The 63,566-nt window shown below is 33.5% G+C and overlaps 4 protein-coding genes across 4 annotated transcripts in view; 2 read left to right on the forward strand and 2 right to left on the reverse strand.

Annotated features, from left to right (window-relative positions):
* Positions 1 to 2,729, reverse strand: part of tmcc3 (transmembrane and coiled-coil domain family 3) — a 7,961-nt gene extending 5,232 nt beyond the window's left edge. Inside the window, exons 1-2 of the mRNA XM_073838095.1 lie at positions 1,788 to 2,729; positions 877 to 1,012 (exon numbers count right to left, since the gene is read on the reverse strand). Coding sequence (XP_073694196.1) covers positions 877 to 1,012; positions 1,788 to 2,698 — 1,047 coding nt within the window. The 5' untranslated portion in view covers positions 2,699 to 2,729. The remainder of the gene's footprint in view (positions 1 to 876; positions 1,013 to 1,787) is intronic.
* A 26,220-nt stretch (positions 2,730 to 28,949) lies between these two features.
* On the forward strand, positions 28,950 to 43,832 carry LOC141332848 (coiled-coil domain-containing protein 162). The gene is made up of 22 exons (XM_073837807.1): positions 28,950 to 29,113; positions 30,784 to 30,901; positions 31,023 to 31,185; positions 31,267 to 31,405; positions 32,617 to 32,764; positions 33,329 to 33,424; positions 33,498 to 33,662; positions 34,220 to 34,428; positions 34,530 to 34,668; positions 36,347 to 36,467; positions 36,671 to 36,783; positions 37,786 to 37,935; positions 39,090 to 39,143; positions 39,214 to 39,381; positions 39,502 to 39,654; positions 40,112 to 40,246; positions 40,345 to 40,497; positions 41,874 to 42,083; positions 42,832 to 42,952; positions 43,032 to 43,104; positions 43,191 to 43,269; positions 43,424 to 43,832. The coding sequence occupies exons 1-22, from the start codon at positions 28,950 to 28,952 to the stop codon at positions 43,535 to 43,537; spliced, it is 2,985 nt and encodes a 994-aa protein (XP_073693908.1). The 3' UTR covers positions 43,538 to 43,832.
* Positions 43,833 to 45,526: 1,694 nt separating this feature from the next.
* zbtb24 (zinc finger and BTB domain containing 24) lies at positions 45,527 to 51,569 on the reverse strand. The gene is made up of 5 exons (XM_073838651.1): positions 50,727 to 51,569; positions 49,187 to 49,354; positions 48,862 to 49,029; positions 48,710 to 48,791; positions 45,527 to 46,848 (listed from the first exon to the last, which is right to left on the reverse strand). The coding sequence occupies exons 1-5, from the start codon at positions 51,544 to 51,546 to the stop codon at positions 46,029 to 46,031; spliced, it is 2,058 nt and encodes a 685-aa protein (XP_073694752.1). The 5' UTR covers positions 51,547 to 51,569; the 3' UTR covers positions 45,527 to 46,028.
* Positions 51,570 to 55,444: 3,875 nt separating this feature from the next.
* On the forward strand, positions 55,445 to 60,414 carry ddo (D-aspartate oxidase). The gene is made up of 5 exons (XM_073838244.1): positions 55,445 to 55,637; positions 57,404 to 57,597; positions 57,699 to 57,807; positions 57,886 to 58,062; positions 59,430 to 60,414. The coding sequence occupies exons 2-5, from the start codon at positions 57,426 to 57,428 to the stop codon at positions 59,986 to 59,988; spliced, it is 1,017 nt and encodes a 338-aa protein (XP_073694345.1). The 5' UTR covers positions 55,445 to 55,637; positions 57,404 to 57,425; the 3' UTR covers positions 59,989 to 60,414.
* The last annotated feature ends 3,152 nt before the right edge of the window (positions 60,415 to 63,566 follow it).

Consider the following 63,566-nt stretch of genomic DNA (forward strand, 5'->3'; position numbering starts at 1 on the left):
CGCCTTTTTGGACTAATCCAGCTGCCGTAGTCCGCTGCGCTGTTCATTATGGGATGAGGACAAGTATTTGTTGACAGTTAGCGCTTTAGCAACATAGCCCCATGACAGCTCGCGGACAAACTTGGAGTTGTGAGGAGGTGCAAAGCCTCATAAATTTGGTCTGATGATCATATAGGTCCCAACTTTCGAAAACTCACAAGAACATCACAATCTTTCTCATTGTTTAAGGGGCCGTTCACATGTCGCGCCTAAAACGCATGGGAAACGCCTGTACAGCTATGATAAGCTGTTTCTCCAACTTGTCAATGCTTTCAATGTTATTAAGGGAAAGGATGAAGCTGATTGGTTGGTTTATGTCACATGACCTGCGGTGCGCTTGCAGCATTCTGAAAAGTTGCAATGTTTTTATCTCAATGCGGCGCGTTCGCGAATGGAAAAAACGTGCGCGTCGCGACCACGTCGCTTCCATTCTGAGCGCGCATACCGCGCGTCTACATTTGAAATAACGAGCTTGAGCGCGCAAAAGACGGGACATGTGAATGGCCCCTAACAGTTTAGAAAATACGTTCAACACACTGATCTATATAATTCTCTATAATAGATCAGTGGTTCAGTGACACGATCTGGCCAACGAGTGAGGTGGATGTTGTCACATGACTGCATTTTGGTTCGTTTCAACTGGTTCGGACCAGAGCAATCAGTGTGGTGTGAAAAGGACCCAAAACGGCAGAAAAATGCTACAATGTATTATTTGTTGCTCTTGGTCCGGACAAAATGAACCGAACCACAGATGTGAAAGCACCCTTACAGGACAGTGGCCCTCCAGTACCAAGTTAGGACACCCCTGGTTTAGGATAAGTTCTTTTATGTCTGTACCTGTATATCTCGTGCTCGTTCATTAGCTTGATAAGCCATCTTTTCTTCAATGCTGGCTAGCTCCTGTTTAAGGTTTCCGGTCTCGTTCTGATGGAGTTCTGTGAGGTCGTTCAGCTGTTCTTCCAACCGCTCACACCTTAAACAGAAGAACAACAATTAGTAAGAGTGTGTGACATACATAGAGAGAGGAAACTAAAGTGTCTCCCAGGCTGAAAAGACCAGCATGTTGAGTTTTGTATGTTGGTCTCCAGCATGAGTTGCTGATGTCCCAACATGCCACATATTTTTATTTTTTATGTCTAAATAAGGGATGAGCATTTTTGGTCCTTCAGGGCTACTGTCCTGCAGAGTTTAATTCCAACCCTAATCAAACACACCTCAGCAAGCTAATCAATGGCTGTATCCGAAATCACCCCCTAAACCTTCAAATAGGGCACTATTTGAGGGGACAGCTATTTTAAGTGGTGTTCAAAACTATAGTGGACGCTCTTAAGTGCATCTCGCCAGAAGATGGTGCTCGCAGCTGAATCATCCATCAATTAAACAGCAAGCAAACTATGCAAAACCAGCAGTCCTTCCCCCTTCACAGTTTCCGAATTCACTCACTCGTTTTCATTCACTCCTTCAAGTGAACTGTATGAGCGGACTTCTGTAGGGAATAGTGAATAGGGTATAGGGGGTGATTTCGGTGAAGACATTGGCGATTTACAGCCAATGTCTTTAAAATCACTATATAGCTGCAGACAGGTGTGTTTGATTAGAGTTGGAGCTAAACTCTGCAGGACAGTGGCCCTCCTGGACAGAAGTTGCCCATCCCTGGTCTCAATAAACAAGTAGAACACTAAAACTGATTTTAAGTTCTACCAGTGAATTTTAGAAACAACAAAATGTAATTATGAAAGACTATTTACCTGTACCGCTCCTCTTGTAGTGTTTGCATAATATTCTCAAATTCACATTTAAACTGGTTCTTCAGAGACTCAATGTCATCTGCCAGGATATGCTGAGTCTCTCTCAACTCTCTGATCTCCTCCCAAGCTTCCACAAGCCGGCTGGTGTTTTCCCCTTGGCCTCCTTCTCTCCCAGACCCGCTGTGCTGCCCTGTCACACCTGATCCAGTCACATGACCGTTACTCTCAACCGACACTGACGTCTCTGTGGAGCACTCGTCATCACTCGGGTATTTGGGTTTAGGAGTTATCGTGGCGCTGCCGCTCAGATTTCGGGCTCCCCCTTCCGCCTGCAACCCGCTTCCCGTCTCCATGCTACTCTTCAAGTGGGCAATGTTATCAGCGCTACCAAATTTGTTGCGAATGAGGTTTGCAATCTCTCTGGGTTTGCTGAAGAAGAACGGTGGCGATAGTGAAACTCCCGGGCCGATAGTTTTGACTTTGTCCAAATGTGGGTGGCGCCCACTTCCTGTGACCACACTTTCCTTGAGGTTGTCTTTAGGCAGCTCATTTTCTTTGGAGTGTGGTGGCGTGTGTTTGGTCCCATTTGAGATGTCGCACTCCTTCATCTTGCGTTGATACTGCTCTAGCTTCTTCTGAAGCTGAGCGATATTGTGTGCCGTTTTCTGGTTCTTTTTCTCAAAGACTTGTTTGATACGGCCACTCTGCTGCTTGTCGGCGCTGTTAATGAGTTTGAGATACTCAGCCACGTTCTCATCCTGTAAATTTTGCTCAATTCTCAGCTGCTCTTTCACTTTTAGCACTTTTTGCTGTATGGTGTCCAGACCAGTACGTGATCGTGGGGTGTCCCGTACCACCAGATCAGAATCCAGATCTAAACACGTCTCTGAACCACCTCTACGCATGGCCATTGGCACGCTGAGGGTGTTCACATCACCACCTTTCTCCGCCTGAAAAGAAACAGAGAAAGAATAAAATTAATATCTTTAGGATGAATTCATTAAAGTATTTACAAAGGGGCTTGTATTTAGTACTGGCCAAAATATTAACAATACATTTGATATTACATTGTTGGTGTTCTGATGTAGAACTTGGATGTGGTGCGCCTTGTTTACAAGCAGAATACCACAAAGTCTTCATATATATGTCTGAAGATTTCAATAGAGAGAATGACTTGCAATTTTTGCCCCAGCCTTGCTTATTTAAACCATAATATACAGACGATTAACTAAGAGAGACAGACGTTCCATGTCAAAAGGCTGGCTCAAATTGTTGAAAGTCTTTTTTTTTTCTTTGCGCACAAAAAGTATTCTTGTAGCTTAATATCATATCGTTGAACCACTGATGTCACATGGGACTATTTTATCAATGTCCTTACTACCTTTCAGGGCCTTGAACATGGCAGTTGTGTTGCTGTCTATGCAGAGTCAGAAAGATCTCAGATTTAATCAAAAATATCTTAAATTGTGTTCCGAAGATGAATGAAGGTCTTACAGGTATGGAATGGCATGAGGGCGAGTAATTAATGAAAGAATGGTAATTTTTGGGTTAAAAATCCTTTTAAATTTCCTGAAGTGCCTGCATTGTTTTAATTTGTATGAAAGGGAGTCAAAAAATTGCAACTACAGAAAAAAAAAAGACAGATTTTTTTTCTGTCTCTAAATTAAACCTCAACAAAGATGCATATTAAATCTGGAATTTAAATTCCACAAAGTAAAGTAGTTCTTTTAAACTGCACATTTCTGTGAATCACTGAGAAAATAATTTGTTTAATCACTCAAAAATAAGTGTTCCATAATACAATAAAAATTTAAGTTCCATAATACAGGTGCATAAAATAAATCAGTCCTTGCTTAATAACTGATATGTTTCTGCTTTTATTCTTAGTTTTACTTCTTGCTCTAATCCTTCAAGATTCAAATAAATATATAAATGTGTATATGCATATTAATAGTACTTCTAAAATAGATATAACAAAGGTACAACATTGGACAAGATCCAGATAACCGTTAATCAGCCTTAGCAAACATAAGACAAAAAAGGCACACTTTATTGAAACAGAAAATAAGCCAAGGAGGGTTTTTTTTCAGTCACATGATGCCACTGCCCAGAATTGAAAACTGAAAAAGGATTTGTAAGCTACATAATGTAATTCAGGATTTAGAGCAAGGCTTGACATTAAACCCTATTACGTGCTTGTACTTTGAACAGGTAAATCGGTCATTCACTTGTGCAAGTAATAAAAAGTTTACTTATAAGATTACAATAAGACTGAAAAACTGTTTTCGTTGGCTCATTTGTTTTGATTTTGTTCCTTGAGATTCTCTTTCACACACAGACAGGCTGCACAAGCCTCAACTGGCTTGTTAGTGAACACATTATCCATTATCAATCATCATTTACACTGAATCTAATCAAATCAGAAACATTCTCGCCAAAGTTGTCAGTGGTTCTATAATTAATTTTTGTCACTGACATTTAAATCAGCCTACTTGTTGAGCAAGTAAAATGCTTTTTCACTCGCCCCTTCAAAAAAAAAAAAAACCTTTTAATGTTGAGCCCTGTGATGTAAGGACTATGTATGAAAATAATGGTTCAATTGTAGCTTGGTAGTAAATAAAGATTTAGGTCAACATTTTTAGACTGAAATAAGCTGTGGCCCAAATGGGGTGGAAGGAATTCCTCTCAGAATGAGGAAATGAATGAAACTCTTCATAAGGTCATTTCATGAACCTGTGCAATGGGCTGACAATAATAAGCCATCCCCAAGGTTCTGAAGGACATAAAATTCATTCAGGCAAACTAAAAGGGTAGTTCATCCAAAAATGAAAACTCATAATTTACAGGTCATTCAATTTTAAAGTGATCATGTGGACTGCCATGTTCTGCATGCACACTGTACTTTGGTACCCACTGACAAAAAAATGTATAGATGCTGTATGTAATTTTTTGATTGTACTAAAGCATAAAAACACATTTGCATTTACACTAGATCCCATTCTACACTGGTGTTTTCACTGCATTTTAGAAGCGATCTCCGATCTACACTACACTGAAAACGGTCACATGACCATTCATAATAAGCATGATGTTTTTGTTTACATGGTCGTCAAAGATATGCAGAGCGAATGTGAGCAGCCAAACCATTGTTTTCAACAGTTTCAGTTTTTTGTCCGTTAACACTGTAATGGAAACATTGAGTTTCTAAAACTAAAAAGGGTCTGCTGCACTATCAAAAGACCAGTAGTCGTTCATTTTAAGCATTAGTTGACTATTAGTTGCACGTTTATTAATAAACCATAAATACTAATAATAATAATAATAATAATGAGACTTTAATTTCCTTTATAGCCTAATAAGCACTTAATGCACACAAACAAGCTTGCCACGGTGCACCAGCAGACATAATAATTATGAATGTGTCAGGGAAAACCAGACATTTCAGTCTGTATAGATATTTTTTCATGTCTGTAAAGCAAGTATAAACAGAGTTTCGAAATTTCGCGCTCAAGTTCACAGAGACCGAAATGACAGAAAGTGCATGTTTGTTTTAATTATTTTACAAAAGCACAACGTTTCGTTGTTATTAGAGCACACAAATAAACAAATCTTTACAGATTTATGACCAAAAATGACTATTTTGAGTATTTTAAGAGCAACTACTGGTAAGCGCACTACTGTTCAACTTCCACACTCCTAGGTTAACTTTAGGTTGAGCTGCCATGTAAAGTGCTACTACATACATCTTTCAGATGAAAAGCCATATTTGAGGCAGATGAATGATAGGTAAGCATTTGGATGTCCTGTTCGATTTACTATATTAACACATCGACCAGCCATTAGCGACTTCCTGTGGATTTTTTTTCTGCGACTAAATGACTAATACAATTTTGGTCGACCAAGCCTCTTCTCATCGACTAACAGTTAGTCGACTATTAGGGGGCTGGCCTACGAAAGTCCCTCAAAAATGGTAGAGTAAATGACAGGTGTAACAGTAGCAAAAGTTAAGCTTTTTAAAAACGGAGTTCACATAGTTATTTCTCTGAAATAATACTAACATTACAGCCAGTTGTTCTACTTTTGAAGTGTGTTTTCATTGTTTAAATATCTCTTTTTGTTTTAATCTGTGTGATTCCGCCCACTGGCAGTTTATCCAATAGTTTTTTAACACTATAGGTTGTCAGTTGGTGGAAAACACAATATATTGAAGCCATAGAAGCAAGCAAACTAACTTGGTCAGAGATCCCAGATTCTATCTGACCTAAAATCCTTGGCATCAACTGAAAAGTTCAGATAAAATGCTGATAAATCAACACATCAGCTTACAGTGTAAAGGGCTGTTCACACAAAACGTGTCTTTGAGTTTAGAAATGAGACTCAGGAATGGTTTTTAAAAACATGCAGCGCATAACAAAATGATCTTGAGGCGTACTTCTGAGAGGAAAGGGGTGGGAGAAACAATATTTTGAATTATATGCAGTACCTATTTTAACCACTAGCTGTCATCAGTCTTATATATTGCACCTTTGACTCAATTCCTTCTGATATAAATGAACCTAAAAGTGCATTTCAAACGGAATCCAAGCGATCAGGAGTTTTGCTTGAGGGCGTAAGATTTCACCATGGAGATTTTGAATCAGATTAAATTTGATTGTGCAAATATGCCATGTGGAACAACAGAAATAGGTTTGGTTTGAAAGTGGCTTCTGTGCGACAATGGAACTTTGCTGAAATGGGAAAATTACAAAATGTTTAAGACACCAGCTTCATGACTTTTTGGCCACTTGAGATGGACTGACTCCTATTCAATCATGTCAAATCCAAATTATCCTTCCATGCCACATGTGATATTTACTGTATAAATAAATATTTTGCTGAAATGGTTCAGTTACACTGCCCCCAAACTTTGGAACACACTACCCATTCATATTCGTCAGTTGGATTCTATTAACATTTTTAAATCACAACTTAAAACTGACCTCTTCAAATCTGCTTATTCATTGTAATTTTATTTATTATTATTATTATTATTATTTCTTTCTTTTTTTTCTCCGTAATTTTTTATGTATTAGTGTTTTATTGCTTGTGTTTCTGCTGTAAGGTGTCCTTGGGTGTCTTGAAAGGCGCCATCAAATAAAATGTATTATTATTATTATTATTATTAATGGTTGCCGAATTTAAACTGTCAAGCTTGAAAAAGGCTATAAAAATAGTACATAAAAGTCGCATGTCTTTTAAAGCTATTTGATTCATTCATTTTAATTCAAAGCTTCCCTTCAGCTGTGAGTCCTGGCAATTCTATTTAAATCGGAAATGGTGCTTTGAAATATTTGAAGCAGAAATTAGATTTGTGAGGTAAAGTGGAGATGAATTAATAGCTAACTAGATAAAAACTACATAAATAACATGAATGGATGATGACACCAAGTTCAATTTTGGTTGAAATATCCCTTTAAATTACCCTGGATGCATCTTCTCTTCTACAAGATTGTGAAGATTAGGTTAGTTTTTGTCAGGCCATTCTCAAGCTTTACTAAGAGCTACATTTAGCATCTCAACACGTACAAACACACTAACAAGAGACAGATGGAGGCTGCAATTTTCAAAGTTATGAGCCATCACTATGGCTTTAGAAAAGCTCTTTTCAGAGCAGAATACTTATTATTATCAACTCTTAGGGGTGAATTATCTCTGTATGCTTATATAAAACTTTATTCAGATGTCTAAATGTCAGATATTTGCAATGAAATTAAATTTGTCTGTTACCATGGCAGCTAGCCATCAAGAGGTAACAGGCCAACAGAGATCAGGGACGAAGGCTTTTATGACTCGACTGCAGTGGAGGAGAGGGAAGATAAGACAAGCAAATGCAGACCACAGGGAGTGAATCCATGTCAACCCAAGCATTACTGGCAAAGTGCATGAATCTGAATAGAAATGATTTTATAAAATACATCCGGTGATTCAAGCATATGAGGACACTAACAGACATTTTCACATTCAAGTCTAAAAGCTGATCTGTTGTGATGTTGACAAAGGACTTCTGCAAACTCAACAAATGTCATGCATCGGTTTGCTTAGTTTCGTTTCACTATTTCTTTAGTTTAAAGACAGTGAGAGTTTCGAAACATAGAAGTGTAACTTGTCCAGTGTTTCACTGTCACTAAATCTTAAAATCTTTTGTGCATGTGTTGTTTTTAATGCCTCAAACATGTATTTTTTTTTATGTTCCTAATTGATGTCACCAAGTTAACATTACTTGAAAGCGCAAGTTAGACTGGTAATTCTAAAAAAATAAAAATAATAAATGTTCATGAAGTTAAGTTTTTTATAAAGAAAACTTAACATAATTTGAATATAATTATATGATAGCATAAGATACAGCTGAAGTCAAATGTTACATATGGATGAAGTTTACATACACTTGATTCTTAATACTCTGTTGTTACCTGAATGATACCTGATTTTTTGGTTTTAGTGATAGTTGTTCATGAGTCCCTTGTTTGTCCTAAACAGTTCAACTGCCTGCTGTTCTTCAGAAAAGTCCTTTGGGTCCCACTGATTCTTTGGTTTTTCAGCATTTTTGTATTTGAACCCTTTCCAACAATGACTGTATGATTTTGAGATCCATCTTTTCACACTGAGGACAACTGAAGGACTCATGCAACCATTACAGAAGGTTCAAACGCTAACAGATGCTCCAGAAGGAAAAATTATGCATTAAAAAGCAGGGGTGTAAACTTTTGAACAGAATTAGTATGTGTATATTTTTTTTATTTTGCCTAAATATGATATTTTTTCCATTTAGTACTGTCCTTCAGAAGCTACAGAAGAAACTTCACAGCTGTGGATCATTCAGGTCACAAAACAGTATTAAGAATCAAGTGTATGATAACTTTTGAACAGGGTCATTTTTTTAATTCAAATATTATTTTCTCCTGTGGACTATGTAAACTTTTTTTGTGAAATATCTCATTCAAGGGAGTACTACATAAAAATACTATGCATTTTTGACTCTTATTTTGGTGAAATAATTAACATTTTGCATGATTCCGAAAGGTGAATGTAAATTTTTGACTTCAACTGTACATTCATTATTTTATTTAATGCATACTCAAAAAAAAAAAAAAAATACTTTTAATGATTAATGCTTGTAAAAGAGCTCTAATCATGTTTGCCTATGTGTCACTGAAGAAACTCTGAACCTCTTCTAACTTTGACCAGACTGTATCAGTGTCTTCAGGGCAGAAATGTTACTCTGGAGAACTAGGTCAGTCAGATCAAACGTGTAAAACAGGCCTTCTGCTCATTTACCATTCCTTACTTTCTCCTTTCTGTGACCTACCTGGCATCTGACTTACGTCATTAGTGATATCTGCAATCTGGAATTCTCAGATTTTTCTTGGATAAATAATCCTAAACACTTAAACTGACCTTAAAGGAAAGCCAGGGTATTATGACACATATGGCTTAATATAACATAAATGATGTCTCTTACTAAAATATGTAGTGGAAAACCCATGAAAGATTTAGGTTATTTAAAAAAATGTGGACTACGACGCCATTATGATGTTAAAAATGGTTGTGCTCAGTGAACTATTGGTGCTACCCATTGTTATTTTTCCCGTAACACAAGTCAGAATACGCAACTCTGGAAATAAAATACTGATTATAAGGTACTGAAAGAGGTGGCAATGGATATAAGTGTATGCTTAAACCAATGAGTCTAAACGCCCCCGATATCGAGTGAAATTCTCACTGAGAAACCCATGAATCCCACATTTAGTGGCTGCAGCATCATGACAAGCGTCAGCATGTTAACATACTGCCAGGATGGCATCTAGCGTTTCTTGTTTCTGCCATTTATAAGCTCTTTTAGTAGCTGTGGTCTACTAAAAGCCTCAAAGGCATCAGGACTAAAGTGGAAAGAACAAATACGCAGGTCTTTAGAAAGTTTTATTTGTTCACAGGCATGTTCCCATTCTTTGCTCCACTTCTTATAGCTAGGAAAAGCACTGAAGCGATTCTACAATTTTCTTGTTGCCCTTAGACTGAAAATTACAACCAAAAGCCGCACAATATGGCAACATATCGTATTGTGGTAAAAACAGAAATAATGCTCCCCATTAGGGCTGGACCAGAATATTCGAATATTTGAATATTCGTTCGGTGGGTTGGCATTCGATTTTAAATTTTGAGATTTGAATATTCGGTTTTTTTTTTTCATACACCTAGCATCCCCCGCGAAACGGTTCTCATTCGCGCTTAAATGAATGAAGAAGATCAGACTGCTGCGCCACTAACACAGAAACAACAACAACAAAAAAAAAGAGAGAGAGAAATTTAGTAATATTTAAGAGACAATATAAAGTACAGTCGGACCCACTTGAATGGTTGAAGCAAAACTAGGGCTGTGACTGTCGTAATGACAACCGTGCCTCTGCATTTAAATGCACGCAGTAAGCTGGCCGCAAAGCTCCAGCAAAATAATCACCATGAATGTGTCGGGAAAAAGTAAGAAGATATTTGAATTATTTATTAATGAACTAGTATTTGACAAAAAGATGAAGTGGACGACCCTGATGCCATTTGCTCATTGGACTCGCCTTTAATACCTAAATGCATTTGCATTAGGCCTATAGCTAAAGGAAGAGTTTTGTTTTCGATTTAAATTATTTAAATTATTTTTTATAGATTCGGATGATATATTAGTCTTACCCTTATGAGCAAAAATTAAGTTTCACATTGCGCTGGCTGGCGCTTCATGTTCTGCAAAGCGTGCTTATATCTATGGGTTTTAATTGAAATCGTGATGACTTGGTCGTTACTTTAAAAAACTAAAACTTAAATTTAACAAATAAAAAGTGTTCCAAATATATTTCTAAATTAACTTTATAACCTAAGTAAACGAAAATAAATGTAATCACTTTGCTATTAAAAACAACAGCTGTGTAATGGAGAAAGAGAAAACAGACCGGTTTCAGTCAGACTCGGGCCAGTAATTCTGATGAGCTGTCGGAGAAGGTCCGGGTGAGGTTTTAGTAATGTTTGCAACGAATGTTTGTTTAATAGCCGATTTAACACTCTTATTTAGGCTAGATTCATATTTAAATGTATTATTAATTTGATTTATTTTAGCGTTTTGTAGGCTGATTGTTCACTGAGGGAAGTGCTCAAATAAACACGCACGTTTGTTAAAAATGTTTGGGCCTCATTTATTTTGGGTTTCAAAATAATATACTCAGGCTATGTATTTTATATAGGCTTATATACACAAACGTTATATATAATGTATATATATTTATTAATAAATAATTTAGATATGAATAATTTATTTATATAAACACCGCGCCATTTTTTTCGTTCTTCTTTTTTAAACAGCCTACCCTTTACGGTGCCAGTAATCACTGTGCTAATTTCTGATTTGGGAGTGATTTGTTTGTTAAAAAATGTTAGGCTACCTTATTAAAAGTATTGCACTTAACAGACCTGTGTGTTTTGTATCACTAGCGCGGTGTCCGTTCATGAAGCATAAGCTCTGCCTGCGTGAGGCGCGCCGCATCCAACTAGCAATGTTCTATTACAATTTATTAATTCTGAACTTACACCAACATGCAACACTGCACTCCCTTGGGTCCACAGCAAAAATCGTTTGGATGTACTGTTCTCGAAATAATAAAAATGCAAACAGAAAGGTTTATTCCTGCCTTTATTAGAGAGAAGAATATGTTCAGCCCCTCCCACCGAAGCTTCGAATATTCGATGTTGATTACTACCGAAGCTTCGAAGCTCAAAAAATGGTATTCGGAACAGCCCTACTCCCCATAGTCCAAAACGATGTGCGTTATTTAAACAATGCAAGTCTTTCATACACTCTCAAAAAGGATGTGTTAATTTTTATGTTAATGTCTATTTTAGCACATTTTGTGTTGCTTTGTGTTAAATGTGTGTTAAAAACGAAAAAGAAAAAAAGAAAATATCCAACACAGCGTGTCCAACACAATATGTGTTAAATATCAGCCAATCACATTGCTGCTTGCTTCACTTCATGAGCCGTTATTCTACTGGGACAAGCAAATTTCCTCGTGCTTCAAGTTTTCATCGTCAGGACATAACTTCGATGTGTGAAGGTAAGAAATGTTTGTATTTGCCATTATACGTTTTTAAAATGTCTTTTGTGATAGTTTGTAGACGGTCGAAGGGGAATTGGCACATATATATGATAGCCGGAAAACTACCTCACGAATGCCGATACGAACTGCGGCCGCGCCTGCTGCACATCTCGACGGTGGGGGCTTATTTTAACAAGCTTTATAGTTTCTTTTGTTAGATTAATTGTGAACAGAATCGCTTTTAATTAATCATTGACACGTTGTAGTGCTTCACATAAGAAATGCATTCGTCCGTCGCGTCTTTATCTTTGAAAATGAACATTCGTGGTGCCATGTATTGTGCAAATTGCCCTAACGCTAACATAATCTCTGATGCTTAACCCTTGTGCATTGTTTCAATTTACAACCTTTCGTTATGTTTCGTGGCTGAAAACAGCCACTACTTTAAACTGCTGTAAAAATGTATCAGATAAATATTTTTTTCAAATTTTTTTGCATAAATCTATTAATCAATCTCAGTCCTGCTCAAAAATACTAAATGTTTAAAAAAAATTCAGGATTTTAACTCTTTAATTGCCAAATTCCTAAATGATGTCACTGATTTTGGGAAAAAAAAACACAAAATTACTAATTTTCAATATAAAAGGTAATTGTGGCCTGGATTTTTTTTTTACCTTTTTAACAGTCTTGGACATGTGAAAGATTAGTGAGAACATTGGCTTTCATGCATTGTTAGTTTTGGCGCAGCATCAGATTTTCATTTTTTCTCCCTCATTTATTGTTTGTGGCTGTTTTTGCCCCATTGACTTCCATTATAACCACATTTTTTGATTGCAAAGCCATGACACCATATAATGCTGAATTCTTGATTGTTTGTGGTTTTCCCTGTTGGGAAGGGGTCAAATTTGTAAATTGTACTGTTGATTATCAGTTGGCCCCATTAACCCTTTAGATAGGCCTTTGCAAAAAAAAGCGTAGTTTTACATAGAGTTCTATGGAGTATAACGACATATTATAGTGTGCGTGTGTGTATGTGTGTGTGAGCGTGTGTGAGTGTGTGAAAGTGTGTGTGAGTGTATGAGAGTGTGTGTGAGTGTCTGTGAGTGTGAGAGAGACCTCTGTGCACCTTGATACATCTCAGAAAATCAAAAAAAGCACCTCAGCTCTCGGAACTATATGGTAAACAAATACATAAATATACTTTCTTTATTTTTGTTTACTCCATGTCGTTCTGAGAGCTGAGGTGCTTATTTAGATTTTCTCAGGGGTATCAAGGTGCACAAAGGTCTCTCTCACACTTTCACACACTTTCACTCACTTTCACACACTCACACACGCTCACACACACATACATACACGCACACTACGATATGTCGTTATACTCCATAGAACTCTATGTAAAACTAAGCTTTTTTTTGCAAAGGCCTATCTAAAGGGTTAATGGGGCCAACTGATAATCAACAGTACAATTTACAAATTTGACCCCTTCCCAACAGGGAAAACCACAAACAATCAAGAATTCAGCATTATATGGTGTCATGGCTTTGCAATCAAAAAATGTGGTTATAATGGAAGTCAATGGGGCAAAAACAGCCACAAAACAATAAATGAGGGAGAAAAAAAGAAAATCTGATGCTGCGCCAAAACTAACAATGCATGAAAGCCAATCTTCTTACTAATCTTTCACATGTCCAAGACTGTTAAAAAGGTAAAAAAAAATCCAGGCCACAATTACCTTTTATATTTAAAATTAGTAATTTTGTGTTTTTTTTTCCCCAAATCAGTGACATCATTTAGGAATTTGGCAATTAAAGACTTAAAATCCTGAATTTTTTTTAAACATTTAGTATTTTTGAGCAGGACTGAGGTTGATTAATAGATTTATGCCAAAAAAATTGAAAAAATATTTATCTGATACATTTTTACAGCAGTTTAAAGTAGTGGCTGTTTTCAGCCACGAAACATAACGAAAGGGTAGTAAATTTGCCCACAGTGTACTGTTGAGTTTTTGAAAAATTTCAAAGCATTTTCCCAAAATATGTATCAAAATAAGATTAGTCACCAAAAATCATTCCATTTGCTTTAACAGAGAAAAAGTTGTGGCCAAATTAAGACTCAACAGCACCCCTCAGTGGACGAAAACGTCCCTAACAACACATAAGGGTTAAATTTTATTTAATTTTTAATTTTAATTTTAAATTAGGCTAGTACAAATGCAGAATTACAACTATTTAGTATTTGGGTTGAAAGTAATTCGTCTTTTAATATGTCATAAATAGTTTTTTTTTTTTTTGTCGTAAATATGCCTGACAAGATTGGTACACTGAATGACATTTTAGTGGGTGTTCTGCTCCACTTTCAGAATATTATGAATGTATGATATTTATTTTTTGACCAGAAAAACAAAAATACAATTAAATTAAACAAAATAGTTTTATTTTATTTTTTTTGAAAAACAACAACAATTTATCCAAATAATGTTAAAAACAATGGAATGCCAGTGGAATTTCTGTGGTAATTTGGAACCAGTCCAAACAAACAAACAAACAAACAGTCAAATAAATCCACTCTACTAATTTGACTCGTTTGGCAGTTCTAATTTTGAGCACTTAATTGTGTATCAATTTTCATTATATCTAACTTCTTCCGTCAGTTAAAGTTAACTTGCTTGTGTTTAGAGCTAAAGCTGAGATTACCGCCATTCTTTTAAAGTGCGTACGCGCGCGTCTGGCGTCTCTATAGCAACTGTGCAAACACTAATACATTGTAGCAAAGGTTTATACTTCAGAGACACTTTCAAAGTTATTCTATGTGTTCTTCGTTTTTTCTGTCTTTCGAACACTTTGTATGTAGACTGCTTTACACGCAACTAATACAGTCAGTTTCAGAGCTGCCTGGACCGCAGTTCTACGGACATTTCTGGGTTGAAACTGGGATTGTGAATTGAAGATGTCACAGACATACAGATTCGGCTCGTCAGTAAAAGTGGAGCAGCTGGAGGAAGAACTGTCTGCTCAGATTCAGGCTCTGAAGACTGAGATTGAGGACAATGAGATTTCCTCCAAACCATACAGGTATACAACTGATAGCGTTCTTGACTTTTATAACTGTCATTAATGCCATTAACCATCATTATTAAGTGAATTATGTAATGCTTAACATTAGTTAATGCACATTTGCATATTAAAATGTCATGGAACTTGATTAATTCGTACTTTGACAGATTCACAATATGCATTTTTATGTACAAGTAGGGCTATAATATTTGTTACTGACTAGTTAATGTTTTCGTAACAACTTTATTTTAAGAAAATGTCCTCCTAATGTATCCAATAGACCAGAATATTATTAAAGGAGTAATTCAACCAGAAATTAAAATTGGCTGCAAATTCACAAATTTAGCATTACATCACTTGCTCACCAATGGATCCTTTGCAGTGAATGGGTGCCCTGAGAATGAGAGTCCAAACAGCTGACAAAAACATTGCAATAATCCATGAGATTCCAGTCCATCAATTTATTTCTTGTGTTAAAAAAACATTTTAACTTTAAACCTGAATTACTGGAGGAAGAAATATTATGGATTATGGACTCGTATTTTGGCCAGAAGCGATTGTTTAAAGTTAAATGTCTTAATGACGGATTTGTGTTTTATAAACACACAACTTCACATCATTTCACAAGATGTTAATTGATGGACTGGACTGGAGTGGTGTGGATTGCTTGTGGATTATTGTGTCGTTTTTATCAGCTGTTTGGACTCTCCTTCTGACGGCACACATTTACAGCAAAGGATCCATTGGTGTACAGGTGATGTAAGGCTAAATTTTATTTTAGATGGCCTGAGGGTGAATAAATTTTCAGCTATTTTTTGGGTGAACTATTTTTTTCATAATCTACTCTTACCAACATTTTCAGCTCTGTCCATATTCCAAAAGATGCATCTTACTTTCGTATGGAGAGGCAGCAGGTGCTCCTCAAAGTACTGCAGGTGAGTTTTTCGTTATTTGAGTTAATGCTTTTAAGGTTCTGCATGTGCCTGCAGCTGTGTATTTGACATTTCTTCTTGTCTTTTTTTTTGTAAATGATCTGTGGCTTAAGGTTTCGTCCACAAAGCCTGTTGCGTCTCAGGCAGAAGTTGCTCAGAGAGAGATGGAAAGCTGTCTGACCCAAGAATACTCACCTGAGAGTCTGCCTTTACTGTTGCATCAGGTCTCTAAGCTGGTTTATTACAATTATATAATCTTTCATAAAACATTTCTGACCATTTTGACTCCATTCTTAACAGTTTTACACAGATCAGACGTATAAACTGGCAAGATGCAAATACCAGCTGATGTTGAGGTGGAGGAGATTTGGTCGCCATTCTGCTGTCCTGGAGAAACTATATCCTCAATATAAAGTATCTAAATTATGCATTTTAGAATATTCTCATGCATTCAATTGCAAAATGAATAAATGTATCATCTCCCTGTTGCTTTGTGTAGAAACAAATCGCATATTTAACCAGTGAATTTGAGGATGCTGTGCATCGGGCACGTCGTCTTGCCGTGTCCAGAGAGAAGGTCCTGGCGGGTCTGGAGAGCCCCATCGGTGTGGTCGCACAGGAAGACGTCGTCATTTACCTGCAGTGGCTTATTTGTCATCTGCACTCTGTCAAAAGCATCCACAACTTTCTGCATGTGAGAATACACACAAATCTAACCAAATATTCAGTACTGGAGGAGAACAAATGTAATGTAAAAGTTTAAGAATTCTGAATCCTGGTAGGGTGGGACAAATAATAATGGTTATAAGAACAATATAAATGGTTTTAATTTTGCTTATTTGTTGGTTGTAGGTTCTTCATTATCTCCCTTCAACTGAGTGGAATGAGGATCGGATGTCTAGTGCTGTGGATTTGACATCTCCTGCATATTTCGATGGTAAAGGACCTGTTTTTTGATGCTGTATTTCTATTGAAATCTGGATTATTGTTAACTGAACTTTTAAAACATTTTTGTTAACTGAAATAAAGCTGAAACAAAATAAAATGTAGAAATACACTACCAGCCAAAAGTTTTTGAACAGTAAGATTTGTAATGTCTTTAAAGAAGTCTCTTTTGCTCACCAAGTGTGCATTGATTTGATTCAAAGTACGGCAAAAACAGTACAATTTTGTAATATTTTTATTATTTAAAATAAAATATTTTCTGTTTGAATATATTTTAAAATGCAATTTATTCCTGTGGTTTCAAAGCTGAATTTCTAGCATCATTTCCCTAATCACATGATTCTTCAGAAATCAGAAATGTTTTGCTGCTCAAAAACATTTATTATTATTATTATTATTATTATGTTAAAAACAGCTGAGTAGAATTTTTTTCTAGTTTCTTTGATGAATAGAAAGTTTAGAAGAACAGCATTTATCTGAAATAGACATCATTTGTAACATTATAAAGGCACTATCATCACTTCTGATCAATTTAAAGCATCATAAAAGTATTAATTTCTATAACAACCCCCCTCCCAAATTATACTTATCATGTGACAATGAAGACTAGAGCAATGATGCTAAAAATGTAGCTTTGATCACAGGAATAAATTACATTTTAAAATATATTCAAAAAGAAAACAGTTATTTTAAATAATAAAAATATTCTTTTTAAATTACAGTTTTTGCCGTACTTTGGATTAAATAAATGCAGGCTTGGTGAGCAGAAGAGACTTCTTTAAATAAACATTAAACATTCTACTGTTCAAAAACTTTTGACTAGTAGTGTTGCCATATACATTAAATAAAGATCTTAAACTAAATATTAATAAATGTCATGATACTTTTCGATCCATCCAGGTGTATTTGTATCAATGTCAGAGGTTCCAGTTCACTCTACCAATATAGAGGATTTTAAAACCCAGCTGGATTTCCTCCTGTCACATTATGAAATCCAGTTCAATACCAGTGCCATCAAGACAACTGGAGATGAAATGGAGCTCTTCAGTCTGGTAGTCCTATCAAATTACAATGAATTTCAGTGATAACTAAGATTATAAAGGAATAGTTCACCCAACATTGCAAATATGCCGAAAATATACTCTCCATCATGCCATCCAAGATATAGGTTTGAGGATGACAATATGAAGGAATGACGATTTGGAGAAATTTAGCAGTGCATCACTTGCTCACCAATGGATCTTCTGCAGTGAATGGGTGCCGTAAGAATGAGAGTCCAAACAGCTGATAAAAACATCACAGTAATCCACACCAATCCAATGTATCAAGTAACATTTTGTGAAGTGAAGAACTGTTTAGAATTGTTTTGGCTTGTAAATGGTGCTGGATCTGTGCATAGTTCTCTCCTGATTCAGCTGAAATGACCTTTTCACTGTAGAAACCAATACTGTGGATAGAGGACTTGAATTTTAGCCTGGTTTGAAGATAAAAAAAGTCAAAATAATGTGTCTGTTTTTTACAAACATGCAGCTTGTCTTGTCAAAAGATGTTAATTGATGTACTGGAGTGGTGTGGATTGCTTGTGGATTATTGTGATGTTTTTATCAGCTGTTTGGACTCTCATTCTGACGGCACCCATTCACTGCAGAGGATCCACTGGTGAGCAAGTGATGTAATGCTACATTTCTCCATATCTGTTTCAATGAACAAGCAATGGCCAAAGGATTTGAATACATTTTCATTTTTGGGTGAACTGTTTCATTAAAATTAAGTCTACTATATCATGAATTCTCAAACATTATAAAAAATAAAGATTGTTATTGTTGATAATATGATTTATTTGTTATATAGGTTAACTACCTGTTCAGGACTGTGTTCAAGAATCAGGAGGAGATGAAGACCTTCTTGCAGTATGACAGCACTGAAGCAACAGACAGAAAGTGGGGAAGAAAGAGTCCAAATATGACGCTCAGAAAAGAGTCCAACTGGATTCCTCATATACGGGTGAGACAAGCAAACTGTATTTGTATATGTAAAAATTCATGAAGTAATACGATGAAATATGATATCTTGCCTCCTGTGGGAAACAAACAGATGAAACCAAAGCGAGATCCCTGGCAACAAAAACAAACGGCCAAACTCAAGGAGCTCAGATCAATGGATGAACTTCTCCAGATGCACAGCAAGTTCTTAGAGGTGAATGCTTGAACATTAGCTAATGCACATTACGTCTATAATCTGTATCCTATCCAGCATTACTATTCTGGTTATGTTTCTTTGAAAGGAGTCAGATCTTCAAAAAACGACTGATGCTTTGAAGCAGTACATTGCATCTGTTTGTCAACTAGAACCCACAAAGCCTTCATCCAGCAGCACAGCAAACCTCAAAGAAACGTCTAACATATGGAGAAGCATTTATAACACAGCAAACATGTTTCAGGTGAACATCTGTGTGAATAACAGCTCTTTGGAAAGTATTCTCAGTCAACATGAAATCACAATGAACACTATTTAAATACCAGTTCCTTGTCTTATTGCGAACAGTTTTTTAGTACACATTGGTCAAAATAATACAAATATTTATCTTTCCTGTTAACTTTAAAACAGTAACATTATTTTCTTATTGTGTGCGCATAATTTTTTTCCAGGTGGCTGCTGGACAAACTTCTCATTTATCTAAATATGCAGATCAAAAAAACTCTGAGAAAAAGAATAAAAGGTAATTTTCAAACCGCTGAAATCTGTCTATGATTGTGTGTGTGTGTGTGTGTGTGTGTGTGTGTGTGTGTGTGTGTGTGTGTGTGTGTGTGTGTGTGTGTGTGTGTGTGTGTGTGTGTGAGGGTTTCAGTTAACAGCTCTCTGTCTTCTAGTAGTCTGTGTCAAAGCAGCAGTGCTTATCTTCTTGAGAAGGATGAAGATGCTGAAGATGGTGCCAAGAATCCTGTAACTGTCAGAGGAGCTTATGCATCTTTAATCTACCTGAGACACCTCAGGGTCAGAGAACTCAAGGTAAAAACCAGTTAAAAACTGGCATTAAAGATGTGAAAGGTTTGAGAGGTTTTGGTCTTTCCACCCACAGAAGCACCAGAATGTAACAGAGTCATTTTATTTATATCAGAACTTTGGAGTGGGTTTGTGAATCATTTGATTCAGATCGGGACTTCAGAGTGGGTTTGCGAATCATTTGAATTATATTAAAACTTCGAAGTGGGTTTGCAAACCTTTTGATTCAGATCAGAACTTTGAAGTGGGTTTGCAAATCTTTTGATTCAGATCGTAACTTCGGACTAAATCAGTTATTCCTGATCCGCACTCTGAGTCCTGATCTGAAATTATGGCTCGCGAATCTTTATTCAGATCTGGAATTCAGACAGAGCATGGATAATCATTTTATTTTGATCAGAACTTTGTGGATCACAAATCATTTGATTTATATAGAAACTTCGGTGTGGGTTTGTGAATCATTTGATTCAGATCGGTAATTCAGAGCGGGTTTGTGAATCATTTGAGTTATATCAAAACTTCGGAGTGAGTTCACAAATCTTTTGATGCAGACTGGAAATTTGGAGTGGGTTTTGTGAATCATTTTATTCAGATCGGAACTTCGGAGTGCGGATCACAAATCGTTTAATTTAGATCAAAACTTCAGAGCAGGTTTGTGAATCATTTTGAAAATTAAATCCTGATTTAATTAAGTCCTGATTTGAATTTATGGTTCGTGAATCATTATTCAGATTACACACAATTTCGGTGTGGGTTCGGGAATAATTTGATTCAGTTCGTGACTTTCGAAGCGGGCTCAATTATTTCTGATTTTTTAAAAATTCAGTAGTAGAAAACATCAAACCAATAAGGCACTACAATTATATAAACAAATCAAAGAAAAAATAAAGAAAGAAAGAATGCACAAATACAAATCTCTTAAGAAAATTAACCGTGGGTTTACTGTAGTAAAATAGTAACCATGTTTTTTTGTATAATCTCAGCTTTTACTACAAATACAATGGTTAAACTATGGTTACTGTACCAAAACTAACTATAATAAGTATAAACGTCAATCCTGTCATTATTACAAAATACAAAACTTACAAATAATTCAAATATATATAAGTTAAAAGTACAAATAAGAATAAGTACAAATTCAAATAAGATATAAAAACAACATTAGTTAAGACATATGTTAGTTACACAATATACAATGTTTTTGAAATGTTTTATGCTGACAAAAGCTGCATTTATTCAATCAAAAATACAGTAAAAACAGTAATATTGTGAAATATTATTACATTTCAAAATAACTCTTTTCTAATTGAATATATTTTAAAGTGTAATTAATTCCTGTGATGCAAAATGGAATTTTCAGCATCATTACTCCAATCTTAGGTGTCAGAAATCATTCTAATATGCTGATTTGCTGCTCAAGAAACATTTCTTACTATTATTAATGTTGAAAACATTTTAGTGGTTGCCTTGTTACATGTTTAGGATTATTTGATGAATAGAAAGTTGAAAAGAACAGCATTTATTTGAAACGGAAATCTTTTCAGAGTACGATTTTGAGTGGGTTATTTTTCATATTAGGGTTTTACTGTCCTCTTGTTTGTGTAGCGTACGTGTTTGAGCATGCTCAACTATTTGCGGTCAGTGGAGAGGACCCTGGTGATGGACACCCCGGGTCTGGAGTTGGTTGGAGGAGATCTGGTGAAAAGTATGGTGGAGACAGGCTGGATGAGCGCTGCTAGAGGAGACGATGGCTCTGCCGGAGCTCTTGGATCACATCACTACATCTACAACAATCCGGTTGACTATAAGGTTCCTTACTAGCAAATTTACCTAGTGTTTTACAGAAAAACCACTGCAATGTAAAAGGCAGAGAGTGTTAAATCTCTGCTCTGTTTTAGGTTCGCTGTGCAGAATTTATGGAGTTTCCCAAAGTGGAGAACCTTCATGATTACTACAGCACAGACGGGAGCTGCATCCATACGCAGGACCATCAAGGTCTCTACATCATCTATGACATAGCCCTGAAGGACATGGAGGAGCTAGAGCAACATCTGCTGCTCATAGCATCTTATTTCATACAGAGGAGCAGAGGTCAGAGAAGAAGCTCTTGTAAGCTTGTCGATTTCTATCTTTAATTTGTAATCTGTGTTTCACAGTCTTCATGTCATGTTGTTCTGTCAGAATCACATGCATCTGATGGATCTGGAGGAGAACTTTACTCCTTGGCTGGATTGGATGTGGATCGGTTGGCTGTGCTTTTAGACATATGGACATGTGAAACACAATTTCTAGAGCACAAAATACAGGTATGTGACGTGTGACTGATACTATACACTACCATTCAAAATGTGGTAAAGTTTTTAAAAAAAGCTTACCAAGGCGCCATTTATTTGATTAAAAATACAATAAAAACAGTAATATTGTGAAATATTATTTCAAATAAGAATAACTGTTTTCTATTTCAATATGTGTTAAAATATAATTTATTCCTGTGATGCAAAGCTGCATTTTCAGCATTATTACTCAAGTCAAGTGTCACATGATTCTTCAGAAATCATTGTAAAATGCTGATTTGCTGCTCGAGAAACACTTATTATTATCAATGTTGAAAACAGTAGAAACCCTGATACCTTTTTTCCCGGTTCCTTTGAGGAAAAGAAAGTTCAGAAGAACAGCATTTATTGAAATAGAAATATTTGTAACATTATAAATGTCTTTACTGTCACTTTTGGTCAAATAAATGCACCCTTGCTAAACAAAAGTACTATTTTCTTCCAGAAAAAAATTCTTCCTGACCCCAAACTTTCGAAAAGTAGTGTACATCAGGGATAAACTGCTTTGTTGTGTTTACAGCTCTTGAATTGCTATTTGGAGGCATATCAGCATGTCACAAATCCAGATGAGCAGTTCAGGTTGGCTCAGGTCATCACAAACATCATGCATAGAAGGCCAAAGATTGACTTTACTACTGGATATTTTGTTCAAGCTTACAGGGACACAATTGTCTGTCTCCAAAGCCACCAACAGCTCATCAAACTAGTGCTGAACAATCAGGTAACCAAGCACTTACTTGTTTTTAAATAAAGTTTACCACCTATTACTTGAGCTGTCACATTATTTCATTTTCTGAACATTAGATTGATGAGCAGAGACAATATCTGGAGAGAATTTGGAGGGAGGGACAGAATGGTTGTCTTTGTGAATATGGCCTGCCACCAAACTACGTCCCTAAACATCTGGTATCAATCGGTGGAAGCAGGTAAATATCAACCTTAAATTCAACATAAAAATCAATTAGATTTTGTTTACTTTCTGAATACATGTTTCTAGTCTTATTGAGCAAAATACTTGCCATTCCTGTTATTCATGATAAATACAACATATCACATTAAGGGATGCATCAAAAATGAATTGAAAATGAACGTTTTAATTTACACTACCAGTGTCTAACCATTTTTAATGCTTTCAAAAGAAGTCTCTTGTACTCATCATGGCTGCAATCATTACAGTAAAAACAATATTATTGTGAAATAGATTTAAAATAATTGTTTTCTATTTGAATATATTTTAAAATGTAACCTATTCCTATGATTTAAAGCAAAGTTTTCAGCATCATTACTCCAGTCTTCAGTGTCACATGATCCTTCTAAATCTTTCTAAAACGCTGATTTGCTGCTTCATTATCGGTACTTGATTATTAATAATCGTTCTTATTATGATCAATGTTAAATAGGGATGCACCGAAATGAAAATTCTTGGCTGAAGCCGAACAAAATTAAACACTGGACTGAATTACCGAACAAAGTTTTTTGTGTCCCCCATTTTCCCCATTATTTGCTGTTTGCAAACAGCAAATAGACAATATTTTCTTTTTTACAGTTTTGTCTTGTTTTTTAAAGAAAAAATCCATTACAAAACAATAATTTAAAAAGATTTACTTAACACTGAACATTTTTAACATTCTAGTAGCCATTATAGCCTTTTTCTTTTGCTTATTCGGACGAACACCGAAAGAGCTCTTTTTTCTATTTTCGGGCAAATAATTTCGGTTGCCGAACATTCGGTGCATCCCTAATGTTAAAATGTTTTAATTTTTCGGTCTTTCATATTTTTGTGGACATTTTTTAGGCTTCCTTGATGAATAAAAAGATCAAAAGAGCAGCATTTATTTGAAATAGATACCTTTTGTGACATTATAAATGTCTTTATTGTCACTTTTGATAAATTTATTGCGTTCTTCATTAAGATAAACATTGATAATAATCATACATTTGTCTTGCGCAGCAAATCAGCATACTAGAAACCTGAAAGAACATGTGACACTGAAGACTGAAGTAATGAAGTTAAAAAATCAGCTTTAAATCTCAGGAATAAATTACATTTTTAAATATATTCAAACAGAAAACAGTAATTTTAAATCGTAATAATATTTCAGAATATTACTGTTTTACTGTATGTTTCATCAAATAAATGCAGCTTTGTTGAGCATAAGAGACTTTTTTGAAAAACATGAAAAAATCATAATCATGACAAGAGAAAAAAATTATGTATTATATATTTACTAATTCATATAGTTTATATTTACTTGTTAAATATACTTGTTATAAAATACTTGTTTGAGGATGTCTTCTCATGCTTTGATTGCAGGCCTGCTTTGAAGAGTGTGTATTTTTTAGAGATTCACCCCTCATTGTGTTTGGCATCTCGGCTGTATGAGGGTCTTGAACAGGCCTGTACTGAACAGTTTGAGCTGCACAGAGTGAAAACACCGTCTCAGAGAGTCAAACTGGAGCAAAGGCTCTTGAAAGAGGCCTTGCGGCATTGGCACTCTCTTGCTGCTCCTGGAGCCACCTACAGTTCTCAGATCCAGAGAGACGTATGTGTTATTTGATTCAAATAAGCTGTCAAACTTGTGATGTTTAGGGGATAAATAAAAAAGTAAAGCTTTTCTCTTTAGAGTATTATGACAGACTTGAGTACTGGCATACTGCAACATTTTGTGTTAAATTCATAGTCACTTTACAATATGATAAAACAGAGATGCAAAAAATCTTTTAATAGATGTCTGTTACATTCAGTGTTCTGTCTTGTTTCAGTTGTTCTCAGATGGGTTCATTGAGGATCCTATCCTGGTTAGAGAGCTGGGACTGTCCGTTGTGAGATCTGTGGAGGAACATGAGAGGAAACAAGGCAAAGACAAACAGCTGTTCATGCTGAAGACGTTCTGCACGTTGCTAGAGCTCGTCACGCTCCGTCATCGCATCATAGAATCAGCGGCAGAGACCCAACATTTGTCCCAGTTGAGTTTACAACTGCTAAGCAGTTCAAATTTTCTTGATTTTTTGAAAAATAAAAACTGAATTTATTAAACTTCAAAAGTAAAATTCAAAACATCTATCTCAGTTCCAGTTATTAAAAGCTGCAAAATTGGCTCATTCCTTCATTTCCACAATTGATGGGTCAGAAATAGCTTAAAGCCCATTTGACAGACATGACAGCATGCAAATGGACTGTTTATTTTGTATTTTTTTATCAGAAAGTGTGGAAAATGATCATGAAAAATTAAATGATAACTGTTTTGGAGCAAAAAACTCAGTGGGGAAGATGACAAAAGACAGTAAAATAAACTACCTGTATATTGTATATTAAAGCTGACATGTAAAAGCCTTTAAATTTGTTAATTTAAATTAATTAAAAAAAAAAAAAAAAAAAAAATATATATATATATATATATATATATAGATAGATAGATAGATAGATAGATAGACAGATAGATATATTATTGTATATGGGTGTGTAAAGCACATTGGTCAGCTTGTGTTGTTTTTAAGGAGTAATTGTTGATTGATTATATAAAAAAATTACAGTTACAGCATATTTTCAAAAAATGTCCATTTTGATATATGTATGTATCTCTCTCTCTCTCTCTCTCTCTCTATATGTAAAGTATATATGGGTCAAAAACGTAAAATGGTTTAAGCATATAAACAACAAATGTAATACTGCTTTAAATGGTTGTTGTTTTCCCAAAAAAATATAATAACGTTTCATTGCATTTTTATTTTTGCTTTTCTGAGCCAAAAATAAATATCATACATTTTCCCTAATTTACAGAAGACATCCACTAAAATGTCATTTAGTGTTCAGTCTTGTCAGGCAAATTTACAACAAAAATCAATTTATGAAATACTAAAAGACAAATTACCTTCACCCCAAATACTAATTAGTACTAATTTGCCACTATCCTTGGTTTTGCCCATTTGTCAGTAAGAATTTTTTACTCATTTAAAACACAATAAAATTTAATATGCTCCCTCATTCATTTATATATTTTAATATGCACAAGTCAGAATAAGCATGTTGTTTTTATTTTTATATAAATATTTTGTTACACTAAATGACAATGTAACATTAATTCAACCTAATTTTGACATTTATTATCTAAAAACCTTAAAAGTAGACACTTTACTTTTTACTTTACATTTACTGTGCTTTCTATGGACATAAAATCACTTTTGTAAATTTTGTAAAACGTGAACATCTTAACATTTTTGACCCATATATGTTTTATATTTGTTTTTATTTTAAATGCTTTAAAGTATTTTAACCTAATGACAAAATTAGTATTGGTCCCTTTAGTTTATTAATTGAAATAAATATAAAATAAGAAAACATTAATGAATCTCATTGGGGGGGGGGGAAATATTTAAAAAGTCATAAATGAAAACTGCTGAAGTCATAAAACGGACTGTGTGTGCTTTCTGTCATGTCGCTCTAGATTATATAAATCACTGACCAGACTGATGGGTTTTGATGAGGTTCATTTGTACATGCGGCCGGTGCAGTTTGAGTTCGCTGTGCGGAAAGAGATTCCAAAACAACTTCCTGTGTTCATCACAGCCCTTCAGGACGACAAACAGAATGCTGACAGGTAAAAGCCTGCGGGACTGATTTTGACCCATGTCACAAATACTAAACATATTAAATGGGTAAAAATCTCCCTCTTCTGTTTTATAGGTTTGTCCCAAACAGCCTGCCTCTGGCTGTTCAGGAACTTGATGAGAGTCATATTGGCAAATTTAGCTTTCAGTCTAACGAGTCAGTTTTGCAGGTAATCATGTGATGATTTATAACTGTTATGCACATTATTTTTTTCCAGTATATTTATCTTTAGACCTTGTGTCTGTGTGCTTTAGCTCATGAATCAGTCCAGCCTGGAGAACCTGCAGGTGGTTCTGGTGTGTCAGGTGGTGCAGAAGATCGCTCTGGTTGGTGCACTTAAACAAGCGTCCTTATGCTATAGGACAGAGAAGCATGAAGAAAGTACTTCCTCTGAAACCGGGAAACATGCTTTAGCAGCTAGAAACAGGTCTGCACAAAACTGATTCAGAACATATCCAGATCATATTTCACCACAAGTGTGCTTTGCTCAATAAAATTAGTTTTTGTATTTTCTTTTTCATTGCAACATTATTTTAATGGCATTCATGACCTAAAATGCAGGAAAAAATATAGTTTATGCTTAAGGCGAGAAACTGCTGGTGAATAGGGTAAAAAAATTAACTTATAGTTATCACGTTACCTACCCAGTTGATTGATTACTTTGATCATTGCAAAAAAATTTGTATTACAAGTTTTCTAAAATGTAAGGTTTAAATATGCAAATGAGGCATTATTTAATGAAATATGCACTAATTTGCATACATTTCTAGTACAAAAATCTAAACACTGGATGAAGTCAGTTTCAAAATTCTTGTTTATTTTTTTTTGACATATTAGAGTCAAAAGTTTTTACAGAGGGGATTTTGGGTATCTCATTTCGTCATGCCATAATTCAGAAAAAAACTTAGAACAGACAGCAAACACTATATTTTTTCCATTTTTTTTAGGAATGAAATGTTGTATAAAATCAAGCAAATTCTATATGAACAAATCCCTCTGTAAAAACCTTCAGGATATAGACAGGAATAAAAATGTAAAGTTTGGTGTGTGTAAGTGTTACTGAAGTGGAGATTTATGGCTCAGTGTAGAAGAAAAAACTCATTTTGAGAAAACAGACTTTAAAAATATGTATTGTAATCTATCGACACAAATAGATAAAGTGCTATAAAAGAAACACTTAACAGTATTTTTTTATGTTTTCTTTCCACTAGTCTAAAAAAACACTTTATGAAAAACCAAAATCTCAAACTTGATAGATGGATAAAAAAACAGCGTTTTTGCCCGCAGTGTCTCCCCTTAAAAACAAATGAAAAATGTCTGTCAGTGGGGTGATTAATTTTCTTAAACCACGAATAGATATTTTATTCTTGTTTTAAGCAAAAACTGTATTTTTTCCTGCATCTTATGTCATTAAAATAATGTCACAATGAAAAAGAAAATACAAAAACTAATTTTCTTAAGCAATCTTACTTCTTTTGCAAACATAAACATATCTTGATTTAAGAATGTAAGAATTTTTAATTATTTGTAATGGAAAACAAGACAAAATACTAAGTAAGAAAACACTTTTTAATTTTAAAAATGCAGAAAGAAATTAGTAATACTTACGTGTTTTACATCATGCTTGTATTTGTTTTTCTGCCCTTAATTTGTTCATTTAAATCATAAAAAATAATTGTATTCTATCACTTTTCTTACCGTTTTTAATCTCAATCATAGTCTTGTGCAAAATGCAATTCACCAATATGTGAACTAATCTAGATAATGTTTTCCAAAATGGAAATTAAGACAAGTTTTATCTGAGTATAGAAAGACTGTGTAAAATGTTTGTTGTAATTCAGGCTTGCAGGTGCTTTTGTGTCCATTCAGCTGGAGAAAGTGGGTCTTCGAGATGAAATGCTAAACGCGTTTATAAAGAAGAAAGAACAGATGAGTGCACTGAAGCAAAACTCTGTATGTAAGCATGATTTTATTTGCTAAATAAATGAAAATGTACCTCGGTTTTCATTTTTCCATTTTTCTTCTCACTAGGAAGAAGTTGGCAGGATCAAGAGGAAACTGATTTTGGAGTTCTGTCACAAGTATGTTTAGTCAGTAAACACTGTTTAATTGTGTTTATTTTTTTATAAAAGCAGGATGTGTCTCTTCGTCTCTTTTAGATTTAACAAGCGTATGTCACCGAGTTGTGTCCGAGGACAGGTTGTTGCTCTTTGCCTCAGTCTCTCGTCACTGCTGGATGAGGTGCCGCACATCCGTGACAATCACTTTGTGAAGGGAACACCCTGTGAAACCAGATCAGACCTGCAGTCAGATGATAGATTGTGTCCTGATCCAAGGTAAAGGAAATACACACAGAATGTTCAGATTTAATGGAATAGATTCATTTGTGTCATGTTAAATCTTCTTGGCCAAACTTTTGAAATTCTTGAATTTATCTGCTTAATGAACTTAGAAATCTTTCTAATGTTTTTACTGAAATAGGTTTTTTATAGTTAACTAAAACTAAAACCATAAAAAATGTTTTTGTTGCCCGTAGTAAAATAAATGTTTACTGAAATAAATAAAAATAAATGTAAATGCGTTTTATTTGTAACTAGTTGCCAAAGCAACATTTCAAATTTATATTTAGTTGATGTACTAAAATAAATCAAATCAAAAATCAAATCAAAAACTGAAAAAAAAAAAAAAAAAAAAAATAGACGTATGAAAAAAGACCTGACAAAACAAAAATGACAAAAACACAACAAAATAAGAAAAAAAAAACTTTAAAATTAAAATGAAAACAGAAAACAAAACAACTAATGCCAAATATAAATAAAAACTGTAATAGTATTTCAATACTGTAATAACACTGGATCAAATATAGACAAATATCAATTGTTTAAAAAGTATTTTTAATACATGAGTTGGGCTGATGAATTTTTTTTTTATTGTTTATATTTTATTTTATATTTCATTGCTTTGATGTTTTTTTATATTATTAGTGGAAAATAGTCCAATCAAAAATATGTAAGAAAGCAAGTTAAAAAAAAAAGTTATTGGTTTTATTGTAATGCTTAAATAAATTTTTATGTTTCATAGTTTTGATTCATTTCGTATAAAAAAATGTGGAAAATGTTCAAAAATTATAAAAAAAAACAAACAAGACTAAATAAATGTATCAATACATTTGTTTAATGCTTACATTTTTTTGGTTTCTGTTTTGATCAATTTTTTATTAAAAATATGGAAAATAGTGAAAATACAAATAAACAAGACTAAATACATGCATAAATAGATTTGTTTTTAAACAAACTGACAAACAAAAATTCATAAACAAACAAAGTAAAAATAAATAAATAGTCATTTGTTTTATTTCATGCATTTTTGTTTCATAGTTTTAAATAATTTTGCATTAAAAATGTGGAAAATTGTGGAAAAAAAACATACAAGACTAAATAAATCTGTTAATAAGTTCGTTTTTTAAACAAACTAACAAACAAAATTCATAAACAAACAAACAAACAAGTAAAAATACATGAATAGTCATCATTTTTTATTTTAAAGTGCTTAAATGTATTGTTTGTGTCATAGTTTTAATTAATTTTGTATTATAAATATGGAAAATAGTCAAAATATACAAACAAACAAGACTAAATAAATGCCTAAATAAGTAACAACAAAAATAAGCAATATACAAACAAACAAGTAAAAAATAAATAGTCATCAATTTATTTTAATGCTTAAATTTTATTTTTGTTTCATAGTTTTGATTAATTTTATATTAAAATGTGGAAAATAGACTAAATAAATAAATGAATGGATAAATAAATAAATAGATAAATTATTTCATTGTTTTATTACTATACATAGTTTAGATTGATTCTTTTATTATTAAAAATGTGGAAAATAGTCCAAATAAGCATAAAGAAAGAAAGAATGAAAGAAAGTAAGTGTCATTAATTTTCACAATGTTTCATGATTTCACAAATGTCTTTCTAAATCATAAATGTTTCTGGACATTCAGGACATTTCAGCCTCGTCCCAGAAGACTGTTATCAGCTGATGGAAAGCGTCTGATAAACCTGTGGTTCATCCCTCATTACACAGAAGTGCTGCTCATGTTTAGAGCTCTGGAGGAAAAGGTAAGAAATCTGTGGCTAATAAACATGGCACAGTATCCCAGATCTCATTCAAACACATTTTCTTCATCGTTTTCACTCAATGTATTTGAATCAGCTGATTTTTAGTGGATTCTTGTTACAGGAATGTCACCAGGCTCTTCATACCACCCTGCAAATTATTTCATCTCTTCATGACATTGTCTATTACCTGGTGAGCTTTGCTCGGCTGGGGAATCCGAACACTTCCTTCAGTCTCAGCAGCACACAGAGGCTCACAGCGGACTGGGGCGGCTTAGAGAGCATCGGTATATTATCATTCTGTTTTTCAGCCAATATTGTGTGACGTCCAGCCCAGAGTTTCCTAACGCTCTGATGTTTGTCCAAAGGGGCTGAACTGTGGGACGTCCAGCGACAGATTGACTCTCTCTGTGAGCTCAGAAGTTCAGAGGCTGTCGCGAGGCTCCTGCAGCTACACAGGGACGTGCTCTTCCTGCGCTTTGATACCGCAGTGCGCTACATGATCAGGTGCTGCTAATTTACAGATTTCACAGTGTTTGGGCCAATCACATTAATATGTGACCCTGGACCACAAAACCAGTCATAAGGGTCATTTTTTAAAAATTGAGATTTATACATCATCTGAAAGCTGAGTAAATAAGCAATCCATTGATTATGGATTAGGATTTGTTAGGATAGAGCAATATTTGGCCGAAAATCTGGAATCTGAGGGTGCAATAAAATCTAAATAATGAGAAAATCGCCTTTAAAGTTGTCCAAATGAAGTTCTTAGCAATGCATATCACTGCTAATTATGATTTTATATATTTACAGTAGGAAATTTACTAAATATCTTCATGGAACATGATATTTACTTAATATCCTAATGATTTTTGGCATAAAAGAAAAAAATTATCATTTTGACCCATACAATGTATTTTTGGCTATTGCTACAGATATATCCATGCTACTTTAGACAGGTTTTGTGGTCCACGGTCACATTTGATGCAGAGGAGAATGGTTTTCAAAAATCAAATTTTAAATGCATGTTCCAAATGAAAGTGATATTTGTATTAATGCAATTGAAAAGCTTTTATTTTCAATGATTTCCAGTGAAGTATCCAGTGGCCTTATCTTCCTAATTTTCCTAACTTTGCATAGATGTGAATGTGAATACATTATTATTGTTATTGTTATTATTATATTATTATTATTACAAAAAATAAGAATATTTCAGGCATTTTTAAGGCAAAAATTTATGTTAAATTTGGATTTAACATTTGACAGCCTGAAATAACCTCTTCACAAATAGATAAAATTATATTTTAAAAGTTTTTTTTTTATTAACAGTAGCCTCAATGTTATTTTAGTATCACTGAGATACTATGATATATTTTATTAATATTTTGAATTTATTTTTATATTTTCTGTGTTCATTTTACAGATTTTTTTGTTTTGTTTTTTCATTTTTAATATTTATTTTTACAATATGTAATATGTAAAATAAATCAAATAACTTGAATGTTTTTTTGTGTTTGTTTTAGTACCCTAAGTTTATTTTTTTCAGTTAACATTTATTTTATTTAAAATATCAAAATGTTTCTTTTTTATGGTTTTAGTTTTAGTTAAATATAATAACCCTGGATGTTCTTTAGTAAATGACTAAATGAGCATTACATCATTAACCCATATTCACATTGTACTAAAACATAGTATTTCCATTTCTGTTTCTCCACAAGGGAGGTGTTCCTTTCCTCTGGAAACCTTTCAGCCTATCAGAGCGTGAGTGAAAACATGAGCCACGCCCTCCCTATCATGAGTGACAGCATGATGGGAGGAGCCAGTTTCCTCCCCGTTCCTGATCCACTAGAACCAACCAGTCTTCAGGTGAGGAACCACCAGGCCTATCCAGCCTGGATGTGTTTACAAGCATCCCAGGATATAGCCACTGGAACAAAACATTTAGATATGGTCTTATAGCCCTTTCCTGACTTGTGAAAAGCCACAATGCGCAGCCGCAGGTCCTCAGTGAGCTCCTTTGTCTTAGGCCATGACTGTCCACAAACCAACAGCAAAGAGCTTCTGTTTTTCACCTGTTGAGTTGATTAAAACAGCTGTTCCCAATGAATCAGGGTAATTAGGATGCTTTAGAACAGCTTGGACTATTTAGAATGGTATAGAACTTTGGATTTTCCCATAGACTGTGACAGTTTGCAAATGGTGTGAATAATTTTGGACATGCCAGTTTTTGTTCAAATGTAAATAAAAGCTGAGAAATATGTTTTCCACAATGTCTCTTGTACATTGTCTTATTATCTTTTGGGAGAAGCCTGTGTCATTTCCGGTCAAAAAAACACTTGCTGGTTGAATAAAATAACTTTAAGTCAGAATTTGCCAGGGATATAAATAATTTCGGGCTTGACTGTACTAGTGTTTCTTTTGTCTCTTTAGGCCCAAAAATGGTATCCATGGAGATCTTTCATTGCAATCCATGGATTGCATCCTTTGATTATATGGGATATTTCACCGATTGAGCATTGCATGCAGGTGTGTTACTTTCTAAATACTTTTTTTAAGTCTTCCTCTGCTTCATTGTCATGTAATGTCATGTTTTTTGTAGCTCTGCCTGTGTGATCTGAACGATCGCTGTAGAATGGAGGCTAATGGGGCGATTCTGGGCGTATCTCTGATAATTGATGATGTCCTGAGTAGTGGAAGAGATGCAGCACCACTTCAGATACAGAACACAGAAGACCCCGACATCACCCCAACATCTGATAGCAAAGTAATTCAGAGTTTAAGATTGTCTCCCATTCAGTTCATAAGTTGGAAAGCTGAGTAAAATGCAACAGCCAGGTTCTAGAAGTAAAAACCTATTTTCTTTATTTTGCCCAGCACTAGAAGAAGTTGAATAAATTATTATTGCTGATGCCTCTAGTAATTATGTCTGATTTTTAATTTCCAAACCTATTTTGGGTTCATTTTTAAGCCAGCTATATAGCCATTTTAAACAATAGTTGAGTTAAATAAAACTAACAAGAAGGTTGGTCAAATATTTAACCTAACTGCTAGTTCAAAACAACCCAGTTTGTCTATATTTCACCCAGCTTGGGAACTTTTTAAAAATCCCTTTAGGAAAAATTAATAGAAAAAAAAACTTCCTGAACTAAAACTGCTAAAACATGGAATAAAAGGAAGATACATTTACTGAATTTCTATTATAAAATAGTTTTGATCCTGAGGTGTTTGTTCTGCATTTCTGTAATTTGAGAGTGTAGATTCATAGTGTGTTCATACACCACTGTTTGCTGAAGCACATTTGTGTCATTGGCATCTTTTTAGGTTCTTAATGATAACATGGAAATTGAGGAGAGGAAAATGGAGGTTGCGTCTAAAACTCAAGACCCCATACAGTCCCTGATAAAGCAGCGGGGATTTTTATTGCTGTGGAAGCAGATGGAAATTTTAAAAGAGAGTTGGACTCAACGACAGATGGATGTTGGGAAAATAAACACCACTGTGCTGTTTAAACACTTATCTCAGCTTTACAGGTCATCAACATTTCATCACTTTTAAACACTCGCTCTTTCATAAAAGTTTATGGTGAAACAAATACGCATGTGTTTACCTGACCCATGATCTTGTGTTGTAGGATGGAGATTTACTTTCCCAGCATGCAAGCTTTGGCCCAGCAGATGGATAAAGAGAGGGAATATGAGATTTTGCTGTCTCAGACTCAATCTGTCCTTCCACCACCTGGAGCAGCAGAAGTTGACGTCAAAACTTGGCAGGTAGAGGATTGAAGCGGGGTTATTATCATTAACTAACAGGGAGACTATTGATATAATTTGATATAAATCTGAAATATACTCTAGATGAAAATTAGAAATGTTGCCTTGGCAAATAACTCTAACTAAAACTACTAAATGTAAATAAACTGAAATGTAAAAAAATTAAAATATATTTAACCTAAAGAGAAACTAATCAAAAATGAAAAAAGCACATAAACAATTAAATGAAAATGAAAACAGACAATCTAAAATAAAAGCTAAGTCAAAATGAGTCAAAACCAAATTTACTACAAATGAAACAAAAACTGAAAATATAATAATAAAAGTAATCAATTTAAAAGTACTAATTCAAAATACTAATAACTATAATAGTATACAAATTATAAATTATTAATTATAAATTATAATAGTTTAAGTTAAGTTTAAGTTGAAGCACTGAAATTAATATTTGGAATTAAATAAAAACACAAACTGAATTTAACCTAAAACTGAAATAAAAATGATCAAATCTAAATATTAGGTATTATTATTATATTAAGTAATATTTAAAAAGAAACAAAAACTAACACAAATGACAAAAGACAAAATTACTATAAAAGAAAGTAAAATTTTAATTAAAACTAAAAATATAAAATAAATGCAAATTCTAAATATTAATAAATAAAAATAATATTAATAAAAACTATATATGAATTATAAATTATAATAGTATAGAAAGTAAAAAAAAATAATAATAATAATTAAATAAATAAAAAATTAATAACTGGAAATAAAATCTAAACCCGAAATAAAAGCATTGACTTAAATAGTAATATTAAAAAATTACATAAAATTACAAAAAACTGAAAACTGTAGAAAATATAAAAATAGAATGTCATTCAAAATCTAAATCAAAACTATAATAATATACAAATTATGAAATATAATAGTTTAAAATAAGTTTAAGATGAAGCACTGAGATTAATATAGGAAATAAATACAAATTCAAACTGAATAAATATGGTCAAATCTAAATATTAATTATTATATTAAGTAATATTTTAAAAAGAAACAAAAACTAAAAAAAAATGACAAAAGCACATGCAATTACTATAAAAGAAAGTAAATTTAAGATAAAAAAGTAAATTCTAAATGAATATAATTCAAAAAATCTAAAACTGAAATAAAAGTATTAACATAAATATTAATATTAAAAAAGAAACTACATAACTAATAAAAACTGAACTGTATAAAATATAAAACTCTAATTAAAATGATAAATAAAAACTATGTTTTTAATAAATAACTAATAAATACATTTAATTAATTACTATGCTAATGTGTTCTGAGAGTAACGCAATTTCAATTCTCCGTATGTCCTGTACATGTGGCAGAATTGACAATAAAGTTGACTTTGACTTCTGATGTTTATCTGCTTTTTTATTTTGAAACACTGTGGTCTGTAAAGCAGAGATTTGAACAATCAAATCAATATACTTCATGGCTATGAAACAAAATCCTCAGATTTGAGGATTGTTCATTCTAAATTTTCAAGTCTGCCACCAAAATGCTTAAAAGTAAGAAATAATAATTCCTAAATTGTGAGGTTGTTTTTTGGCAGTTCATTACTGTGATTCTTTTGATTGATGTCTTTGGCATAGTCCATTACAGACTGATGATTTTTCCATGTTTGTTGTAGTTACTGAAACTCTTGGAGATCACGGAGTGTGACATGATCCGAGCGCTTCAGAAGAGGATTAACACTGAAATGACTCTAGTGATGTCGGAGCGCTCGCGGCATGATTCGCGACTCCCCGCAGGTACCCAGCATCCTCTTCTCCTGCAGGAACCCAGAGGAGATCAAAGAGCACAGTGGGAGGATGGCGCTGGGCCTGATTCTCTCTGCAGGCTGTCATTAGAAAGCTAATAAACTTCACCACAGCTAGTCTTATATATTTAGAATATTATAACATTTTCAAGTCCTCCCTGATACCTTCTTCTGCTGTCTTCACATGTCATGAAGAACTGTGGAAACGGCCTTCGATGAAGCACAGTGTCTCTCTAGAGAGATCGCAGATTGTGGAGGATTTCATTCAGCGGTTGATGAACGGTGTTGAGCGTGAGACTGATGGACAGGTAAATATTTCTTGCAACACTTAAAAATCCCAGATCCCCAGTTATGGTTTCTCAAAAAACCTTTCAGTGAACAATTCATAAAAGTTTGGTCAGTTACCCGGATGTGCAGATATATTGAAGATACTCAGATGTAAACAACAGCATGGATTGGATGGTTAATGTACTACTGAATACATTGTTCTGCTAATTTATGCTGTCTACAACATGTAAGTATATTCTTGCTTCTGAAGGGCAATACTAAATGAAAAATAAATATGATGTTTAGGCAAAATAAAAAAAATGTACACATTTTTATTCTGTTCAAAAGTTTTCACCCCCGTCTCTTAATGCATTGTGTTTCCTTCTGAAGCATAAGTGAGCATTTGAACCTTCTGTAATAGTTGCATATGAGTCCCTCAGTTGTCCTCAGTGTAAAAAGATGGATCTCAAAATCATACAGTCATTGTTAGAAAGGGTTCAAATACACATAAAATGTATAAATCACGGAAAAAACTTGTGCAAGCTGCGAAATCATATAGAGAAGGACTTAGTAAGCTGGAAAGTGGGCAATACTTTGACAAACTAAAGTTAATAAGTGGTAAAGATACGTACAAGCAGATTTAAGGTAAGATATTAGACTAATATTTCACCTACCTGACCAAAAAGAATAAGAACAAACACGAATGTTGTCAAGATTTTAGCCCTGAAAATTCTGGTTCAGTTTTTCAAATGCCTTTTGATCCTCATACAGTTTTTGATTTATTATAACGTTTGGCAGTCTATAGTACTCCAAATGTTTTTCCTGGTTCAACCGATTAGTACAGCCCAAAACACAACAATAATTGACCATTTTCAGCAGCAATAATCAACAAAATATGCGAGTTCCGTTCGGTTCAGTGGCACCAATTTTTGGCGCCGATTGATGACGCATCGTGAAAACGCTCTATAGGTTTACAATTGTGTTTTTTCAATGCCATGATCAATATACTATGGACTGATATATTAACACTAAATGTTTTCTAGGTGACGTTCTCCAGCACTCATCTTCAGGAGTGTTTGACTGAACTGACTTGTGCTGTAATGAATCGTGAGCGGAGCGTCTTCCAGCAATATTCACAGTTTTATGAGCACATCCTTCAACAGCAGGAACAACTGCTTTACCAGAGAGAGCAGGTTTGTCTACGCCATTCAGTGTTTTGTGTCTCTTTTTTGCTTACCAAGACTGCATTTGTTTAATTAGAAATAGAGTAAAACTGTAATATTGAAATATTATTACAGTTAAAAATAACTGTTTTCTATTTTTATATCTATTAAAATGTTAATCATCATTATATATATGCTTTTATATATATTTTTCTGATTATTATCAAAGCTGAAAACAGTTGTGCTGCCCAGTATTTTTGTGGAAACCATCATACATTTTCTTTTTCAGGAATCACAGATGAATAGAACGTTAACAAGAACAGCATTTACTTGAAATAGAAATCTTTTATGAGGAACATTATACATCATACAAAATACATGATTTTTTTTATTTAGTACTGAACTAAATACGATATTTCACATAAGAGAGGTTTACATATAGTGCAAAAGAGAAATTAATAGCTGAATTTATAAAACTTACCCCATTCAAAAGTTTACATACACTTGATTCCTATTACTGTATTGTAACAATATGATCCACAACTGTGTTTTTGGTTTAGTGATAGTTGTTCAGATAGAGTCCCTTGTCTGTCCTCAACAGTTAAGCTGTTCTTCAGAAAAATCTTTCAGGCCCCACAAATTCTTTGGTTTTTCAGCATTTTTGTCTATTTGAACCCATTCTAACAATGACTGTATGATTTTGAGATCCATCTTTTCACACTGAGGACAACTGAGTGACTCATATGCAATTATTACAGAAGGTTCAAATGCTCACTGATGCTCCAGAAGGAAACACGATGCATTAAGATCCTTAAGATCCACCCCCTGGCTTTTAATGCAATGTGTTTTCCTTCTAAAACATCAGTCAGTGTTTGAACCTTCTGTAATAGTTGCATATGAGTCCCTCAGTTGTCCTCAGTGTGAAAAGATGGATCTCAAAATCATACTGTCATTGTTGGAAAGGGTTTAAATACACAAATAATATTTTCTCTTGAGGACAGTATGTAAATATATTGTATGTTAAATATCTTATTCAGATCAGTACTAAATAAAAAAATTACATGGATATGATCTCTCATAATGTGTTAAAATAATTAACATTTTGCAAATTCTGCAAGGTGTATCTAAACTTTTGACTTTATTCATTTCTTTTAAAAATTACCAACAACAATCTGTATCCACAGGATGTTAAAGAGCTAGAAGCCAAAGAAATGCAAGCCAGTGACCCCTACAGAAAGGTAAACTCGTGTTTGTGTGTATATCAGCATGATTCTTCAGTACATGCTCAGTAAACATATCTAATCTCAGGTGGCAGACGTGTGTCGTGGGATGATGGTTGACATCACGGCTCTGCGTGCCAGAGTAAGACAACTGGAGGAGGAGAAGAGAAGCTTAGATCAACATCTCAACCTCAAACACAGAGAACGCTATGACACACTGGTTCGCCAGCTCTTCTCCACATGTGTTCTTCTGAAGGTGTGTAAGCTTTCGGTGTTGACTAAAACCTTTAATTTTGATATCATAAAATCATTAAAACATCAACTACAGTATATGTAGTGTGATGTCAGCTGGCTCAGCTCTCTGTGCCGCCCACAGTCACGTCTGGACAAATACCATGTGAATATGGAGCATGATGTGCGACAGCTGGTGAGCAGCGTGAGGAAGGAAGGCGTGGACAGAATCATCAAACTGAAAAATAAATTATCCTCCGCTAATGATAACGAGACCCTCGTTCACACACTTCATGAGGTGAACCGCTAGAATGAGCTTTGTTATAAAATAATATCAAATATCTCACAAAAAATGTCATATTCTGCCTCTTAAAATCAAATATACAGTATGTGTGTGTGTGTGTGTGTGTGTGTGTGTGTGCATTATAAATTATACAGTAGTCAACATTTGAACCTTTCATCAAAGTTGTCCTAAAACCAAAACTTCTTGTTTTAGGACAACTTTGATTAACTTTTTTGATCCACTTCATATGTATACAGTATTTTATACATTTATAAATAATAAACATTCTAAATAGTATAGGAAGTGTACTAAATTGTCATGAAAATAAATTAATATTGTTTAAAATCTTAATGTTTTTTTTATGAAAAATATATGCAAGAAGTTAATTTTTGTGAAAAATAGCTGTAAAACGTGACCTGGACCTTTCTTCATGATCATGACATTCAACCTTGTATCTCTTTGTTTTATTCAGAAAGAGGTGTTGGAAGATCTTCATGCGGAGAATAGCGAGCTGACTGGACTTGTGTGTAAACTGAGAGCTTTTAACCACTGGAGGCTGATGATCAATCAAGAGAAACTACAAAAAGAGCTGCTGCAGTGGAAACTGGTATTAATCACATGTGTTCAATAATCCCAGTCATTGGTTAGTCTTTCCTCCTCTTCTTTTGTCTGTAGTAACTCTGAATGTTGCTCCTGTGTGTCCAGAATGAGGTGTCATGTAAAACTGAAGCACTTAAAGTGAAGATGATCTCAGAGCAGAAGGAGATTAGTCTAAAACAAGAGCTGGATGCTGTGCAGGAGGCCATGCTGCAGTGTAAGAGTGAATATGAGCACATCCAGAGACAGATCATTCAGCAGGTACAATGCTTTTCTTCTCTTTATGGCCATAATTTGACTTCTCTGTGTGCAAACTGAGCCAATTACAAAGACAGGAAGTATCTGAAATACAGTTGAGGTCAAAAGTTTACATGCACCTTGCAGAATCTGCAAAATGTTATTTTAATGACCTGAATAAAATATTTTACATAAAAGACATTTACATATAGTCCACAGGAGAAAATAGTAGTTTACATACACTTGATTCTTAATACTGTGTTGTTGCCTAAATGATCCACAGCTGTGTTTTTTTAGTGATAGTTGTTCAAGAGTCCCTTGTTTGTCCTGAACAGGTAAACTGCCCGCTGTTCTTTAGAAAAATCCTTCAGGTCATCAACATTTTTGTGTATTTGAACCCTTTCCAACAATAACTGTATGGTCTTATGTTTTGAGATCCATCTTTTCACACTGAGGACAACTGAGGGACTGCAGAAGGTTCAAACGCTCACTGATGGTTCAGGAAACAATGCATTAGGGTGAAAACGTTTTGAATTTAAAGATCAGGGTAAAATCTAACTTATTTTGTTTTCTGGGAAACATGTAAGTATTTTCTGTAGCTTCGGAAGGACAGTACTACATGGGAAAAAAATTATATTTAGGCAAAATAAGAAAAATGTACACATCTTCATTCTGTTCAAAAGTTTTCACCCCCGGCTCCTAATGCATGTTTTTTCCTTCTGAAGCATCGGTGAGCGTTTGAACCTTTTGTAATAGTTGCATATGAGTCTCTGAGTTGTCCTCAGTGTGAAAAGATGGATCTCAAAATCATACAGTCATTGTTGGAAAGGGTTCAAATACACAAAATGCTGAAAAACCAAAGAATTTGTGGCACCTGAATGATTTTTCTGAAGAACAGCAGACAGTTTAACTGTTCAGGACAAACAAGGGACTCATGAACAACTATCACTAAACAAACAAACAAACAAAAAAACAGCTGTGGATCATTCAGGTAACAACACAGTATTATGCATATGTAAACTTTTATTTTCTCTTGTGGACTGCATGTAAACGTCTTTTATGTGAAATATCTTATTCAGGTCAGTACTTAATAAAAAATAACATGCATTTTGTAAGATCCCTCTTATTTTGGTCAAATAATTAACATTTTGCAGATTCTGCACGGTGTATGTAAACTTTTGAGCTCAACTGTATATATGATGCTTCCAGACCTAAGTGGATTAAACATTAGCTTAGTTTAATGTTATGATCTTAGTCCAGAAGTGATATGATAAAAAATAACACTGGTTGTAATAAAGTAAAAAGTATTTAGTTTTAACAGAATTCATGTAAAGTACTGATTCCCAAACATAATACTTAGTCAAATACTATTACTCAAACAGTTTACATCTCTGTCTCAGTCTCAAAAGCTACAGGACATGGAGCACCGCTCCACACGAGACGCACAGAGCCGACAGGAGCTGCGGGTGCTGAGGATGCAGAGTATGGAGCAATTGCAGGAAGACATGGAGGACAGAGAGAGTCAACTCAGAGCTTTAAGTGCACAACTTGAGAAAAACAGTAAAGAGACAGAGCTGCGGCAACAACGCAACCACAAGCAAATCAAACACGTGAGTCTGAACTGCAGGCTTTATGATGATTACTATAAACATTATAGCAAAAAAACATTGTTTTGTTTTGAGATTTGGGCTGTTTTGCTTCCCTAACTTATTTTCTTTTAGACTAGTGGAAAGAACACGTCAAAAATACACATTGATGATTTTTCAATTATTTTTGCATCTGTTTTTTTTTATTTGATTTACTAGACATATCCTTGAAATTCTTTTTCTCAAAATAAGTTTTCATCTCCACTTCAGCAGCACATTTTATACAAAATTTTATTTTAAAAATGATGGTGTTTTCAACAATATTGAACATGAATTTTAACCTGGCTTTATACAATGTTTACATTTCGGTTTTGGAAATGTATGCAACTTATTGCATTTTTTTAATTAGATAATGACTCGTTTGCATATTTAAAAATGGGATTTCAGAAACATAATACAAAACAATTGTCTTAATGTACTGTGATTAATCAGCTGGGGGAAGTTTAGCGGTAGCAGATTTTTACCCTATCCACATGTACTGTCTTGCCTTAAACTTCAACATCAATCTGAAAAATCTAACATTAAAATGAACGTGAAAATCTTGATTAATTGTAAAAGCTCAGACAGTAAAGCACTGTCTGATTCCCTCATTCCCAGAAAATAAATGCATGAAATGATGAAATTATGAAATGTTTACCTTTACTGGATTATAAGTGGCTTTGAATGAAAGCATCTGCCACATCCATAAAGGTAAATGATTTGTGTTTTGAAGGTGAGAGGTCAGCTTCATCAGGAGCGGAGCCTAAAACTAGAGGCGTTCCAGCATGTGGACAAACTACAAAGTCAGATCCACAGTTTTGAGTCAACGTTGTGTAAATCTACATTTCCTTCAGGTGCTTACAATACTGACGTCTGTTATCTTTTTTAGTATTAAGAGGCATTTTTATTCATATCACTTTTTTCATGCTTAAGGTCGGCAGAGCTCCTCCTCAAGAAGGCTACATTTAAGAAACACGTCAGCAGGTAAATCACACAGTCTCCTTTAGCTTCTAAACTAGACTTGTTCACCTCAGTGGCTTGTTGTATTGCAGGTCTGCTCAGAAACAACTCGGTTATGTCCTGTGCAAATAGCTTTATAAACACAACTGATGAGATCAATACTGAAACGGGTTGGAGAGAGTCTTGGACGCCTCTGGACAGACCCAAAACAGTGAGTTCATTGATTATAACATGTCTAGCATTATAGGAATAGTCCAACTAAAAATACTCCTGTCCCTTTAAATAAAAGTCTAATCATAGCACAAAGAACTTGAATTATGTGGTGTGAATGTATGTTTGTTTTAACATTCCATTGTAATTCACAGAACTCCAATCGTCTTCGTCTGGACATTTCAGAAGCACTGTTGCCCAGTCTTCCTGATGGAAATGCTTCTTCGAACCACCTGGCATACCAGAATCTTAGATTGGGTCACAAGTAAATAATCAAAATCACACTAACTGATACCTTTTGATTCATTTTGAGGCTTCTTATTAATAAGAGATTGTAAAGTGAAGACAGAATGCTGGTAGAGAGACTGGAGGTAATAGAATGTTTGATTTGAATGTATCTCCCACTTTTTATTTGTGGTTGTTTACAGATGACTGTAACTTAAACCTGCACTAACCTAAATGCCCCTGACAGATCTGATTATTTGTGCATTAATGATAACGTAATGTTTACATTAATTGGTGAATCTGATGAATATGTGGGTCACCTTTTTACTGTAAAAATCTAAATAAAGTTTTTTTTAGGACCATGAAGATTGTTCGCATTTTCCTCCAAACTATCATTACTGTAATGATTTTGGAGCAGGACTATCTTATAACTGACTAATGCCTTAGTACCAGCTAAATAAAAGTAACTAAAACCATTAAAGAAAACATTTTTATTACTCAAGGGGAGACACTGTGGGCAAAAACAGTTTTTTTAAGCACCTGTCAAGTTTGAGATTTTGGGCTTTTTGGTTTTTTATAGTGTTTTTTCAGACTAGTGGAAAGAAAACACCCAAAAGACACTGTTAAGTGTTACTTTTATAGCACTTTATCTATTTGTGTCAATAGATTTCAATTACTATATATATATATATATATATTAAAGGCTGTTTTCTCAAAAGTTTTTTCTCCTACTCTGAGCCATAAATCTCCACTTCAGTAGCACTTACACACACCAGACATTTTTATTCCTGTCTATATCCTGAAGGTTTTTACAGAGGGATTTGTTCATATGTAATTTGATTGATTTTATACAAAATTTTATTCCCCAAACAAAATGTAAAAAAAAATATTGCTTTCTGCCTGTTCTAAGTATTTTCATCCTGTGATTAGATTTTTGTACTAGAATTGTATGGAAATAGTGCATAATTCAGTAAATAATGCCTCATTTGCATATTGCAGTGTCTCGCCTTAAAATATGATAAACATTAACAAAATAAAAAAATAGATCTAAAACAGATCTAAAATAACTTAACTAAATAAATTAAAATTAAAAGAAATGAAAAAATATTAAGAAAAACAAATTTAAAATTAAAAAATACTAAAACTTTAAAATTAAAAAGAAAATATAAAATTAAAAACTAACTCAAAATATGAAACAAAAAAAAAAACAGCATCTCAACGATACTAAAATAACACTGCTCGGTAATAAAATGCAAAGTCACATTCTATTTACATTAGGATTTTTCTGTAATTTTATAAATAATTATTATATGTGCAATAGTAAGTTTTATTTTATTTCAGTAAAAAAATATTAATGTGTCTTATTTTTTGGATTACAGAATTCAGAATTTTTTTGTATAATGGCAATGAGCACTGGTTGAAAAAACTTGAATTTTCCAGTGTCATGCTCGACAGTAACACTTACATAAATAGTTTTTTGGACAAATCATTTGGAGTTCTGTATCTGAACCATTTATTGTTTTTAGACTCTTAAACAAGTACAAAAACAAATGAAGAATGGCTGTTTCATGATCAATATTCAAGTAATTTAAAAGACAAAAAAGATTCTGCTTGTTTTCAATGAATCAGCTTGACTGATTAAAATATAACCATTCACAGCAAAAGATAATAAACATCAGCATTGTTTTTTTTACAAACAGTAGCTCGTTCATAATGCTGATGCTTGTTCACTTTTGTTGTAAATTTGAATTTTAACAAGCACAAAAAAATGAAAGAGTAGTTCACTTTCAGAACAAAAATTTGCAGATAATGTACTCACCCCTTGTCATCCAAGATGTTCATGTCTTTCATTCTTCAGTCATACAGAAATAGTTTTTTGAGTAAAACATTTCGGGATTTCTCTCCATATAATGGACTTCTATGGTGCCCCCGAGTTTGAACTTCCAAAATGCAGCTTCAAAAGGCTCTAAATGATCCCAGCCGAGGACAGAAGGGTCTTATCTAGCAAAACGATGGGTTATTTTCTAAAAAAAAAAAAAAAAAAAAAGTATATACTTTTTAACCTTGGCAAGATAAGCGTTTGAGATTAAAAAGTATATAAGTTGTAAATGTTTTTAGAAAATAACCGATCGTTACGCTAGATAAGACCCTTCTTCCTCGGCTGGGATCATTTAGAGCTCTTTGAAGCTGCATTTAAACTGCATTTTGGATGTTCAAACTCGGGGGCACCATAGAAGTCCATTATATGGAGAGAAATCCTGAAATTTTTTCCTCCAAAAACATAATTTCCTTACGACTTAAAAAAAGACATGAACATCTTGGATGACAAGGGGGTGAGTACATTATCTGTACATTTTTTGTTCTGAAAGTGAACTACTCCTTAAAGTCTTATAAGTTAATAATTATAAAAAAAAAGGTGTTTCTGCTTGTTCTCAATGAAATCAGCTTTGCTGGTTAAAAATACAACTATTTACAACAAAAGAGAACAGGCATTATCATTATGCATGAGTCCTGACGGATTCAAAGCGTGTCTATTTAATTTGGTGGGGTCATGCTGGTAGTGTAGAGGTACGAGACCGTTCCAGCTTGGATCTGGAAGGTTTGGCCCTGAATCTGATCGCTGGGGATCTGTCCGCTGGTCTGGCTGATAGAGATAGGCTGGCCGCTCTGGCTGCTGATATGAATGCCTCCCGCTGAACTCGTCCGGCTGGGATTCTCAGCAGAGCTCTCAGACAGTTGGTGGATCACCTGCAGCGGCTGTGAACCTCCGTGATGAACCTGCAGTTGCTCCATGGCTTCTTTAGTCAGCGTGATGACGTGCATCGGCTCGGGCTGCACGCTGCCTACCTGACTTCCTAAAACGCTGATGGTTTGAATTTGAGTACTGGCGTCTAATCCGTCCGGCGTGACCAGTGCCAGGTTTTGGATGTGTCCTGAAGGTTGGGTGAGAAGCGTGAGACCTTGTTCCACAGAAGTATCTTCTGCAGTGATGATGCTGATACTCTGATCTTGGCCCAGGTTGATGTTATCCACCTCACCGGTCACCACCAGCTGGATCTCCTGCTCGGGGTGCGTGGGAAGTTGGTACGGCTGGAGTCTAAGGATGCTGTGCATTTCTTCAGGCCCTGATGTGGCCTCCACTGGCGCAGGACCTGTGGTTTCAGCTTCTTCTTGTTGACGCTCTTTGTTGTGAGTCTTGGTGTGGGCTTTAAGGTTGTCCATTCGGGCAAACGACAGATTGCAGATGGAACACATGAATGGCTTTTTGCCCGTGTGGGACGCTACATGACGCCTTCTGGCACTGGGATCGGAGAAGGTCTTATCGCAGATGTTGCAGACGTATGGCTTCTCTCCTCTAGACGGGGAAAGAACATTTTTTTAATATGGTGAGCAAGTTCAACTTTTACCATAATTCACACCAACATTCCCCAGTTGATCGATTTCTTTAAAAATAATTTTTTTTTTGTATTACAAGTTTTCTTGAATGTTAAGTTTAAATATGCAAATCACTCAGTATTTCCATACATTTCCAGAACAGAAATGTAAACACTGGATAAAGCCAGGTTCAAAATTGTTTAATTTTGTCGACATAATAAAACTTAAAGGTTTTTTCTCTACAGAGGAGATTTTGGACATTTATGTTTATCAGAAAATATTGTCAAAGATACTGTTAGAGGCAAACTTACCATGTTTTTGGAATAAAATGTTGTAAGTCTGTAAAAACCTTCAGAAAATAGAAAGAAGTAAACCTGTAAAGTTTTGTATGTAAGTGATCTTGAAGTGGCGAAAAAACATTTTTGAGAAGAGTCTTTAAATACACTACCAATCACCAATCTACCAACTTTTTTGAGCAGTAAGATTTTTAATGCTTCTTAAAGTCTCTTTTGCTCACCAAGCCGTCATTTATTGATCCAAATTACAGCAAAAACTGTAAAAGTTTTAAATATTTTTACCATTTAAAAATAACAGTTTTTGTATTTGAATATATTTTAAAATGTAATGTATTGCTGTGATCAAAGCTAAATTTTCAGTATCATTACTCCAGTTTTCAGTGTCACATGATCCTTCAGAAATCAATCTAACATGTTGATTTTAACACATTTATATTATTATTAGAAACAATTTTCAGGATTCTTTGATGAATAGAAAGATCCAAAGATCAGCATTTACCTTAAATACAATTCATCAAAAGTCATAAAGACATTTATAATGTTACAAAAAATTATATTTCAGATAAATCCTCTTCTTCTGAGCTTTCTATTCATCAAAGAATCCTGAAAAAAATTCTACTAAAAAGTCTAGCTGTTTTCAACATAATAATATATTTTTTCTTGAGCAGCAAATCAGAATATTAGAATGAATTCTGAAGGATCCTATGACTGGAGTAATGTTGATAAAAATACAGCTTTGAAATTACAGGAATAAATTACATTTTAAATAGTACAATTATTTCAAAATTGTACAGTTTTTATTTTTTTTGTAAAAGTTTTTGCTGTACTTTGGATCAAATATATGCAGGCTTGATGAGCAGAAGTCTTAAAACTTTTTTAAAACTTTTGACTGGTATTGTATATGTACAAATAGATAAAATGTAATAAAATAAACACTTAAAAGTGTATTTTGGATGTTTTTATTCTACTAAACTGAAACAAATAGTGCATTATTATTATTATTATTTTTATTTTTTTTTCCTGGCAGCAACAGTATGTAAGTGTTGCTGACATGGAGATATAAACACATTTTGAGAAAACAACCTTTAAAGATATCTATTTTTATTGAAATACTAATGCAAATAGACAAAGTATAACAAAATAAACACTTAAATGTATTTTGGATGTTTCTTTACATTCAAAGAAACAACACATGACAAAAAGACAAACAGACAAAATTCTTAAAACTAACTAGCGCACAAATAATTTAGATTTTGCCTGTAGTGTCTTTGACAGTATTTTTTAATTTATGAAGTACAAAAAATAGGAGATATTTAAATATAGTATTTGTGAAATCTTTAATATGTCAACAAAATAAATAATGTGTACCTGGCTTTATCCCATGTTAGAAATCTGTTCTGTAATTGTATGCAAATTAGAGCTTTTTTTAAACACAACATCAGAAAACGAATACTCACTCAACTGGGGAAGTATGTAATATCTATTAGTTAAATTTTTGACCCTATACTGTAGTATTTTGTCCTAACATTAACATTCATTTCTGACCTGTGTATCCTGATGTGTGTCTGCAGTGTGCTCTTGGCTGTGAAACCCTTCCCACAGATCTCACATGTGAACGGCTTCTCACCTGCAGCAAGAACATGGTGTTTAGTGAATTGCATTGCAGGTTAATGGTTTAAATGTGAAATGTTTATTACCTGTATGAGTTCTCAGGTGCTTCTTCAGTTGAGCTGCATCCATAAATTTATGATGGCATTGTGCACACTCAGGTAATGCTTTTCCTGTGTGAATGCGGTAATGGCTTTTCAGCTGCCGCTTCTGACTGAAGCTTTTCCCACACTGGTCACAACTGAAGGATTTATTCTCTGTGGAAAGTCAATGGAGATTTTAAAGAACATCAAACAGTACATTTCACTTTTTTAAACTTTTTTTTTTTTTTTTAATGTATCTTACTGACCCCATACATTTAAAATAGTTGTGTTATGAGCAGTATAGTGCAGTGGTTTGGTATATTTGTGTTACCTGCATGTAGGTTCATGTGCTCCACAAGCGAGTGTTTTGTGGACAGAGCTTTGGAGCATATGGTGCAGATGAAGGGCTTTTCTCCTGTATGCATGCGCTGATGAACCAAAAGAGTGTGTTTCTGGGTGAAACCCTTCCCACAGACACTGCATCTGAATGGTTTTTCACCTGCATTAAATGAAAAGGCAATTTAGCATTACGATACTTATTCTTAATATCTAAATCACACAATCAGGGTTATTATAGTTATTTCAAACAAAACTAAATCTTTAAATATAAATAAATCATTATTTAAAGTAAAAAACGAAAAGTTAAAAAGTTAAACTTTTAGGTATTTGCCAAAGCAACATTTGAAGTACTAAAATAACTAAAACTAATAAATAAACATTAATAAAAATGATATAGACCAATAAACAAAAAAAAAAAAAAAAAAAAAAAATATATATATATATATATATATATATATATATATATATATATATATATATATATATATATAAATATGATATGATAGTAAAAATTACTAATAACTAGTAAAAAAGACAAAAACACAACAAAATTAACAAAACTTTAAAATGACAGTAAAACCAGAAAATGTAAACTACCAGTTAAAAGTTTTTGGATAGTACATTTTTTTTTTTAAGTCTAAAAAAAGTCTTTACATTTTAAAATATATTCAAATAGAAAGCTGTTATTTTAAATAGTAAAAATATTTCAAAAATTTTTTACTATTTAATTTTTTTTTGCTGTACTTTGGATCAAATAAATGCAGGCTTGGTGAGCAGAAGAGACTTCTTTAAACAAACAAACAAAAAAAAAACATTAAAAATCTTACTGTTCAAAAAATGTTTGACTTGTAGTAATTCATATTAAAATAACACTAAAATACTTAAATATAACTAACATTTTATTTCATCTAGTTGCCAAACCAACAATTACAGTTTTTATTTAGTTGATGTTAAAAGTACTAAAACAATTATAAATAAGCTAAAACTAATATATAAAATAATTGGCATATTTAAAATAAAATAAAATAATAAACATATTTTAAAAAACAAAAGCTAATGCATATTAAAAAATAAAACTAATAAAAAATGACAAACACAAAATAAAATTTCTAAAACAATTTAAAAAAGTAACAAAAATATCAAGGATACTAAAATAATGCTAAACAGAATACTGACCTACACTCTTAAAAATAAAGGTGCTTCACGATGCCATAGAAGAACCTTTTATGTCAAAATGGTTCCATAAAGAACCTTTAATATCTGAAGAACAAAAAGGGTTCTTTGTGGCAAAAGAAGGTTCTTCAGATTATAAAAAGGTAAGAAAGAGATGTTTTTTGTTTTTTTAAAGAACCTTTGACTGAATGGCTCTTTGTGGATCCAAAAATGGTTCTTCTATGGACTCAATGTGAAGAACCTTTTAAAGCACCTTTATTTTTAAGAGTGTAGTCACATCATAATGCAAATAAATTAATTAATTAGATCACTAACTGTTTGTTTTGTCATCATTACATTTTGGATAATAAAAGTTGTACCTGTATGAGTGCGTTGATGTATTTTCAGAAACAGGTGGTTTTTAAAAACCTTTCCACAATGCTCACACCTGGCCTCTGTGTCTGGATACTTCCTCTTCCGTCCTCTCTTCCCCGGCTCCTTGCGCTCTGTGACCTCGTCTCCCAACCTGAATCCCTTCAGCTTGACAGGCTGCTTTATTTTGCGTTTGCTGTGCCGGGGTCTGTCCTCTCTGGGGTTATAGTCCCTGTCGTTGAAGTCTCTCGGTGGTGGAGTGGGATCTAAGAGAGGTTCTATGGGCTCAGAGGTAGTTTGTGCTGGTAAACCACTTTCTGGATTCTCCCTCTGGCTTGAATCCTTAGTCTCAAAGCTCTTTTTAGGCCTCCCTCGTTTACGCTTTGTCTGTATGCACTCATCAACACTATCTCCCTCAGCGGACATCACATTTTCAGTCGTTGACCTGTCTTTTTGAAGGTCCTTGTGGGCTTTGAGCAAATCTCGGATGTCCAGAAAGCGTGCCATGGCAAGCAGCTGCTCAGAGCTGCTCTCATCCACAGATACGTTTGCACTGTAGATGAACTCAAGCACGGCTGAGAAGGTTTTCGCAGCCATGCCATCCAGCTTGTACACCGACTGGCTTACCTGATCTTCAGCGGTGAACATTAATGAGAAATACTCACTGCTCGCTGCTAAAAGAGCCTTGTGTGCTTTGAAGTGCACGTCTTCTACGATGAGGGTTATGTCACAAAGCAGCTGCCTTCTTCGGAGCTTGTCAAACTTGTGCAGGATTGTGTCCTTGTGTGTTTTTGAATGCAGGGCGAGAATAGATGATGGTGCAGACATGATGCTGTTACAATGAGCTTGAATCTAAAAAGGAAAAAGTTGAAACAGTCTATTAAAGGAATAGTTCACTTTGAGAACAAAAATTTACAAATAATGTACTCACCCCTTGTCAACCAAGATGTTCATGTCTTTCTTTCTTCATTCGTAAGACAATTATGTTTTTTGAGGAAAACATTTCAGGATTTCTCTCCATATAATGGACTTCTATGGTGCCCCCGAGTTTGAGCTTCCAAAATGCAGCTTTAAAGGGCTCTAAATGATCCCAGCTAAAGAAAGAAGGGTCTTATCTAGCAAAACGGTTATTTTCTAAAAAAAAAATTACAATTTATATACTTAGAGCCATTTGAAGCTACATTTAAACTGCATTTTGGAAGTTTAAACTCAGGGGCACCATAGAAGTCCATTATATGGAGAGAAATCCTGAAATGTTTTCCTCAAAAACATAATTTCTTTACAACTGAAGAAAGAAAGACATGAACATCTTGGATGACAAGGGGGTGAATACATTATCTGTAAATTTGAACTACTCCTTTAAGTGTTTTGCTTTAGAACCTAGATGGGTATCAAGTGGTGAACAACCAACCACCACCAAACCCATATTAAATGTAGTCTAGGGTCATATTTTATTTTACTTTGAATAGTCTTGTTCATGGTTTTTGAGGATGAAGGCATGTCACACAACAAGTCTGTCTAATTTGACTGGCTTCTACAAAGTGAAACAAAAGAAAAGTAGATAAACCTGGTTACAAAATCAAATTATGCACACTCTTAGGAAAGTGTGCTTAATTGCATTGAATATGCACTTGTATTTTTGTATATTTTTAAAAACCTGTCCTTGCAGACCATATAATACTAGGCCACCTGAAAAGGGATAGTTCATCTAAAAATATACAAATTCTGTCATCTTTTACTCACTCTCGAGTTGTTTCAAACATTAATGAGTTTTTTTTCATCTTCTGTGGAACACAAAAGGTGATATTTTGAAGAATGGTGACCCAATTTAACAGTATATATTAAATCATCATGTTTTAGTAATCTTGAAATGCATGAAAGAACACTTAATTTTGAGTAACATATTAAAGCACATAAGTCAATATATTTTAAATTATACTACCAGTCAAACGTTTTTGAACAGTTAGATATTTAATGTTTTTTATAGAAGTCTTCTGCTCACCAAGCCTGCATTTATTTAATCCAAAGTACAGGGAAAAAAGTAACAATATTTTTAAAAATATTTAGCATAAAATTTAGAATTTTTAGCATCATTACTCCAGTCTTCAGTGTCACATGATCCTTCAGAAATCATTCTAATATGCTGATTTGCTGCTCAAAACATTTATTATTATTATTATTATTATTATTATGTTGAAAACAGCTGAGTAGAATTTATTCAGGTTTCCTTGATGAATAGAAAGCTCAGAAGAACAGAATTGATCTGAAATAGAAATCTTTTGTAACATTATAAATGTTTATCATCAGTTTTGATCAAGTTAAAGTGTCCTTGCAAAATAAAATTATTAATTTCTATCTTCAAATTATACTGACTCAAAGCTTTTTAATAGTATAGTATAGTGTATAATGTTAAAAAAGCTTTTTATTTGGAGAAATGCTGATCTTTAGATCTTTATATTCATTAAAGAATCCTGAAAAAAGAGTTTTAAATATTGTTAATAATAATAATAAATAAAATAAAATGCTTTTGAACATCAAATCAGTATATTAAGAGTGATTTCTGAAGGATCATGTGACACTAAAGACTGGAGTAATGGTGCTTTGATCAAAGGAATAAATTACATTTTTAAATATATTTAAATAGAAAGCAGCCATTTTAAATAGTAAAAAATATTTCACAATATAACTTTTGCTGTATGTTGGATCACATAAATGCAGGCTTAGACATCTTTAAAAAACATAAAATATCTTACTGTTCAAAAACTTTTGACTAGTAGAATAAAGATGTACTTAAGTGGGCTAAAACGTTCTCTAAAGTTCAGCTAATTGCATTTTAATTAAAGTTATATATATATATATATATATATATGTGACCCTGGACCACAAAACCAGTCATAAGGTTAAATTTTACAAAACTGAGATGTATACATCTTATGAAAGCTCAATAAATAAGCTTTCTATTGATGTTTGGTTTGTTAGGATAGGACAATATTTGGCCGAGATACATCTATTTGAAAATCTGAAATCTAAGGGTACAAAAAAATCAAAATACTGAGAAAATCACCTTTAAAGTTGTCCAAATTAAGTTCTTAACAATGCATATTACTAATCAAAAATTACATTTGGATAGGTTTACAGTAGGAATTTTACAAAAAATCTTCATGGAACATGATCTTTACTTAATTTCCTAGTGATTTTTGACATAAAAGAAAAATCAATAATTTTGACCCATACCATGTATTTTTGGCTATTGCTACAAATATACCCCAGCGACTTAAGACTGGTTTTGTGGTCCAGGGTCACATATTACTTTAATTTCAAATAGTATGCAATCAAGTGTCTGAAAACTTCTTTGTATTCAGTTCGCAGTATTAGTAAAGTATGCTAAAGTGTAGTATGTTTTACACAGTTCAGGCAGTTCAATTTCTATTTAGCAGTTTTCCCTCCTGGAAAAACCCATCTTGACCCATCAGAATAGACCGACAACACTTCTGGTTTGAGAATGTGATAAAACCATGCATCATAATAAAAAAAACATTCTTTGAATTACCATGTATACCATGGTACAGTAATATGGTAATCAGTCAGAGCCAATGTTATTTATATATATATAGCCAATATATATGTCATAAATGAGTTCTTATGAAACATTTAACAGAAATATCAGTAAATGCATCCATGAATGAATAAACCATAGGACACAGCTGTGCACACTGCACACAACCTGACCTGTAAACACGGTCTACTATCGTGGAGAGTGTGTTCTGACTGCATTGCACACAGTATTGACAGAAACACACGCGTGGTGTGAACCTTCATGTATATCAATGTCAAAGGTCTTTGAACACAGTAATAAATGAATAAATTGCTTAAAGCCCAGCGCCATATGTAGCAACAAAGAGCTGCTCGGCTTTCTCTTCTAAAACTCGCTCATATCAATAAAAGACTAGCGCTGATTTGAAAATGACAACGTTTATTCTGCAATACGCACTTCAAAGAAACATTACACTACTCTCTGAGGACTATAATATACGATTAAGCTTTCAGGACCTTACCTTAAAGGAACCGTTTCAGACAGGCATATCTCGCGAGAATTGCATCGCGTGATTTCAGTGAGAATCACAGAAATAAGCAGATAGAAAGGCAGCAGTGAATGCCAAAAGTGGCGGGTATTTTTATTTATTTATTTATTTTTTGATTATTTTATATGGTTTTTAATCAACCACTTTCAGTTTTATTATTAAAATATTTTTATGTTGATAGCGTTGTCACGTGATAACGTTATCTTTCAGCGAGGTTTTATGGAATAACTTTATATAGATTGTAAGGGCAGGAGCCATGTCAGGTATCATTACTGAAAAAATGCCTTTATAATATTTTATATTTCTTCAATAAGACGTTCTAGGATTTAAATGCGACTTAATACAAGAGTCTTTGGGTTTTTGAGCCACAATGCGCCCCCTGGCGGAACAACAACATTTGTCACCCAGCGTGTTTCCAAACAGCGCCACCGCTGTGCTGGAGAAACATTGCAACACACACTTAAAATAAATAAACCGAACGGAACAACTGTACTGTACATAAAGCTTTTTTTTCTGTCGCAGTCTGAACCATTACACTAATATATAACTATTATTTAAAATATCCGCATTTGTGCTTCAACATCGCCTCAGAAATAACCGAAAAATACAAAAACTCCATTTCCCGTGATGCTTTTGGATGATAGGACAAACATAACAGTCCTAGTCTAGGGTTTCAGAATGCATGAAATTGTGGCAGGTTGACCTATATTTGTCGGTTTGTGCTGTTATCGCACGCACAACGAATGAATCATTAATGTGTCAAGAGTGTGAGTGATCTGAAAGTTCACAGACAGAGGTTTGGTTGCGTTTGTTCATGCAGGTGTCAGTAGGCTGGAGGTAAGTAAGCGTGTGAACTAAATGTGCACCTGTTTTGACATTCTGTAAAATGTATTTTAAATACTACAATAGTATCTTGGACTTACAACAGTAACACTAAGTGTACTCTGGTTTTTGTACAATGTTGTAAATAATCTGTATTAAGGGAATGGACAATGGACTTTAATCTTAGTACTGCTATGGCAAGTGTAGGCATGATTTCTAAGTTTAAGTTTATCATCAACATTATTATTAATATTATTATTATTATATGGACTATTTAAATAGAAGCATAAAAAGTAACCCACATTGTAGCCTAAATATACTAATAGGTCTAGTTTTGTAAAATTTAAAAACATTTAGGAACAAAATAGGGACCGTCTACAAAGTACAAACCGAAAAGAATAAACGCTCAATGGTTCATGAAACTGTACATACAGGGCTATTAAACTCTCAACTGCGAAACAGCACAATACATGTTAGATAATGTGAAAATCACATTAATAAAAATAATGATAATAATTTTATTAAGAATGATGAAAAACAACAACAACAACAACAAAAAAAACCTCACGCATATATGACCTGGAATAGGCCTACTGGATAACCTTTGAATTCAGGATTAAAATACTGTTTTATTTTATTTTATTTTATTTTTATTTTTATTTTTAGTAAGCACTATAGAGTGTTCATGAGGCGTCATCAGTTGGTTATATTGGCGGCACTGAATGAAAACAATGCTACTGAACCGAACAAAACTAGCAAATTTAGCTGATTATTACTGCTAAAAATGGTCAGTTATTGTCATGTTTTGGCCTGTACTAATCGGTTGGACCGGGAAAAACATTTGGAGTACTACAGACAAAATGCGTTTGTGGTTGGCCGAACTGAACTAGGATTTCCAGGGCAAGAATTTTGACAACATTTGTGTTTGTTCTCATCATTTCTGCTCAGGTAGCTAAATATTAGGCTACTATCTTTAATTAATACTGCTTGTACACATCTCTACCTCCTATTAACTTTCATTTGTCAAAATATTATGCCCTTTCCTGCTTACTAAGTTAACTAAGTTTACAATATTTCTTATTTAAATTCAAATGAGCGTTACTGTATGTGTGTTTGCACCTTTGAAAGACTTCGCTTTTTGTTAACTGAAAAATTTAGATGGTAAACTATTAATTGTTTTATCCTTAAAAACGTACTTTGTAGACGGTCCCTACAATTACTGGTAGAGCATGTATGTGCTGTAACACGTTGGGGAGGCTTATAAAACAAATAAACTGTGAAGGTTTATATAAGTTTATAGAGGAACGCAACTTTGAATGATGTATAAATATTAAACTAACGTTACCGGTAGAATGTGTGTTCATAACTTTGAGAGAACCTTGCCAGAACGTTAGGCAAAGTTCTGAGAAAGTTCTCTGTTGGCTGGGTAAGTAGGACACCATTCTGTTGTTTATTGACTTTGTTGGCACAAATTCTGATTTTATGGTTGTCTTGCATGGATGCTAAAGTCTGCGTATTGTGTAAAGGGTGAACAAACCACAAACAGAGATTTGAGTGAATATCTTATAGCGCTAGCCTTATTACCATTTCAATGACTTAAAACAAGTCTTCCAAAAGACACCTATAACATACTCTTTAATGCAAAATGTTTTTAAAATGATCTTTTAAAGAGTACTTTTGACAGAAGCTTTCATTGATTATTCTCTAAATAGAATATTACAGTTTAATGGAGGAACACCGGCAGAAGTTTTATTAAATGACTTTAAATGGCATTTTCTCAGTATGTTGTAGTTGATCTGAGGGATGGAGCGTGTGAAGGTGGTTGTGGTCGGAGCAGGTGTGGTGGGTTTATCCACTGCCGTGTGTGTCGCTGAGACGCTTCCACACTGTTCTGTGACTGTTATTGCTGAGAAGTTCTCCCCAGACACCACTGGTGATGGAGCTGCTGGAATCCTCTTACCCAAAGAGTTTCCTGGTGAGATGAGGATGGGATTATGTTTGGGATTATGCCTTTTTTTTTTGTTTTAGTGTACGTAAAAACAGTTAAATTGATTATTATTTGAACTTCCTTACAAGACATCCCTATTGAAAGGCAACGACGCTGGTTCAAGGAGTCATTTGATCATCTTCTGGCCATTGCAGATTCCCCTCAAGCCTCAGATGCTGGCGTCTACTTGAGCTCCGGGTAACAGTGATAACAAAAAAGCAAAAAGTTGATATATTGAAGTGTTTTTCATTTCATAATCTCTACTTTGCTTCTTAGGTACCACATTTTTAAGGAGATTCCCCGCGACAAAAAGCCGTTCTGGTCAGATTTTGTATTTGGATTCAGATACATGACGGATCATGAACTGAAACGTTTCCCTAATCATAAGTTTGGTCAGGCGTTTACAACATTGAAGTGTGAATGCCTGAGCTACTTGCCATGGCTAGAAAAAAGGTACTGTGATTATTTTTTTTTTTTTTTAATTGAATTAAAAATGTTTTAAAATGTATAGTTATACACTACCAATACAATTAAAAAAAAAAAAAATTTTACTTTTTTTTTTATTTTTGAAAGAAGTCTCTTATGCTCACCAAGGTCTCATTTATTTGATGTTATTACAATTTAAAATAACTGTTTTCTGTTTAAATATATATTAAAATGTAATTTATTCCTGTGATGCAAAGCTGAATTTTCCATATCATCACTGTAGTCTTAAAAATACGTCTTTCCTGTCACTTTTAAACAATTTAATGCAACTTTGTTGCATTAAAAAAAATCTTTTTCTTTTCTAATTTTTTAAAATCTAATTTTTAAATAGTAGTTTATCATGTAATGATGCTGAAAATTCAGCTTTGCATCACAGGAATAAATTACATAAAAAAAAATCAAATAGAAAATAGTTTTTTTTTAATTGTAATAATATTTCACAATATTATTGTTTTTGTTTAACAAATAAATGCAGCTGCACTACTACTCAAAAAGTTTTTAAATAAGTCTCTTCTTCTCACCAAGCCTGCACTTATTTGATCCAAAATGCAGCAAAAGTAATATTGTGATTAATTTTTACTATTTAAAATAGCTGTTTTGTATTTGAATATATTTTAAAATGTAATTTATTCCTGTGATTTCACATCTTCAGAAATCATTCTAATATGCTGATTTACTGTTCATGAAACATTATTAGTATTTTAATTATTATTATTAATATTTAAAACAGTTGAGTACATTTTCAGGATTCACTGATAAATTTAAGGATCCAAAGATCAGCATTTATCTAAAATAAAAAGTTTTTGTAACATTTAAAATCTTAAATTATAAAAATGTATATTTTTGTTTAGCAAGGATGCTTTAAATTGATCAAAAGTGATGATAAATGAAAAGGGTATAATGTTACAATTTATCCTGAGCTGTTTTCAACATGATAAAAAAATGTTTTTGAGCAGCAAATCAGAATATTACAATGATTTCTGAAGGATCATGTGACACTGAAGACTGGAGTAATGATGACAATTCAGCTTTGAAATCACAGTAAGAAATTATATTGTAAAATATATTCAAATAGAAAACAGTTATTTTAAATAGTAAGAAAATTTCAAAATTGTATTTATGCTGTACTTTAGATCAAATAAATGCAGGTGAGCAGAAGAGACTTAAAAAACATAAAATCTTACTGTTCAAAAACTTTTGACTGGTAGTGTATGTTGAGCAGAAAGGACTTCTTTCCAAAACGATATTTATGTATTTCTTTATTTAACAAATATAAAGACAACAGAGGAATAATAAGCATATAATAAATAAACCAGTGCTATATTTTCCACTAGGTTTAGAGCAGTTGGAGGTCAGATCATACATGAAAAGGTGACTGATCTTCATAAACTGGCCCTGCATTACGATGCCGTCATGAACTGCTCAGGCCTCGGCTCTCGTTTTTTGGAAAAGGATGACGAGGTCTATCCGGTACGAGGACAAATTGTGAAGGTTAGCGCTCCCTGGATGAAGAACTTCATTCGAGATGGAGATGGCAAGACCTACATCTACCCAGGCATCAGGTACGTCAGCATGGGAGGCACGCGGCAGCCGGATGACTGGCGGCTGGAGATGAATAAGGAGGACAGCGAGGGGATCCTGGAGCGCTGCTGCCGGCTGGAACCGTCCCTGCGAGCGGCTCAGGTGATGGGCGAGTGGGTGGGGCTGCGGCCAGCCAGGGCAAACCCGCGGGTGGAGCGGGAATATCTGAAAGTACAGGGGCGTCAGGTGCCTCTGGTGCACAACTACGGTCACGGCAGCTGTGGTGTTACTCTGAGCTGGGGAACTGCTCTGGACGCGCTCGATCTGCTGAGACAGAGTCTGTTTGAAAAACCACCTCAAGCCAGACTATAAATCTGCTGTGTCATAGTCTTCTGATTTACATTGATATTTTTACATGTGCTACTGATCAGAAATGGCACTTTAAATTTAGTGATAGATTTGCATCTAAAACATGTTTGATCATTTCTACATGCCACTAATTTGTAGGTTGTTTTGAGTATGGAGGTAGAATTTGTTTACAGAATCTAAATCTTGGGAAACTGTAAAGGTACATTTTTTATGTTTAAACACATTTTCATATGCTGTGTGTTTGAAAGTGGTCTTTATTTTTGCATTTCTGACATTTTGAACAAATGTTTAACATGCTGTGAGTCTGAAAATAGTATTAATTCATGCAGTTTTGTTGCATTTACCTAATGAATGATGTAACTAAAATCAGTGTAACACCAAGTATTTTTAAGAAGAATATTATTGACATAAAAATCACTGCTAACATGTTGTTGCTGTCAAGTGTCTTATTTCCCACGAAACAAAAGGACTTTTCACAAGTGTCCAGTTTTCATAAGATAGCAGGTATTCACAAATGATCTCTAAATTCACAATAGTACTACATTTAAAAAAGGCCTAATATTACCTAATTTGATGACGATAATTTTGAAGGTCAATAATGGCAGTAAAACATTTCAATCACAAACACACACACACACACACATATATATATATATATATATATATATATATATATATATATAGAAATTCTGTAATTTTTTGTGCCACAAATTCAAATTTTCTGTGTCTGTTTTTATGCAGTGAAACATTACTTTGTACCACAAACAGTCATAAGGGTAAATTTTGTGAAATTGTGCTTTCCACTGATGTATGGTTTGTTAGGATCTGACAATTTTTGGTTGAGATACAACTATTTGACAATCTGGAATCTGAGGGTGCAAAAAAAAAAATAATACTGAGAAAGTCACCTTTAAAGTTGTCCACAAAGTTCTAAGCAAAGCATATTACTACAAATTAAGTATTTATGGTAGGAAATTTACAAAATATCTTCATGGAACATGATCTTCACTTAATATCCTAATACTTTGTCATAAAAGAAAAAAAAAAGATACTTTTGACCTATACAGTGTATTGCTGGCTATTGCTACAAATATACCTGTGCTACTTGGTCTAGTGTCACATATTTGCATTTTTTTTCTGTCACTGGCCATAAATCTAACCTTAAAATCAAGATGATATACAATTGTCTTTCCAGTCATTTATACATGTAAAAGTCTGAGAATTGAACAAACAGTTCTTGTGACAGTTTTCTGCTGATTATGGGACAATGCAAGACTTCTTCATCTTACAAATCGTTGTCAAAAGCAAAAATACTACAAAATGCAACTTAATTTGTAATAAAGTGTGACATACTAGAGAAAAATCAGCAATGGTATCAACACTGTATATATATATATACACACACTACCATTCAAAAGTTTTTTGTTTTTTTTAAAGAATCACTTCCTTTTACCAAACCTGTATTTATTTGATCCAAAGTACAGCAAATACAGTACATTTTTAAAAATATTTTTACTATTTAAAATATTTAAATATATTTTAAAATGCAATTTATTCCTGTGATTTCAAAGCTGAATTTTTAGCAATATTACTCCAGTCACATGATCCTGAATGAAATCATTCTAATATTCTAATTTGCTGCTCAAAAAACATTGTGTTGAAAACAACCAAGAATTTTTTTTCAGGTTTCTTTGATGAATAGAAAGTTCAGAAAATCAGCATTTATCTAAAATAGAAATCTTTCGCAACATTATAAATGTCTTTATCATCAATTTTGATCAATTTAAAGCATCCTTACTAAATAAAAGTATTAATTTCTATAATTTCTTTCCCTCCCCCCCAAAAATGAATAAAATTATATATAACTGTTTTAAATATATATATATATACACACACACATTTTTTTTATTATTAAAACAGCAAATCAGCATATTAGAATGATTTCTGAAGGATCATGTGACACTGAAGACTGAAGTAATGATGCTGAAAATGTATCTTTGATCACAGGAATAAATTACATTTTAAAATATATTCAAATAGAAAGCAGTTATTTTTAAATAGCAAAAATATTTTACAATATTACAGTTTTTGCTGTATTCAATTCAGGCTTGGTGACTTAGGCAAGGCAAGTTTATTTATATAGCACATTTCATACACAATGGTAATTCAAAGCGCTGTACATAAGAGGAGTTAAAATCACAATAGCATAAAAATCATAGTCATAAAAATGTAAAATAATAATCACATAAACAGATTTAAGAACATTTTAAATGATTTTAAAATTGATTTAAAAATTAATTAAAACAGACTTATTTAAAAACACATTATAAATCTTACTTAAATATTCTACAGTCTAAGAATGTTGAAAACATTCAGTGCAATATCTTTTTCCTTTTACAAATAAACATAACATCGTGATTTTCAAGCTTCGTCCAGTTTTATGGTTCAGTAAGACCTGAATGATCAGTTGTTTTAGGATCTAGTAGACATCTGTACATGTATCTGATCAGGTCTGAGAGCGTCTCTCAGGTGTGTTCGTTCCACTCTTCTGTTTCCTCCTCCTCCAGCTCCTCCTGGAGGTCTTTCCTCTGAAGCACACTGGAATAATATCTGGAGGGTTTTGGTCCAGATCTCAGACCGATCTTCCTCTTGGTGAGGTGGAACTGAGCTTTGACAAAGTTGTAGAATTTGTACTCATATTCCATGCGATCATAAAGCACCTGCAGGGCCTCTAGATTAGGAGGCTGTTTGCGGACGGTGCCCGTCATGTTCCCCAGCTTCTTGTATTCTGAATCAAACAGAGAAGGGTTACAGAAATAAACACAAAATTAATTTTAATGCAGCTTAATAAAAAGTCTGCTGTACATTAATTTATAGAGAGTTTTTGTATTTTAATATTAAAAATGTACATAAATGTTATAATTATTTATATTTAAATAGTTTTTAAATTTGACATCTTTGATGCAAAATTACATTTATGTATATTTAAAAATGTGTATTTTGTAAGAAATAAAATATTTAAAATCATTTTTTAAATAAATTCTATAAAAAGTTATATTTAAACAAATAGGTATTTAAGTAATTTGACTCAATATTAAACAGATTAAAAAAACTACAAAGTTTTCCTAAGACAAGAACGGGTATTGTTTTATTTAATATTAAAAATATATGAAGATGATATCAATTATATTTAAAAATTTCCATTACTATATTTTCTATGTAATTTTATTTGATGTAAAATTTCATGTTGTTTATTTAAAATGTGAATTTAAGTAAAAAAATATTTGAAACCATATAAAATACATACATTTTTGTATAAATTTTACAAAATTTATATTTAAATAAATTTGTATTTATGTAATGTTACTCAATAATAATGAATAAAAATTGTATATAAATTATACATAACCTTTTTTAAATTATTTAGAATTAAAATTATATGTAATTATAATGTATAAATTATATTTATAAACAAATGATGTATTTTTAAGAAATTTGACAAACAAATAATATAATTGTAATCTATAATATATATATATATATATATATATATATATATATATATATATATATATATATAT

This window comes from Garra rufa, chromosome 4, assembly GCF_049309525.1.
Source record: "Garra rufa chromosome 4, GarRuf1.0, whole genome shotgun sequence".
In the NCBI taxonomy this organism is placed as follows: Eukaryota; Metazoa; Chordata; class Actinopteri; order Cypriniformes; family Cyprinidae; genus Garra; species Garra rufa.

What these genes read in the sequence shown, in the direction of transcription:
- LOC141332848 (XM_073837807.1), top strand. Translation starts at nt 28,950, where the DNA reads ATGTCACCGAGTTGTGTCCGAGGACAGGTTGTTGCTCTTTGCCTCAGT. An exon ending in CCCCAACATCTGATAGCAAA is followed by an intron (nt 33,663 to 34,219) that starts GTAATTCAGAGT and finishes GCATCTTTTTAG; the next exon opens with GTTCTTAATGATAACATGGA. An exon ending in TAAATCTACATTTCCTTCAG is followed by an intron (nt 42,953 to 43,031) that starts GTGCTTACAATA and finishes TTCATGCTTAAG; the next exon opens with GTCGGCAGAGCTCCTCCTCA.
- zbtb24 (XM_073838651.1), bottom strand. Translation starts at nt 51,546, where the DNA reads ATGTCTGCACCATCATCTATTCTCGCCCTGCATTCAAAAACACACAAG. An exon ending in GCACCTGAGAACTCATACAG is followed by an intron (nt 48,792 to 48,861) that starts GTAATAAACATT and finishes TTCTTGCTGCAG; the next exon opens with GTGAGAAGCCGTTCACATGT. An exon ending in ACACACATCAGGATACACAG is followed by an intron (nt 46,849 to 48,709) that starts GTCAGAAATGAA and finishes TTCCCCGTCTAG; the next exon opens with AGGAGAGAAGCCATACGTCT.
- ddo (XM_073838244.1), top strand. Translation starts at nt 57,426, where the DNA reads ATGGAGCGTGTGAAGGTGGTTGTGGTCGGAGCAGGTGTGGTGGGTTTA. An exon ending in CTTACCCAAAGAGTTTCCTG is followed by an intron (nt 57,598 to 57,698) that starts GTGAGATGAGGA and finishes CTTCCTTACAAG; the next exon opens with ACATCCCTATTGAAAGGCAA. An exon ending in GGCGTCTACTTGAGCTCCGG is followed by an intron (nt 57,808 to 57,885) that starts GTAACAGTGATA and finishes TTTGCTTCTTAG; the next exon opens with GTACCACATTTTTAAGGAGA.